General features: G+C 35.5%; 6 protein-coding genes, 1 long non-coding RNA gene and 1 other non-coding gene across 9 annotated transcripts in view; 3 read left to right on the top strand and 5 right to left on the bottom strand.

The window, feature by feature from the left end:
- The first annotated feature begins 1,171 nt into the window (after positions 1 to 1,171).
- On the top strand, positions 1,172 to 11,099 carry LOC127800991 (deSI-like protein At4g17486). Its single transcript, XM_052335730.1, has 4 exons — positions 1,172 to 1,439; positions 4,568 to 4,820; positions 9,858 to 10,145; positions 10,411 to 11,099. The coding sequence occupies exons 2-4, from the start codon at positions 4,607 to 4,609 to the stop codon at positions 10,659 to 10,661; spliced, it is 753 nt and encodes a 250-aa protein (XP_052191690.1). The 5' UTR covers positions 1,172 to 1,439; positions 4,568 to 4,606; the 3' UTR covers positions 10,662 to 11,099.
- A 2,189-nt stretch (positions 11,100 to 13,288) lies between these two features.
- LOC127801431 (probable NAD(P)H dehydrogenase (quinone) FQR1-like 1) lies at positions 13,289 to 18,786 on the top strand. The gene is made up of 2 exons (XM_052336592.1): positions 13,289 to 14,194; positions 17,572 to 18,786. Exons 1-2 carry the CDS (start codon positions 13,647 to 13,649, stop codon positions 17,825 to 17,827), a joined length of 804 nt encoding a protein of 267 aa, XP_052192552.1. The 5' UTR covers positions 13,289 to 13,646; the 3' UTR covers positions 17,828 to 18,786.
- LOC127801432 (NEDD8-conjugating enzyme Ubc12) lies at positions 18,580 to 28,412 on the bottom strand. Of its 2 annotated transcripts, none has more exons than XM_052336593.1 (6): positions 28,267 to 28,412; positions 21,880 to 21,987; positions 20,523 to 20,631; positions 19,309 to 19,387; positions 19,086 to 19,202; positions 18,580 to 19,012 (listed from the first exon to the last, which is right to left on the bottom strand). In XM_052336593.1, exons 2-6 carry the CDS (start codon positions 21,980 to 21,982, stop codon positions 18,875 to 18,877), a joined length of 546 nt encoding a protein of 181 aa, XP_052192553.1. In that variant the 5' UTR covers positions 21,983 to 21,987; positions 28,267 to 28,412; the 3' UTR covers positions 18,580 to 18,874. The 2 variants fall into 2 exon arrangements, with proteins under 2 accessions (XP_052192553.1, XP_052192554.1); XM_052336594.1 differs by having other exon boundaries at positions 21,901 to 21,987; positions 28,267 to 28,310.
- An 8,539-nt stretch (positions 28,413 to 36,951) lies between these two features.
- Positions 36,952 to 37,089, bottom strand: LOC127802922 (small nucleolar RNA snoR83). The gene has a single exon (XR_008023372.1). It is a non-coding gene; the product is annotated as a small nucleolar RNA snoR83 (small nucleolar RNA).
- A 5,453-nt stretch (positions 37,090 to 42,542) lies between these two features.
- LOC127801949 (UPF0496 protein At4g34320-like) lies at positions 42,543 to 44,717 on the bottom strand. Its single transcript, XM_052337497.1, has 2 exons — positions 44,279 to 44,717; positions 42,543 to 43,923 (listed from the first exon to the last, which is right to left on the bottom strand). Exon 2 carries the CDS (start codon positions 43,901 to 43,903, stop codon positions 42,782 to 42,784), a length of 1,122 nt encoding a protein of 373 aa, XP_052193457.1. The 5' UTR covers positions 43,904 to 43,923; positions 44,279 to 44,717; the 3' UTR covers positions 42,543 to 42,781.
- Positions 44,718 to 59,481: 14,764 nt separating this feature from the next.
- On the bottom strand, positions 59,482 to 60,873 carry LOC127802237 (uncharacterized). Its single transcript, XM_052337949.1, has one exon. It carries the CDS (start codon positions 60,871 to 60,873, stop codon positions 59,482 to 59,484), a length of 1,392 nt encoding a protein of 463 aa, XP_052193909.1.
- A 3,171-nt stretch (positions 60,874 to 64,044) lies between these two features.
- LOC127801946 (uncharacterized) overlaps positions 64,045 to 72,089 on the top strand; it is a 45,539-nt gene continuing 37,494 nt past the window's right edge. The window contains exons 1-2 of the mRNA XM_052337493.1: positions 64,045 to 64,316; positions 64,402 to 64,733. Of these exons, the coding sequence (XP_052193453.1) occupies positions 64,257 to 64,316; positions 64,402 to 64,733 (392 nt within the window). The 5' untranslated portion in view covers positions 64,045 to 64,256. The remainder of the gene's footprint in view (positions 64,317 to 64,401; positions 64,734 to 72,089) is intronic.
- LOC127801951 (uncharacterized) overlaps positions 66,033 to 72,089 on the bottom strand; it is a 42,944-nt gene continuing 36,887 nt past the window's right edge. The window contains exon 3 of the long non-coding RNA XR_008023232.1: positions 66,033 to 66,778. This is a non-coding gene — a long non-coding RNA (uncharacterized LOC127801951). The remainder of the gene's footprint in view (positions 66,779 to 72,089) is intronic.

Below are 72,089 nucleotides of genomic sequence, written 5' to 3' on the forward strand. Positions count from 1 at the left end.
GAGTTCTTACATCAACAGGTGTATGTGTGTGTATATATATTATTTGGCTTAAAGATTTTTGTCACGTATAATACAATTACGTCATCTCACTTCCTCAATTGCTCATGAGTGAATATTACTTGATAATTGAAGAATGAGATGTGTAATTGTTATGAAATTAAAAATTAAAAGAGAAACGAGAAGTTCAAGTCCATATTAAAGATGTCACGAAACTAAAATGACAAAATTAAAAGATATTTTTCTCCCCTTACCTTTATCTTAATAAACCCTTCATTCCCTTCTCTTAAAACTCTCAAATATAACCTCACAAATCCGAGTCAGATTGGGTGTTCTCAAAAATCTGTCCATGCCATACCATCTTTTTTTTTCCCCTTTTCGAGTTGTTGTGATCTAATAATGATCTCCTGTTAATATAATATAGATATCTTCAACGACAACCACTGCTTCATAGGAGACAGACAGGGCCCAAAGATCTGAGGACGATTTTTTCCAACTATCAGCAAAAAATGAAAGAAATCTTGGTCATTATCCTCAAGTGACTGCTGCAGCTGCATGGTCACAAATAGCATTTCTGGTAAGCAGTCTGTGTCACTGTCTGTCAGTCAATGAGGATTCAGCTGTAAAAAGAATGGTCTAAATCCATCAGTAAGCTTACATTCAGCATAATGCCAAAGCTGGACTCACTTACTCACACTTTGACTCTTTATCTTCAGCAGAGTCAAACAATTACTGAATTTTAATTTACGCTGAGAAAAGAAAGAACAAGTAATTTCATACTTCATATCAAATAAGGGGGGGGGGGGGGGGGGGGGGTTGGTTAGGTGTTACAATTTATAAGTCAAAAGCTAATAATAAACTGATACAATACATACTGTTAAATTGGAATTAGCCAAAAATAAATTCCTGGCCATGTTGGCATGCTTACATGGCAGCTTGCGATTGGAGAGCTTAGCAACAGTGGACAAGAATTGGCTTGGCTTACCAACCAAAACCAAAGATTCCAAATTCCAAACGTGCCATTTTAGCAACGGCCATTTTATTAGCCAAAAAGGAGGACAATTATATTAATATATAAAACTCAATGCGACATCGTTTCACGCAGGCGAAATCGTCCTGTGCACTTAAACGGGGAAAAAGTCAATTTCTGAATTTTCCTAGTTAAAGCATTCGGTGAGAGAGCGAGCATCAAGCGATTCTCTTTCAGCTTTGGATTGGATCTCTTGATTTGTAATTTATCTTCTTTTGGTGCCTTTGACTGTGCTTTAAAGTGACAGCCGTTTCAGTAGTCACAGCTTTGCTATTCGCCAGACCAATGTGTGGGTTTCAGGCATATATACTCCACTCTCTGCTCTCCAATCAGCAGTGAGAAAGATGATGAGATCTCCTTCTTGCAGTTTGGCGGAGAGATTCATTTCTTGATGGGTCTCTTCTCGGATGAGGTAAATGGGTTTTGGGTCTCCCTGATTCTCAGTTTTCTTTAATGGGTTTGGTTTGCTTTTCTCTCCCCCTCCTGTTTCCTTTTGATGCATTGTTGACATTTGTGGTCTTTCTGAGAGCTACATTGCTGGATTCCGTTATGAATCCGATCTGTTTGCTGTCCGATAATTTATGGGTTTATCTTTTCTTGTTTGTGGGTTGTCTTCGAAATTCTTCTGAGATTATCATTGGTTCCCGTGTCTCTTGAGATCCCAGATCTCCATTCCTATGAAGATGTTGGAATCTATTAACTGTATGTGTTACATTTCTATTCTTCTTGTTATTTATTTTGTATAATGCATCACCTATAGCAAAAGTTTTGATTTGTGGGTGAAGTGGGGATTGAAACTTTTTGTTGTCAGATCTAACTAATGGGTTGGTGCTGTGCTTTGTAAATATGAATTATTGACAGTTGATGAATATCTCAAGTACTTGCAGCCTTGTTTCCACATGTGACCGGGCTTGCCTGGATATTCAACTTCTGAGGGCTGATTCAGTCGATAAAAACAGAGGACTGTTAGAAATTAGGCTTCTGCGGTAACCTGACAACACCTTGTTTGTTTACCGCTCTTTCCTAAGTTCCAACTACATATCTTTCTTTGAGATGTTCTACTCTTTGAGTGATTGCTGGAAGGTTTTCTTTTTTCTTTTGGTTTTTTTTATTTTTTTATTTTTCGCTGGGCAAGTGAGGAAGGTTTTCACTTTTGTAATTTTTGCTTTGCTAATCATGAAAGATAGAGGACTACACCCATGCATGGAGCTTGCCTCTACTCACTGCGGGGTAGGATAGAGGTCTTTTGGGGAGATCCCGCACCTAGCCAGGGAACACAGCTGGGCTCAACTTCGCTGGAGTCTTGTTGGAAAACTTTGTAAAGTCACTTCATGCACTAAATGGCAGTGAAAAGGATAGTTTGATCTGCAATGGATGCATTTATGTTATCTTGATGGTTGATAATTTGAGAGAAGATGAAAAATTACAACCCATTGATGTTTCTTGTGCAAGAATGCAGGAGAGAGCACGAACCATATTTTACTGTCTCCAGATTTTATTAGGTAGAATGGTATGAAATGACATTTTGGCCTAGGATATTGGGTGTGTGATGCCTCAAACAATGAGGAATCTTTTTGCTTCCTAGAATAGAGTTTTTCTGAGGATTATTCCAGGAAGACTTTGGCAACTTCTTCTCAGCAACATGTGGTGTTTGTAGAAGGAGAGGATGAACTTTTGATGTGGAGAAAGTTTTTATCCATTGCTTGACGGTAGTAATGAACTGTTTCCATTTTTTATTTATCAAGCAGAATTTTCCTTTGGATGTCAGTGTTGGCAGCTTAGAGTACATTTACTTTATAGGCTTTTGCACCCTCTTTCCAGCTCCTTCTAGTAACACCCTTGGTTGTCCAACATAAAGGGAGTTTTAAGAAGATTGCATGGACTCTTTCACTGTGGGGTTTGATTAAGCAATCTGGTATTTAATTGACTAAGCAATGAGTTTAGGCAGTGGTGATATCTTCTGACACAATGGGGTATTTAATTGAAGTAACCATATATTCTCCTTCTATAAAGTTTTTAAAGATGACCTCTTGAAATGACTTCTCTTTCAAACATGAAATGGATCTATCATTCGTTTTTTCATGACTATGAGTGTGTCATTACTAGAGAATGGAAACATGAGCTCTATTGTGAGGGACTTTAGTTGCTGGGCATTTTATTATTGTAAATTATCTGGTATAGTGAAGTAATTCACAAGTAAAATTGCCTGAAAGGAACCACCATAAAGGTAGTGAACCTGACAAAAAGAGATGAAGGCCTAAGAAATCTTATCTTGATGGAGAAGTTAAGGTCCTTTAAAAGCGTTGGTCTGTATGATCTTCAAGGTTCTCAAATGGTGAGACCTGATGTTCTACTGTTGACTGTAGAGGCTATTGAAAGGCTTCTTATCAAAATCTATCAATTATTATTGAATTCCAATTTGACATGGTAATTCTTTCTACGATGTCCTGAGCTTCTTTTAAAGCATCCTTTTAAATAGGTAGCAATTCATGTCAGTGCATAAGTTTCCTAGGGACTTCTGCTTTGGTTTAATATTTTAAATTCATTTTCTTCACTGCCTTCATCTCATTTCACTTGCAAGACGTTTTGATGATTAAACATGTGCAACTGTTTATGCCCTTCAGTGTACTTTCAGCATATGCTCTTTGATTGTAATTTTGTTTGCTAGCATAATTGCAAAGTCGAACATCCTGCTTTACTTGGGTTCCGTTGCTACTGTCTCTTTCATTATGAAAATCCTTTTCCTTCCCAGCTGAGGTCAGCACTGGATATCCCTGTTTGGCTATAATGCTATATTACTCAGGCCTATTGATGCAATATATTCAGTTCTAAAGCAATAAGCTTGGTCCCTCTTCATATAGTCAGTGCAATTAATCTCCTTGTGGTTTAAGATTGTCTATGATGAATATATTTATTTGTATTTACAACAATTCAGAAAGTTACTCATCGAGTCCTGATATCTTACTTGACTGTCTTGTATGGAAAAGAAATACTATTCTTCTACATCTTCTACTACAATTTGAAACCTTGAACATGTGGACCTTCTCCAAGTGGTCGTGGAATTATGAATTATATTGAAATAAAGGGAAACTGGGTAAGATCACTGAAAATAAGCATCAGTATGGTTAGTTAATTTATATTTCTAGATATTTATCGCAATTGTATAGGCTACTACAAGGAACTTGAAATTCTGGGCTTATGAAGGGATATGCAGTGCATCTGTTCTAATCTCTCTTTGATGCTGATGTCCTTAACTCAGTTTCATATTTTTGTTACATGTTTAAGATTTTTAAGTGATTGAATAAATTCATTTGTTTCAAAACATTAGGCCTTCAAAACAGAACATTGTTTTAGGATTCCTTTGTTAGTGAAAGACTATAGTTAAGCAAGCACGTGGAAATTGTATGCAAGAAGATTTTGCTTATACTTTTTTATTACATGTACTTTTGTTTCAAATTGTTAGGTTCATGCATTTTGATATCGTCCCATTTCATTCAGTGTTGATTCTTTGGACATTTACCTCGGTGTCTTATGTTGCAGGTTGGAGTAGGTATGTACTGATTCCCAGTCTCACCCTTAATGATGAAACCTCTATCAAAAAAGAGATGGTGCTCAATAGTGCCCCGTCCTTTGCAAAGCAAATCAGCCACCCATTGTTGCATTTTCCCAAAAGTGAAATCAATAGACTCTGATCATGGTGGTGCACCTGTATATCTCAATGTCTATGACTTGACACCTGCCAATGGTTATTTCTATTGGGCAGGCCTTGGTGTATTCCACACTGGTATAGAAGGTCAGTTTAGTCTCTTTATCTTGATGTGTATGTCTTCCTTGAGATGAATCTTCAGGTTCAAGAGTTTCTATTTGATAACAGTACCTTGACTTATATCAAATATTAATGAGCTTCTGATTCTTAAATATTCATTTCTATTTCTAATCAGAAATATGAACCATATATTTTATACATTATGACACTAGTTACATACACAACTACACTGAAGAGGACAAAACACTTCATTCTAGGAGGAATAGTTGTTAAACCAATTACTCATACTCCAATATCCTCCCTGAGGTATTTTCCCAGTGTAGCTTTTGTGGAGGTATCTGTAACTATTATAAAAAATGAATCAGAAAAGACACAAGGTTTCGTTTTTTCGCCCAAAAATAATAAGATTTTGAATGGATTGATGAAAAATCTAGCACTTATGTGTTGAACTACAGAAGCTACAAGGCTCGACCAAGCAGTTGATGTAGCAGAATACGAGTAAGGATGCTAGAGATGTCAAACGGGCTGCTTGGCCAGCTTGTTAGTGTAGCTAGTGGGTTAGGCCCACCGTACCCCTTTATATAAGGTTGAACCAAGCCCAAAAACCCGGCCTCATCTAAGGGCTTGGGCTCATAGGCTTAGATCGGAAGCTCAACCCATTGTGCCCCAACTACCTTTGATTTTATAAAAAAAAAAAAAAATTCTAAATATTAAATAAAGCAATTTCAATTTGAATTTTTGATATTTAATGTAATAACTCTAATATTTTTAAAAAATAGACAATGTCACAAATTTGCAATGACAACAATAAAAATTATATAAATATTATTCATATGATCATTTTGTTTAGACAAAGAGTAATTTTTATAACAATATAACCTTTCATATTTTTTATAAATATTATTCAAATATGAAAAGAAGTATATATCTCATAGACAACCATTGTAGTTCAAATTTGAAATATGACGTAATTTTTATAACTTTTAAATATTTATAAAAATAGTATTAGGAGTGGAATTAGATTATTGGATCCCATATTAAAAGCCTCCGTTTTCAAACTTTTTAACTTCTAATAGATTTTTAGTTTTCATTTTAAAAGTGGAATTTTCATATTAAGTAATATATTTATATCTCACTCATTAATTAAATAAATATATTCTTATAAAATTACTTTTAAAATCATTTAAAAAATGCACCAGCTCATCAGGCTCAATCCGTTAAGGTTGGCAAGCCTTAGGCCAAGCTCATAGGTTGAGCCAAGTCCTAAGTTTTGTTAACAGTTTGGGCCCAAGTTTGGCCCGTTTAATTAACAAGTCAAGCCAACCTAGCTTAGAAGAATAGGGCCAAATGGTGGAGCTTGGCCTAGCCTAGCTTGTTTGTACATAAAAGAGTTGAGCTGAGCCCGAGCTTAGCTTTGTTTGGGCTCGGCTCATTTATTTATAAAGGCATATCATTTATGAGCCAAGTTCTATAAGAAATGTTCAAACTCGATTTGTAAACAATTTTTTGTGTTTAGACTCAATTCGGGATTAAATGAGCCAAATTTGAGCTTGCTATTGAGCTCGTTCATGAATTCATGAACGAGAAGTTATAGAGCTTGTTCATGCACAAACTTGTTTCTTGCTCATGAACAAGCATTTATAGATGAGCTATATTTTAATGAATAGTTCACACAATTATATTATTTAACAAAATCATAGATTTCAAAGCAAGAAAAAAAAAACCAAAATAAGCCTTAAAACATCTTAGATATATATACATATATATACTCTTATTAAATGAACAAACAAATGAGTTTTTAATGAAATTTAAACGAATTATAAACGAGCTTGTCATGAACATAAACAAGCTGAACAAGCTTATGTTCGAGCTCGGCTCATTTATTGGATGAGCTCTAAATTTTTGTTCGAATTTGTGTATTTACTTAATAAGCAAACATAAATGAGCTCAAATCAAACTCATTCACAAGCTGTTCACCGAACATATTAGTTTGTTTACACCCCTATCAACCATGTAGTAACGAGCAAGGGATGCATGCAATTTACATGCCACACCCCCTATGGACGTGTGCTTTATATGTGACTGCTTCCTAACTAAAACTAACTTAAGTCTATGAAAGCTTTTGAATAAGCTCGCAAAATACATAATAACCTAAACCCAGCGCACTATCATTCTTCATAGAACTTAATTGAAAAGAAAATCCACCTCCTCCCGTTTTCAGAAAGTTTGAGTGGACTACTACTTCCTCTCCAAAAGTAACTAAAAATGTAAGTCAAATTACTTTGTGAACCTTGAGATAGGTTCTTGATTAAAATGATTTATCCACTTGAAAAGGAATGCAGGTAACAAGTGTGTGCATCTCTCCCTTTTCCAATAAAACAATATGCAATTTCTAGAATTTTTAGTTATGCATTACATAGTGGATCTTAGGCTTCTTCAGTGTCAAGGGAGGTTTCCTTAGGAAAAATCAGCTTGTAATATATGTGATATTCAGTTACATCAAAAGGGGGAAGAGGATGGTGGGCAGGCTTAGCAATAATGGATTTGCAATAGTTCAAAAATGTCTGCAATTATAAACACTGTCACAAACCAATCCCATCAGTGTATTAGATGTATTTGGATGTATTACTTGATCTTTGGAGCTTAGAAGTTAAGTTTAGCTAACATTTTTGGATTATGTGATATAACAAGTGGTATCCTGATGCTGTTGATAAAATTTGTTAGAGGTTGACCATAGCCCAAGATCATGTTTATATGTGATTTAGTAAGTCATTTTGGCTAGTTAGGGTGGCAAAATGCTGAATAAGGGGAGATTATCATGATGCTATTTACATCAGCTGTGTTTTATGAAGGATTTGGATATATTATTTTGTACTAAAAACTCATATGTTAAGCTTACTATCACTTTTTGGTCCAAGGCCTGTGGTGTAACAAATGCTATTAGCTACCGATATGCATTGGTTGGATATTTCATGTGGTATAGGCTTGGAGAACAGAACTTTTAGTGGAAAAAAACAAACAGATAGAACCATGGGGTTACCTTTCTTGAAATGATGGTTCCTGAGTTTCCCTGTCATTGTTGCATTATTGGTTCAATCCCATGATAGTTTGTTGGTAGTGATTACAAGTTCGTGGGTTATTAAGTTGCTTTGTCATACTCCATAAACCCCAGAAAAAATTAACAGGAAATAAACAACGCATGAAATAGACTACTCTCCATCTACATAATATGAATGTGCTCAGATTTTGTAGAATAGTTGCTTAAGTCCATCATTCCCCTTGTCCACAAGCCTTTTGCAAATGATATGTCAGAAAACAACATATATAGCCTGAAGTCTCAGCAACAGAGTTGGAGCATAGTCATGGTGGGAAACAGGTGTTTCACTGAATTACATTGTTTTTCTCAAATTCATGATGAAGAAAGCCAGTTAGTTTTTTTTTTTTTTTTTTTTTAAAGGATCACAATGTCAGCAGAATTCTTGGCACAATGAGTTTTTTGGTGGTCATGTACATTCATGCTTCTTTTTGTATAAGCCAACTAGAAGTGGTTTGGTCACTGTTGGCATGGCAGCTGATTCTTGTTCCACAATCTTTGAAGAGTCATGGTTTGCCAGTTCTTTTGAGAAGTTAACTATTTTATAGATGATGATCACTTTGCTTTTGGCTATAAGAGGAAGCTTTTTAGAAAGTGCATCTGAAATAGTTATCATTTTTTCAGTCTATGTGACTCCAAATTCTTTTGCTCAACTTGACTCAACTCCATAAGCCTTTGTCCTAGTTAATAGAGATTAGCCACATGGATTTGTTTCTTCTTTTTGTCTCTATAAAAATCATGTTCTTGATAAGTCAAAGACAATAACGTCTTTCTTGTGACCTTTCCATGTTCATTAGGTGACTACAAGGTTTTAGGAAAACAATGAATCCTTTTTTTGGGTCTAACAAGTTGTCCTTTTAACTATCTGTACATGCCAATCTGAGTTCTTCCACTTACAATTTAATCAATCTAGATTTTGAACTTTTAAAAAACTACTAAACTATTACAATTGTTATCATCTTTTATTACAGTGTACTAGATCTTATGACATAACAGTTGACATATCTCCTAACTGAAGTGATGATAAAAAAAAGAAAGATACTCAACAACATTATAACTATGTTAGATATCTCACATGCTAAAAAAGGAAGTAAAAAAGCCTGCAACACTTATCATTTCTACCCAAACTTATAAACTCATCATCATCAACTGTAACTTATCTTGACTAAGTTAGGGTCAGTGGCACAGCATTCATAAGGTCAATTGACTTCTAAAAGTCACACTGAATACAAATACATGCAAAAGAATTACAGTGGCAAAACTTTATGTTGGATGCCCTTCCTAATGCAATCCTCTAGCAAGGGAATGATGAGATAAATAGTTACAACCATCTTCATATGGAAAAATTTCATAAGGTGGTAGTGACTAAAGATAATAGATATCATGATATGGTCGTGTTCCAAATCTGATAAACTAATTGTCTTTAATTAAAGAAAAGCACATCAAATAAGTCATGACAAGCAGCGGCAAAAAAAGGAAGATAAAGACCAAAGTGCTTGATGATTTTATCTTTTTTTTTTATTGCAAATAGGCAAATATCCCCCTCCTATCCAGGTACTTCAGAAAAATCCAATGGGCATTGCCACGCAAATCAGTTAGGAAACAATAAAGAACTATGAAGACCAAAGAAAAATTGACGGTTATGATGTGCTTTTTGCTTTCTTGAAGTTCCTTCCTCCACCCCAGGAGTGTAAAACATCAAACACTGAAGCTTATGATCTATGAGGTATACAACAAACTTTAAATTATTATAAACTGGAATGTTATTACCCTCAGAAGTTTCACTAATTTATGAACCATATTAACAATTTATTTATATTGTTTAACAATAATTTCTGTAGTATTTGCTATATAAGGTTTAAGCATTGGGTAACTAAAAGCTTACTTTCTCTCTTTTTGTTTTGATATGAAACCATTATTCACCAAATGGAAGCATTGATTTCTAATTCTCCTTATTTACGTGGTTACAGTCCATGGGGTAGAATATGCTTTTGGAGCCCATGATTATCCAACAAGTGGCGTCTTTGAGGTTGAACCTCGGCAATGCCCTGGCTTCAAGTTTAGGAAGTCAATATTCATGGGAACAACATACTTGGACCCTGTACAGGTTAGAGATTTCATGGAGCATCAGTCCTTAAATTACAGTGGTGATACATATCATTTGGTTGTGAAGAACTGCAACCATTTCTGTGAGGATATATGTTACAAGCTGACTGGTAAAAGGATCCCAAAGTGGGTAAACCGACTAGCAAGAATAGGTATTTCTTGCTTTTCCTGGTACCTACCTTGTCAATTCAACTTATTTTTTGTTTCTTTCTTAAGCCCAATACCCCCACCCCCAAGCAGAAGCATGTCGGTGCAATTGTTCTCAGTGTGCCTGACCCCAATTGCTTTGCATACACTTTTAACCATCTTAACTGTTATGGATAAACCAATTATTGAGGCAGTTTATTTGGTTGTGGTAGTTGTTTTGAGTTTCAGTCTTATCATTCCTGTCTTCTCTTTTTTCGGTGTTTCCTTCAGGTTCACTCTGCAACTGCATACTCCCTGGGGCTCTCAAAACTACTTCTGTCAGCAACGACCCGAATTTCCAAGGGTATGACAGTGAAAAGAAGAGACTGAGAAGCTCATTCAGTTGCTTTTCATCGATTTCGATGCACCAGAGGGAGAAGGAGGTATCAATATCCTCATTGTTTCTACACTCCCATTATAAAGGCTGCCTACCACCATGGGAGTTGAAAAAATCAAGAAACGGCTCCTTCAAGGAAGGTTGAGAGAACTATAATCTAAATTTTGTTCAAGTATCACAGGTCAGACTGTAATATAGCCCTCATGACCGAGGTGATCTCGCCTTTGTCCATCAGCATCTAGGAATTTAAAATCTGCAGAAATTTGTCGTGTCGCACAACAGCAGAGAAGCTTGTTTTATGTTCCCCCTCTTTTTGCTACCCCTTAGTTGCAGAATGAAGCTTTGTTGTTCCCTGTAGGATTGAATGATGGTGTGCAGAATCATAGGCAGAAGAAGAATTCAGATAGGTTGCTGTATTGTACTTGAAACAAACGCAGATGAACTGTTTATTCATTTGCTACTTCAATTGCTTTTGGGAAAATAGATTTTGGCTTCATGCCAGCAGATTTATCTTTGAATCTCTCAAGTTCATGGATTGTTTGTGGCTTGTACTGGTAAAAGTTGCTCCATGACTTTCAATTCACCCACAACCTGTCTGCATCTGGCCCTCTTTTTTTAGTACTCTTCTAACTCCTTAGTGTTACTACTAAAAACGGTGTCTAGAAAATTTTAAACAGAAAAACTCCCTAGTCGTCTAACTCTTTGGTCTGATTCGGACCAAATATCAGTATCTTATTAAAAGATTGTCATAAGTTATTTGTTCAGAATGCATATTGTTTAATGTTACAAATTTTACGTTCATTGTTGACTGCATAATATAACTCTTCTCCTTTATATAAATTTAGAATCCACTATAGATAAGAATTCATTGACAATGTTAAATGGTATCATTTGTTTTCTTTAAAATAATTTTGACATGCACATAATAATCTTTTTAAATCATTCAAAAGATACACTTTTTATCTTTTTAGTGTGAATTATAAATACCATTAGCAAGTGATTTTGAAGGTTTTGGCATCAGAATAAGTTTATTTTAATAAAACTATCTTATAAACTCTTCCAAATTAAATTATAACTATAATAATGTTAGAAACATTTTCTAAATTCTGCTTCCCAGCAACTTATAAAAAATTAAAAACCCAGCAAGGAACAACAAACACTTTATACACCATTTTTATTTTGCATATAAACATAAGTTTAATATAAAATAATATTTTCATTAATAATTATACATCACAAAATTTGATACTTTTAAAAATAATTATTAGTTATTGTTGTTACATGATTATAATAATAAATTAGTAAAAGAGGAAATTGCTAATGAATGACCCGTATGACTAATCCGAATGACGAATGACTCTCCTAAGGTATATTTGAGCAATGGATGACTCACTCGGGGGATGACTCCTTCGAGGGTATGAGTAATGTGTGGATTGTCCAAACGATGAGTAATTATCGGGAGAGATAGGTGAGTCTACCGGAGTGGAGTGACAGCGATTGATGAGTCTCTCAGGGGTCACAACAACTATGGATGAGTCTCCCAAGGGGTCACGACAGCGATGGGTGAGCGAGTCCCTTTGGTTAGGTTGAGAGCGATAGATGATCTGCTGGAAAGAAAATCGATTAGGGGCCCAGGTGAGAATCCCTACGTGGACCCTCTGATACTTAAGTCAATCCCTCGTAGAAGTGAAATACTTGAAGACAAAAAGTAAATACGAGAGTGAGAGGTTGCATACCGAATGAGAGGAAAAGACCCCCTATTTATAGCAATGGGAGGGGCATCCATGTGTCGAATGACCCGATTTTCTTGGCGGGCATCTTGGAGGCAGTTTTGACCGAGTCTTGCGGGGTTGTTGACGTGATGGTGCATGGTTGAGTGCTCACGCAAGCGTCCGCGGGTGCACGCGCAAAGACGCACATTAGGCACCCCCGAGTGACCTTCCTCGGGGGTATGAAGTACCCCCAAGAAAGTCTCTCGAGGGTAGAGATGGAGCCCCCATTCTGCAACCACGCTGTTGCGTGGTAGGGGGAATGCCCCATTCTTTGGCCACGCTGCCGCATGGCAGTGTGGGGGAGGGAGAGGTGCCCCCTTTTCCCAATGGAATACCCCTGAGAGAGTATCTCAAGGATGGGGGTAAAGCCCCCCCTTTCTTTAGCCACGCAACAGCGTGGAGAAGGGAAGCCCCCCTACTTTGGCCACGCTACCAGCAAGCGGCCATAGTGGCCGCCTCCTGGCTGCATGAAGCAGCTAGGTGGCAACGTGATAGCTTGCCACGTGGCGACTCCTAGGGCTGTCATGTGGCATTTCTTTTTCTTTATTTTAGCAGGCATAACAGTTATAAAAAAATATGCTACCATAATATTAAAAGAATAATGTTTTTTTTAAAAAAAATAAGGGAAATTTGCATGCGAGGTACTAAAATAACTATTTTACCCTTGGATGGGGTTGGTGTGTGACAAAGTGATCATCCTAATAAAACACTTTGGAGTTGAGAGGGTAGCATATGTAAATTATAAGAAGTACGTGGAGCTTCATGGAATTAGATAGTGTTTTTCGCCAAGCTCTAGTTTTTGAAACATGTTAGATGTACATCTATTTTGTACATCTTGGATTACATAAGGGGGTATGATGACCAAAATACCTTGCACCTCACATGTGCATCACGCGTCTCTATGCGCCTCATGAGGAGTTTTTTTGTCATAATACTCCTTTATGTAACTCAAAATGTATAAAATAGATGTATTAATAGCATTTTTCCTAATTTTTCCTTTGGGCTTTGGCAAGTACTGCCAGCGAAGTTTCTCTGTGGAGATCCGGATCTTCAGTGTCAGTGAGTGGTCTCTTTTCCCATGGTTGTACTTCTTCAAAGCTCAACCCCCTGGTTAATTTTTGCTAGAACAAGTTGTAGAACCCCACCCCCCAGCTCACCAAATTAGTGCTTTTAGAACCACTTTTGAGGGCTTCAATTCTTCAAACACCTCAATTTTTCTTCCTTGAAAATCAAAAAGTTGGAAGAGGGGAATTTCAGGTGGGTAAGTCCCAATTTGCTGTACAGTAAGAGATTTTAAGAGATTCAGTAGTCCAAGCACTTTTGTTGAGATAGATCAGGGCTAAAATTGGTAACCTTTTATGGGTAAAGGAGGGGGTTGTGTGCCGAGCAAGAAGAGGTCATCTTTGGGTGCATCCGATCATGATGCGCCAAACCCAGCAAGGGATGAAGGTTCGGTCCCAATCGAGAGCCCTAGCCCCGATGCAAGTGCCCCAGTTCAAGATGGGGCTCTGCAAGCATTGGACAAGAAATTGAGAATATTCATTGTGTTCTATTCAATGTACGGTCATGTGGAGGGTTTGGCAAGGAGGATAAAGAAAGGGGTTGATGGGATTGATGGGGTTGAAGGGGTGCTGTACCGGGTTCCGGAAACATTGTCTGAGGAGGTTTTGGATCAGATGAAAGTGCCTCCCAAGGATGATGACATTCCATTGATATCAGTGGAGGAGTTGGTTGAGGCTGATGGACTGTTGTTCGGGTTCCCAACAAGGTACGGTTGTATGTCTGCGCAAATGAAGGCGTTTTTCGATTCAACAGGGCAGTTGTGGAGGGAGCAGAAGCTTGCCGGCGTGCCTGCAGGGTTCTTTGTGAGTACAGGAACACAAGGAGGCGGCCAAGAGACCACAGCGTAAGTCTTGTTCATTTTAGATGCTGTGTTGTTAAAATAGATGCAATTTAGAAGCTACATTTCTATCTATGCTGATCAGATAACTTCCAGTTGATGTACTAAATTCTTGGTTCAGTTCACTATATGACCCTAGATTTTCATAAAATTGGAAATGAGTATAAAAGACATTGTAGCATTGTATTTCTAATTAGCTAAATCTAATATATGATAAATTACTGGCATCTTCTCAAGGATCTGGAATTGGGGAGGAAAAAGCATACAAGATGGTCCTTTCTATTTATGTACCCAGAATATGAATGAGATGTGTACTACCTGGAACAACTTGGCCTCCAAACTCTGGGTTTTTGGATCAGGATTTTGCAAGTTGAGACCTGAAATGTGTGATAGAATATAAAGGGTGAACCACTAGGGTGGTAGTGTAGTGTGATAGAATAGATAGCGCTTGTGAGCCTGGGGGACTTGTGTTTTGAGTCTCATGAGCCTCAGTTGCTCTCCCATTAGGTCCCAAAGTGGTCCCCTGCCATGCATTTATCCAATTTTAAGGGTGAAGGGGCAATGATGCTACCACAGAAACCTAACAAAGTATTGTTGGACCTGCTGATGGTGCCTGAGTGAAATCCCTCTGTGTTGCCAATCTAAACATGCTTAACCTCGTGGGTGGGGCAGAGAGTTGGGTAGGATTTGTTAGCTCACACAGTGCCCCTTGGATATCCAGCCTTACTTTTCTGATAGCAACAATAGGGCGAATCATGCACTTTATCTTTTTAGGAGAGAGAGAGTTCCCAGCCATCTCATTTATGTTAGAACCATGTACTGTCTTGCCACTTGTTTACTCAATCATACTCTTTATGAGATACTTCTATACTTCTTTAGCATCCATCTAAATGAGTTGATTGTTGACTTGTGAAATTGGTTGTATTTCTGTAGAGGTCTGCTGGATGATCTTTATAATTTCATTGCTTTCAGAATTTCTTTCCCATAATTTCATTCTGAGACTATGTTTAAGCTGAAATAAATTACACAAAAAGTCATGTGGTTTTGGAACAAATAGAGATTCTAACAGCGCACAATTCTTGATGTTTTCCTATTTGCTAAAGATAATCCAAGGGATAAAAGTGAAAGAACTATTGCATATGAAGAAGGTAGAAGGATAAACTATAAATAAGGATAAACTGACAATCTAAATCAGGCAAGGGGAATCTGGCTTCAGTTGTCCGAATGAATTTCTTCAGATAACTGTGGGATCCTTGGTTCGCATACTTCTAATTGATGCAATTAGGCTTGCATCTAATGTAATGGACTAGAATAATGTTTATGTCTGACATTTGAGTAGAAGAACTTAAAATTAACATATCCTAAAGAAGTTCCTAGCACATAGGTACATCAAGAAGAGTTTTTCATTAAAATAATAATATTTTTTAAAAAAAATTACCAGAACAATACTGGTTTGAAAATAGTATCAGTCAACAAACTTAAAGATTTTGTCTTAGTATGAGAAATAATAAATGCACTTGCCAATGGTGTTTTATTGCTTTCATTGAAGAACACCACATGGCAAGTGTGTTTTTTCATAAAACAACAAACTTGCTTGCCAAGAGTATTTATTGTTTAATCAAAAAATGCACTTGTCGAGTGTGTTTTATGCATTTGGCCTTCCCAATGCTAGATTGGTAACTAATATAAACCAATACTGTTTTACTAATTTTTTTAAAAATAATATTATTTCTAAATAAAATCTCTGTTAAGAAGGTTGGATGATACAAGGAGCAGCTGACAGCAAGCCTAGGACATGATCAGAATGAAATAGGCTTTACCCCAAATATTACTGGATATTTTTGCATCATTTTGATGCCTGTAGCCACCCTGTGGCAGCACTGTGTGAGGCCCTTGAGCATGGGAATGGCATTGATAAAATGCAAACCTATGTTACTACTTATCAAAATAAAAGAACTGTAAAAACCTGTATTACCTAGATTGGATTGTTCTGGAACTTGATATGTGTAATAATGGATTGGGATCCTGGAACACCACATTTTAAGATGTGATATAACAGGTAGACATGTTTAAATTACACTACCAGAATGTAAATGCACACATTTCATTATTGGAATCATAATTTTGTTCTACAGTTTGATCGTCAATGAGATAATGCAAATAAAATTTGTTTTTTCTTCTTATTAATCATATGAAAACACAGTTCTTTTTATTCTCTTTTTCTTTCATTCTCTTTTCATCCTGAAGCTGGTTTGTTGCTCCCGCTGAATCACTTGGCTTCAACTTGCTAAAAGATTTTAGGGATTATTATAGAAACCTACATAAGATTTCTTCTATGTTCATGTCCTGTTAAACTTTACGGAAACCTACTTGAACTGTCTTTGATCTAGCAGAGACCTACCTAATGTCTAGATCCTCGAACTTTCTCATTATGAAACTTTCTTAGTAGCTCTAAGTAACACTTGAGACTTGTATGCTATTTTTACTGACTTTTCCCAGGCCTCTAAGGCCGCTTTTTGGTTTATGACCACTTTGTATACAAAATAATTCTAAAGCTTTCCCTCATAGTCGACTTTTTGGTACCTAAAACCCCTCGAACTTGCAACTTTGCCAACATTTTTTCTTCCCTTGGGGGGTTGTTGATTATTCGTTCAAATTTTCCTCCAAAAGAATGATGTCACGACCTAGTGTGTTTCCCTGTGCAGCACCCCAACCCCCTAGCAATTGAGGGTAGGAGCTGGACTTACTCCCTAAGCAACAAGCATATGACTCAAAATACAAGGCATCCCAAATGATGCTTACCTGCAACTATAGTCGTTTTATCAGTAAATCCACAAGACAATGGAGACCACCCTCGACATATGGCTTGCCTCAGCACTGGAGAGTCACAGGCCATGACAATGAGGATCTAGACATTAGGTAGGTTTTTGTTAGGTCTAAAAATTGAATATTAAGCTAAACCTTAAATCAGACCGTGGAATTATCCGACAATTTTATTCAGGCTTGTTCACAATTTGAGAGCTTAGCTGAAGCTTTTTCTTGAACCTTGCATGTTAAACAAGTGAAATCTTGAGACTAGCTTGAATTGACACGTATTGCATCTGCAAACATAGCTCCTTAAGAAACTTACTCCAACACAGTTGAAAACAAGAGTTAATTCGAATAGGAAACCTTGATGATGAATAGGAAATTGGGTTCTAAGTTGAATACTTGATGATGAATAGGAAACCTTGTTTAGATTGGCTGATGCATCTGAATGTTTTGTGTTCGAAATGTCGATTATGTTTTCGTTGAATTACAACAATATCCTGCCATTTCCATCTCTAATTGAGTGACCAGTTGTATACAATCCAGTAAATTATACCCTTATATATCTGTTGCAGGTGGACAGCAATCACTCAACTAGCCCACCATGGTATGCTCTATGTTCCAATTGGATACACCTTTGGAGCTGGAATGTTTAGAATGGACTCCATTCGAGGAGGCTCGCCTTACGGTGCTGGCATTTTAGCTGGGGACGGCACCAGGGAGCCGAGCGAAACAGAGCTGGCACTGGCAGAGCATCAGGGCAGATACATGGCAATGATGGTTAAGAGGCTTGGCCTTGGCCAGTCCTGGGCAGTTGCTGCTGATAAGTAGCTGTGATTCTGAAACCAGCAGCCTCGGTAGCCCTAGCTCTCTAAATTCTTTCTACATATATATATATATATATATATTGGGGGGGGGGGGTGTTTGGACAAGTGTGTTTATCAGTTCAAGCTTGGGAAAGCCAACAAAGGCATCATTCTTTTATTTTGGAAATTTGAATCATTATGTTCTTGAATTCTGCTTCCAGTGTGCTGTACGTGGTCTTTTATTCTTGTGGAAGTGGGACTGTATTATTCTCAATAAGATTGTAGGTTATGCAAAACTTATTACTTTTAGTTCCATTTCTTTGATGATTATTGAATGAACTTAGTTTTCAAAAAATTACATCCTTAATGCCAAGAAAGATTTTCACTTTTTGAGAATTAAAAAAAGTCAGTCTTTATATGCAACTTTTACCCCTGCTTGTTTAAAAAGAAAAAAAAAAAAGATATTTCCGCAACTCAAAGCACAACTTTGCCTTAAACAAATTTACCAATGCTACCAAAGGCTCAAACCTGTGACCACCTCTGGATTTCGTTATGCTGCTTGAAAAGAAATTTGTATTATGAATTTACTTTTGCATTCTACTCTACCAACAAATTGCTTGGGGGGAAAAAACCAGTTTTGCATCAGCAAAAAATGTATTGTGAATGAGTGATCTCTTTTCAATTCTGGAAGGGCTATGTCCATATTAAGACTGCATGCTAAGCTCAGTCAGTACCTTGACATGGTTACATACAGGATATCGATATCAAATTTTGCAATAGCTCAAACCATTCTAAATGCATAGAAACAAAGAAAGATTGAATGACCACAATCCACCCAGCTGTTTTAACTATTCAATTTAGACCCAAAAAATAAAGAGAGAGAGAGAGAACGAGACAAACATATGACAGGTTACACCAAGATACGGACACAACGCTTGACGCTTTCCAAGGATTGATGAGTTTCCCTAACAATACATGGAGGGGGGGGGGGAGGAGCGCAAAAGCAGTAATCCAATTACAGATTTTGGACCTTTAAGCAATGAACCTCGATGCACACGCAGCAGCAGCGAAGCTACATGCACCGCGGGAAGAGGGTCTGTCCCACATAACCACCCGCCATCGCCCTTCTCACATTGGACTCGAACAACTTCGGGTTGTCTCTCAATACAGCAGCAGCATCATGATTAAGGGGGTCTTCATGATTAGGTTGCTGATCACGAGTGGCAAACGACAAATTATAATTATAATAATTCATGCATATTTGCAAAAGAGAACATAGCTACCGTGTAGAGATGAAAGAGTCCATAGATTATGGTGTTTATATTGAGAACGGGTTTCCAGTCTTCTCGTAGAATGTTTAGACAGACATTGCCTTCCAAGTCTATGTTAGGATGATAGACCTGGCAAATAAGATTACTTTTCAACCCTCTAACTAAATGCACCATTAACTTAATGTAAATAACATTCAGTGGCCAATTCCTTTCGCAAATAGAATGTGATGTTTACCTTAGTCTTGCACTTGACCTTCGGGGGCTCATGAGGGTACACGGGTGGAACTTGAAAGGAGAATGTGAATGTACCACCTCTGATGGAAAAAAACAATGTCGCCGTTAACTAACCAAGGTTCCACACCAAATAATAGAATAAAGAAACAAACAGAAGAATATGAGTAAAAAGAAAGACGTAAAGGCATTCAAGCTTAGTTGCTTAAAGAAATAATAAATAGTAGTACTGTCTAGCACTCAGAACAGACCTAGAGATAACTGAAATGAGGCAAATTCACATAAAAGTTGAGCCTGCCTAGCATTGACAGATATGTGCAAATTTTTAAGCACCGTGATTAGACCCAAGGAACATAGCACACTCACAATCACAATATGGTACTAAAGTATCCTAATCAAGCCAGAGATAATCCGAAGCGAAGGCCTCAATGCTTACGCCAACAGTCCATGGTGAAAACATTGCTATCTCTAAAACAAATGCAGCTGGTTAAGGTAATAGCAGACCATTTGGTTTGCAAATAAGTTGGAAGTAATACCATCTATAATGGTAATACTATGTTTGGATGGAAAAATGGGTGGGATAAATTAATCTTATCCTTAACTTATCCCACCTTGGCGGGAAATTTTTTTTGACACATTTATATATACACAATTACATGAAAATATAATTTATATATAATTATATGAATATATATATTAGTGAATGGGCAGTTTGGTCATCTGCCATTTAATGCCAAGTAATACCTCATTCACACTTTCATACACCAAACATGGAATAGTTCTAATCTCAAATAACACCTCCTTTAACAAACACGGGACAATGTTATTTAGGCCTTCACTGTTTTATCCTATTCTTTAACTCCATCCCATGAGTATTCTATCTGCGAACCAAAGAGATCGTAGGTGTTTTACCTTAGTAAAAACCCATATTTAGCCAGTTCTGCCCAAGAAACAACAGTTGAGCATGCAGATTTGGGAATACTATGATTATATAAAGCCTGAGGGCTCATCCTCAATAAACTCCAAAACAACTGTAATTCACAAGTGCAGAAGTTGGTTTGCCTTACCCTCTTCTATTCCAAATTACACAGGAATGTCAAACAAAACAAAATTGTCAAACAAAACAAAATTGTTGGTTTGATAGTTCCGAAACAAATCATAGCTTGAAGATAAAAGAAAAGGCCAAATAAGAAAAACAGTATGTAAAAGATTACTTACGCATAGTATCCTTCATCAGGTCGAATGGTAACCTCAAAGTTCATCAGATCATCCTTGCCATTGGGAAATGATATGTTACAGCTTTTTGGTAGGTTCAGTTCACCAATATCTACAACGTTAGAATGCAAGTATCTCTTGCAGTAAATTTGCTTGCTATACCACAAAGACTATCATTTTCATTTAAGAACCAGCTTTTAGCATCATTCATTCACATTACAACTTATTTGGCTTCAGCTAGAGCAATAAATTTGTAATAAATCAACCCAGTACATGTCAAAAATGCCCACAAGCTTACCCTCAATGGCATATTTAATAAAAAAATAAGAAGTCCTAGCAAATTTTTCATGGCCAGACTTGCTTAAAAACACTGGCCAAAGGTTGCAAAAATATTTACACTTGTATCTGTCAAGTCACATATTTATTACGTGTATCGAACTTTATCTTACCTCTTGAATCACAAAACATAATGAATCACAAGATACATTAAGTAATTTTGGATTTCAAAATCGTATCTTTTTCATAAGTAATTTTAGATTTCAAAATGCTACAGTGCCTAACTTGATGCCAGCTATAAAATCTGCATGACAAACTGCAAATCAAACTCCCTCTAACCTATAGAGGTTAAAGGGTGTAAAAAGATAGTTAAATGGTCGGATTTAAAGATAAATCTTGTTAACTATCAACTTCAAGATCCTTTCTTTTACAGAAGTAATATATTAGATTCCAAAATGCTACAGTGTCTAACTTGATGCTAGCTATAAAATCTGCATGACAAACAGCAAATCAAACTCCCTCTAACCTATAGAGGTTAAAGGGTGTAGCAAAATAGGTAAATGGTACTCAATTCTGCAAAAGAATAAATAATATTATAAATAAACAGAAACTTTTATGTGCAACATAATCTTTTTTCTTGGATATGTTGTCCAGTCTGAAACTTAGGTATAACATTGTGAATTTCATGTATCTTATAGTCAGTCCATCATAAACTTAGACTACATTATAGAGGTAGGGATGAATTTACCCGAAAAACCATATTTAATCATATGCATCCTAAGATATTGACAATCATGCCTGCAACCAATTTGATGGCAATATCCCCACATAACATTCAGATACCCAGAAAAACTGTGATGGTCCACTATAGTAAATGATGATATCAAGCAGGCAGTACTCAGGGCTTCTTAAAATAATTGCCTATGGCAATGAATCTCTTGACCCAGAGCATAGTCCACAAGCTCAGGAATCAGGATACCTTATCCAAAGTTTTAAAGCAGAGAGAAACTTGAGAAAACAGTTCCAGTAATTTCGAAATGACATCAGAATGGCTAAAATTTTTCATATGCACAAGATGGTATACCTTTGTGAAGGCGTAATTCACCTGCAGTTTGCTTCTTGCCTGTTGTTGTCCCATGTGCATTTTCAGCCCTCTGCTTCTGCTTCACTTTGAAAAGATTAATCATGCTTCCTATAAAAAAAATGGCAAACATAAGGAACTTATCCCAACATAAGATGCATGTGTGTGTACATGTATTATCGTTGTACAGGAAAAACACAAAATACTACCATCATTGAAATAAATTCAACAAAACATAAACTTCAAAGTAGAAAGGAAGAACAGAAATGAGTCATCCACTCACTATATGATGGCAGATTTCCAAATTGCTTGCAGAATAAGCCACATCCAATAAAAGATCCACAAAAAGAATTAGTGTTCAAATCTATACATCCTTGGAGTGCATATCTTGATCGTGGAGCTTCACAACCAAAATGATCGCATATAACATTCACAAACTTTACACACTTGCATTTGTATGAACAAATTTAACACATTTGCATGGTTGCGATATTAAACTCCGGAACTAAATTCAGCTCTGAGGCAACAGCAATAATCAGGGTACTGCTGGTAGAAGCCAATTCATCCATAAGAATGTTAGGTCATGACAACAAATTGGACCTTCATAATGAGAGAGAACTAAGGATATTTTACAATACAACATCGTGTAGTTAAGCTACCTAAGCTCTCCATTTCAACCTTGTCCCTTTTATTAGACCAAATAAAATGTATTTTACCTGTGAAAAGGAAATTATATTTGCAGGATTCTCCTTATTCTTGTTTATTTTATTATTGTTTTTTCTAGTCATTTCCCAGGATTCTAAAACTTTGATAATACAGCTATATCAAGTAATATAGAAATCTGGCCATTCTCATGAGGAAATACAATACGAGCTCCATTCCCTTATACTTAAACAAACTCTTATGTAACAAAGGAAAGCTTTCAATGGGGGAATAAGCTTGGTTTTTCTTTTTCTATTTCTGTGTCAGAATTCACCACTGTTAAGTGCCTTTTCAGATAATACTTCACTAAAACAGGTAGGTAAGAAAACAAGCTTGGGGTTGCAAAATATTCTTTTATTCAAGTAGAATGAACAGACAGGAACATGAAAGCAAGACATAACAAAACAAGAGACATACAATGCAAAACAACAAATCCAATAGAACAGGCACTGTGACATACAAGTAACATTTTCAAATACACAATAAAGACAAATCCAGTAAATTTTCACTACTTGGAAAGATGAATCTCCGAAAATCCATTTAATTGTTATATTAACTAAGCCATTATTATTTCATCATTCTTGCAAAATCCACTTTGATTGTTATACTAAGCATATTTGAATAAAATGCCTAATTATCTAATGGCAAGTGCAGCTGCATGCTTAACTGGCAGCTGGCAAGAAAATGTTTTTAAAAATAAACAAAATTTGGAAATATGATACCAGTACAACCATTTCCTTGCTACATACATTTATTCCTATTCTTGTCTTGCTTTTGTCTCCTATCTTATTTCTTTGTGTGAAGATATCAGTCCAATGTTCTCCAAACAAAAATGTATAACTATCTTATTTAACTCTATTAAATTAATATCATCCTATTCTTATTTGCCTTGAACCTTGCATATGAACAGATGCAGATCTGACTAAAAAAATAACCCTGCTACCAATCTCACTTTGTTGGAGTTCATCTTGCTTGGTAATGAACAAAACTATTAATAACCTTCCAGTAATACCAAATCCAGTTACCAAACTGTATAGAATTATCTTCTTTTATTTATTTATTTTTATTATTATTATTATTATTATTATTATTTTTTTATTATTTTTTTTTTTTTTTTGGGGGGGGGGGGGGGGGGGGGCAGTATAATCGTGGTGGTACAATGGTCAAAGAAAGCATGCTTAACCCTCCCCAACATGGAATACATCAAAGCTTTAAGGTATCACCATCTGACCATCAAGACAATCAACTGGAAACTTGTCTGTAGAATGTGCTGAATAGATATTTTCCATAGCATTCCAGCAATAAGTGATACAAATTCCATTCAAATGGATTCAAACATGAGCAAACTTGAGAATCTAACTATTTTCACGACATCTCTATTCATCAAATTGCACATACACATGATCAAGAACATTCACTGAATCTCAAAACTAGGCAATTAAAAAGATGCTGCAAACAAATTCGAGAAAGGAACCATTTCCAGGTTGGAAACACTCTTTATTTCTTTTCTTTTTTTTTGGAAATTTTCAAAAATTGCTAAATAGAATAAGTTATTGAATGTTATTTTTTTATTTCTAATAATAAAACATATAAACAGAAAACTGAAAACGAAAATCTTATCCAACTAGATAAACTTAAAGAAGCCAGAAATTTCCATTTATTTGGTTCTAGTTCTTAGCTATTCTCCTTCTTCAGAAACCTTTTTATTACAACCTTACATAAGTACATCAAATTTTCTCTCTTTTTCATATAGGAACTTTCATATATTTAAATCTTAAAATAGCAATTAATCATTTATTATATCCATTTATATATGAATACTAAACATTTTCCCCATATTAGCAACACCACCTATCTACAAACAAAGAGTGTCTCTTTAGTTAATACTCGAGATTGGTTTTATGATAAGGGTTTAGAATGGGTTTTTATTAAATGTTTCTTTATTTAATCCTTTTTTATCATGGAGATTTTTTTTTTTTTTTTGGGCTAGGTTTCTGAGATTGGTTTGACAATAAGGGTTTATAATAGTTTCCTCAAACTATAAATTGTTTATTTAATCATTGGAATTGGTTTGATGGTAAGGGATTATAGCGGTTTTCTTTGTCATTAAAGATTGGAGTGGCACCTATTGAGAATAAGATGTGGTAGTCTTGGTTATGATGATTCTGATATGTAAGGAAAAAAAAACGATAAACACACCTATGAAGAAAGCAGATGAAATAGGTGAAGTTTGTATAGAAAAGGAAGATCAAGACCAAAGAAAACTTGATAAGGAATCCTTAAACATAATACAGGATGAAATAGAGGATATGGTTATAATAAAGATAGCTAAAGGTTTAAAATTTATGTAGCTGACTTTATTACTGAGATTAAGACTTGTGATTATTATTGTTTTGTTGTATATCATATAATTTGAAATAAAATAACAAGCAATAATTTTTGTAGTCCTAGTAAATTGATTGAATTCCAAGGAAAAATGCATAAAATATTGTTGGAACTATTAATATTAATATGGAAATTGAAAGAAACAAAAAGAGAATCAAAACAAATTTCTCCTATTTTTTTCTATATTTTTTCAATCATGACAATTTGAAGCTTAAATAACACAGCTAGTGAAGGGTTATACTTTTTAACTTAAATTAAGTAATTTCTATCAAACTTTTTTTTGAAATAAATAATTTTAAAAATCTATTTAACTTAATCTAAATATTCAAATTTTTGGCATGAATTTAATGATGTAAAATTCACCAATAATAAATGAATGTTGATCTAAACTAATGGACAGACTTTATGCACCTTTAATGAGCGTTTTGAAGCTTTGATAGCCTGGGATCAAAACAAAAGTTTGTCCCAAAACTCTCTGATGCTTAAGTCAGATAGGGTTAACAAGGAGGGAATAAGCAGGTTAGTAATTGCAGAATAATAATAGTAAAGGCAAATATATTTTTATGATAACGAATCAAGACGTGATCAAGTCTTGTACATTTATACTTGCAAAGGTTTAGATAGGACTTCCAAGAGTTCTAGGTGAATATTCCCGTACTTGTCAAGTGACAAATGCTAGTTGCCATATTTACATCTTGCTCTAAGGTGGTTCCCCATTTTTACTACCTACCTTTGGGATTCCCAATACGCCCATGACACATGGAGGCACCAAATTTGCATGTCATACTACTCATGTGTCTATGGATTCCCAAAGAAGCATGCCTACATAGCTAGGTGGTGGGTCCACATGGGCAGGGGTCACATAATCAAGAGGAACTATTTTTCTCCATATGAGAACTATCTTTATTTAATAGAAAATGTGATATATACATATATATAATTAAATGAATTCTACGACTTTTATACAATAAAATTTATAAGAGAGAGGGTTGTAGCTAGAAATAATTGATTAGCTAGAATTCATCTAGTCAGCCTACCTAGGGGAACTAAGGCCTGATATGTTGTTGATATTGTATAAATAAATTCTATGACTTTCATACGACAATTGGATAATATGTTTATTGAATAAACTAAATTCTCAATTTTTATGCCTAGTATTATATAGAAATCTGGCAATTCTCATGAGGAAATGCAATAGGAGCTCCATTCCCTCATACTGAAATATTATGTAAACGAATAAGCTTTGGTTTTTCTCTGTCTCTTTCTCTGCCAGAAGTGTGTAGCTGTTTAATGCCTTCTCAGATAATCCTTTACTGATACATATCCGTAAGAAAACAAGCTTGGGCTAGCACAACATAATTAAGTAGGATGAACACAAACATGAAAGCAAGACAAAACAAAATAAGAGAAATTCAATTCAGAACAACAAATCAAATGAGAAGGATTTCACATGCACAATAAAGACAAAAAGGAGCATCGCCAGGGCACAAGGCCACCCCGCTTTGCAAGAGTTGTATTTGTATGCACCTTCCACTTGCTTTTTTCTTTCTATTGCAAAGAGGTTATCTCCACAATGCACAATAAAGACAAATCCCATACATATTCACAAACTTGGAAAGATGAATCTTGCAGTCCATTTTAATTGCTATACTAAGCACGTTAATGCTAAGCCACTATATATTTTAATCGTCCTTGGAAGGTCAATGTTATACCTAGGGTCACTGGAATTGATTTCTTGGACAGGAATTCTGCCACACTTAATCTCATACACTCACGGATTTGATCTTAGGAACAGATTTAACGAATTCAATAGAAATGATAAACGGAAACAGAATTAAAAAGAATAAGAATACACAAACCAAACATCCACAAGACACCAAGATTATCCTAGTTCAGATTGTAATATGCAATCCTACATCCAGCCTTAAGAACCCTCCACGAGCAGCCTTCTTTGATTCAGAAAGAATGATATCAGTACACCAGTTGCACCACTCGATTACAACCCTTCTCCCAAGATTACAAAAGCTATTCTAAAACATAGCCTTTCCCCTCTCAAAGATTTCTCGAGAAACAACTGAATTATGCACCTCTTATGCCTAGACATCCTTCTCTATTTATAGAATATTTGGGCGACAATTCCTAGGCTACACAACTGGATATTACTGGTTTTATCCCTTCACTAATAACTAATATTACAAGTAGGGACCCGCCTATCTATACCCTCTAATTTCAATGCTTTCTTACTGCCTATATTCTGGATTTCTCGAGACAATCTTCGAACAGTCAATTTTGATTGTTATACTAAGTATATTAACATTAAGTAATTATATTTGAGCAAAATGTCTTATTATCCTATAACGGCAACTGCCCCACTGCATGCTTAACTTACAGCTGGTGAGAAAATTTTCTTAAAAAAAGGGAAATTCAACACGGTGCAACCATTTCCTTGATGCATAAATTTAATCCTATTTTACTTTTGCCTCTTACCAAATTTCTTCTTGTGAAGCTTAAGCTATCAGTCTGATATTCTCCAAAGTCCGAGCTAAAAAGTATAACTGATTTGCTTAACTCTCTTAAACTAATATTGTTCAATCCTTACTTGCCTTGAACTTGCTTGCGTTCGAACACATGCAGAATTGCAAAAATACAATAGATCTAACAGAAAAAAGATAACCCTGTCACCGATCCCACTTGGATTGAGTTTATCTTGGTTGCTAATGAATAAAAATAATACAAATCCTTAAAATAATCTCAAATCCAGTTACCAAATTTTATAGATTTATCTTTTTATTTCCTTTCTGTTTTCTTTTTTTGAAGGGGTGGGGTGGTATAATAGTGGTGGCACGGTGATCAAAGAAAGCATGCTCAACCCTCCCCTCCCACACTGTTCACTCTTTAATCTGATGAACACAGGATTCATCCAAGGTTTAAGATACCACCACCAAGACAGAGTCAACAGCAATATGCGACACCAATTCCATTCAAGTGGATTAAAACAGGAGCAAGCTTCAGAATCCAATCATTGTGACATCTCTATTCACCAAATCACACCAACACGCGATCACGAACATTGAAGATACACTGATTCTCAAAACTAACAATTAAAAAGATGCAGCAAAATAATTCAAGAAAGGAACCCATTCCAGGTGGATTAAAACCCAAAACCCTGTATCGAAAAATTAGAAGTTCAATACTCAAAATCAGGCGAAAACGAGATAACTACTCAACGGCGGATCAAGCGAACAAACCAACAGCACGGAAACAGATTGAAATTTACAGAATCAAATATCAGATAGAGATTACCGGATTGCAATAATCAACGGATGCCGAAGCGAAAATACACAAGGAGATGAAGAATATATGCGTATATATAAAGTGAGAGAGAAAGTAAAAATATACAGAGACAGATACAGATGTATATTGCGAAAACGGGGAATATCAAACGTCTGACGTGTCGCTGTATTTGATATTTATAGAGAAGGGGCTTCTGCTTTTCATTTATTCGCTTTTCGGGCCATACTCATATTTTTCTATGAGTTTTGATCTTTCTTATTAGCAAAAATCTGATTCATATTTGTTGTTGCCTAACTACAGCAATAAATTTATAGTGTATGAAATCTTTTTGATAAAATAGCAAGTAACCCCCTATTACGTGACCTTTTTGGTGATGAGTGACTAATGACAAGAAACCTGTAAAAGAAAAAGATAATTAGAGATATAAGAGAAGTTATCTGCGGACCCTACAATGCTTAAATCAGTCCCATATCCAAAGTAGAATTATAGTTTCAATGGTATAGTGAACATATCTAAACAAGGAAAATGACTCTCTTATTTATAAAAAGGAAATTGATAGGTAGTGGAGACCCGTAATTTTCAACGAGCATTTCGATGGTCAATTTGACTTATTCAACCATGGCTGCATGGAAGGCCAACCTCATTGCCATATGGCCAGTCACCGCATGACAGCATGGCAAGATCTCTCAGTCACCCACATGGCAACATGGTCACCCACATGGTCGTATAGTAGGGTCTTTCGCCCACAACACATAGTCGTACAGCAGGATCCCTTGCGTAAAACACATGATCGCACAACAAGATTTCTCGCATGGCTGCGCAGGTCTAGCATGGCTAGCTATTGCCAAGTAATCGTTACTTAGTCAACTCTATTCTTTAGTCATTTAGCTCATCCATATCCACTTTGATCTTGGCTCGTAATAGACTTACCCAATGTACCACAAGCCTATTTTATCATACTTGTGCTCTTTATTGGGCATAATAATTGTTCCCTACTATTTTCTATGGGTCTCCCAATAAAAAGAGTAACTGTCAACATGCTTTATCTTGGAAACTTTTCTCGATGGTCTTTCCAATCTTTCATTTCCTATGGATTTTTCATTTATCTTCTGTCTCTTTAGTCTTTTAAAACCCTATTCAAGTGGCTGAAAGAACTCTAACAAATTTTGATGTTGAGGATCCATATTGGTTAATGAGAACTTGACTCTAATCATATTGATACAGTAATCTTATTTGTGGAATGTTTGCCCAACTGAATAAGCTTTTGGGTATTTTGCTTCGGGTGTCATAAGATAATTTTTTCTTTTATTTCCTTTTGTGTCATTCCCTTCTTGAGTTACATTTCGCTCCCCAATCATTTGGGATGACTTCAATTTGTCTCAGGTTCTCATAATTTGTACTTTTAGAGGGTCTTTATTTTTTGTAACCATTGGTCCTCATAGCCTCTTTAAACAATGGTCCCAATATCATGTTCATACATTTTGGTACTTTTGATGTTGAGTTTGCCTTAGATCATTCTTACACTTTTACGTTTAGGCTTTTTATGTCGTTCTCATGTTTATGCAAGGTTTCTCGGTCGCTCACATGGCGTGGTCTCTTATGAACTATAAGGTCTCTCGCGCTCACATGTGACTGCGCAACAGGGTCCCTTATGCATGGCACACAGTCGCATAATAAGGCCTCTCATGAGCGCACGTGGCCATATGGAAAGATCTCTCACACAACAACACGACAAGGCCTCACTGTCGAATATTCCATATGGATGTGTATGAAATTTTAAATTTTTTACATTAGATATGTACAGCGAAAACCAATACAAACCATATGCAACTTGGATATTTAAGCAACACAATATTACATCGCATGTAAATAAATGCATACCTTAAAGCTCGATGTCAGATAGGTGTAGAAATTGTTTCTACATTGAGAACAATTCCTCCTTAAGACGTGGAATGCCTAGTTCGTCCACACTAAGCAAGCTATCAAAAACCAACTCATTGTAATTGCCTGGTGCTAGCCAAAAGACTTCAAGTTACCAACCCTGATCTATTCTCCTTGGTCTTTTAAAGCCCTAGCTCAACACTTGACCAACAAAACTAATAAGAAGCAATAAAAAGATAAAAGAAAGAAAAGTAGTGCAAGCTAGAGAGTGGCCAAGAATGCAATGCATAATTCATGCACAAGTTTAACTTTCTCCTCTAATCTCATTGCCATATGTTGATTAGGAGGTCCAATAGAAGTTCAAGAAATGGCTACGAGCATGCCCATATAAATGCCACGTGTAAGCCCCTAACATAAAAGAAACAATTTCTCCTGAAACTTTCCCTAACTGTTTAAAATGAAAAATTGGTCGACTGTTGCTTAGGAAGTGTCAACCATTTTCCTCAACTTTCGAAAAATGGTCGACCAATTACATAAGTAGTTGATTGTTTCACCATGTATGCTGCATGGTCCTTTATTTAATTGCATGTGATCCGTTAACACTTAATGACATATTTTAACCCATCATTAACTCTTGTTGGTGTTGAGAACATAACAGATGCACAGATTTGGTTTAGGATGCCATACTTTCTAGTGTGTGACTTTCTAAGGTCACTATCTAATAACGATCATATAACATCAAACTTCTGTGATGTTGGTCAAATACTTCGGTCATCTCAAGAATCTCTCTATCTTCTTGAGACGTTATGATAATTGTTGATAAACTTGTGAACCAATCACACAACCACATGGCCAAGACCAAAAGAAATACCAAGATCCACAAGTCGAAACAGAAAATAAAGAACATCCAACATCACAACGCGCACACACAAAGAGAGTACACTGCGATACATGTTCGGATTTGAAAGAATCCTAGTCACGGCAGAGGCTCCTACGCTAATCAATCTATTATAGATTTTGGTGATTACAACAACAAGATTACAACCGAACCCACAAGAATTGAACACTTACAGTATTGTAAACAAAAGCAAAAACACAAGAGTACAAGATCGTTCCAAGAACAAACAAAAGCAACAAATACAATACTCTAGCTACTCAATACAAACCTCACATGCCTTAAGCGATTTCCATATATTCAAACACAATACCTCATCTTGTTCTTCTTCAATTTCTTACTCCTTCTCAGTCCGATCTTTCTCACTCTGTGCGCATTCTTCTCGCCCAATTAAGGCTTATTAATTTGTGAATGTTGCTATTTGATTTTCCCAAATCATTACTTTATATACATGGGCCAAGGGACATGAATGGGAATAACAAGAAAGGAAGCAAGACACGGGCTTGGGCTTGTTGGGCTTTAAATAAGCAAGCCCAACCCAAATCATTTTGAATCACAAATATTAACAATAATCCTAAGTAAACGCTTAGCAACAGCTCCGGTTAATATAAAAGACAATGAAATCTATTCGTATGTGGACCTATTATAGCTGATGATTACTGTGTAATACAATCTTTCCATCACCTAACGTCCCGACCGAGCAAGAACCATGTAATGATAAACTCGTAGACTCAATAACTATATGTTAAATCTCATCAATATGACTAGATGACAAATCAAGAAACTATTTTCTTGGTCATTCATTCTGCCTTGACGAGCACTTGTCATGTACTAGCAATGAAAGACCACTTAAAATAAGCATCCCCACCTCGTAATTGGATGATTCAGCCCATCAACAAATCTTGCACACCAACACACAAGATAACTGTATCACTTCATGCCAAATGATCAATTACATAATCGCTATTAAATGACAAAACTATTATCCATCATGCCATGTGATTTGTCATCATAGTCATGTTTGGTGCATTACTCTCCAACAATCACCCATCAATTTACTACGAGCATCACATGCTATGTGGTATATGACTCACCACCATTTACCATTAGTATCTCATGCTAATTAAAGTAATAAACTTATGTCTTGGTCTATAATTAATTAATCAGAGTCCTCATCTAAAAAATCTAAGGACTAAGAACATTTAAAAATCATGTTGCTAGAAAACTCATCACATATTTCTAACAACTTAAGAATGAGATCTTTAACAAAAAATCTAGGGACTCATTCATAAAAAAAATTAAAGAGTAATAAATGAAGATAAACTTTACAAATTATTATATACAAAGATACATCAAATGTTATATGCTTGTTAAACGTCATCAAATCTACCATTAGGGCATAATACTAACAATATCTTACTTGCACTAATGCTAATTTACATCACATGAAAACATTTGCACGAATGCACGATCGCCAAATTTCTAATACACATCTTATTAGGGTGGCGATCTAGTTATGACTAAATCATAGCCTTAGTCGGTGGGTCAGTAACATTATTTACTAAAGTTATTTTCGACATATGCAAATCTCCATGTGCAATTATATCACAAAGAATGTGAAACCGACACTCTATATGTTTGAATTTTTTATGAGGCATGAATTCTTTAGCTTGTATAATAGCCCCATTGTTGTCGTAATATATTGAAATCAATGATTGAATGAACAAAACTACTTCCAATTCGGAGATAAACTTCTTTATTCAAACAATTTTCTTAGCAGCATCACATGCCAGTACATACTCGATTTCAGTAGTGGAATTCACAATTATTAAGTACTTTAGAATATGTTTAACCGCTATCCAGCGACGCTCACTAGGATTTGATTGATATCTACTAATAACACTCGTCATGTATGTGATATTAGGTCTCATACTTATCCACAGAGGGCTGCTACTGAGTAACCCGAGTAACCCTCACTCAGCCAACCAATTACCGAGTGACCTTTCCTTAACCATTTAGCTCATCCCAATCCACTTTGATCTGGCCTCATAATGTGCTTACCCAATGTATCACAAGCCCATTTTATCATACTTGGACTCTTTATCGGACATAACAATATTGTTATTGTTTGACAATTTTAATTTGTCTTTCTTCCTTTCTCTCTTATTTCATATAATGTAATAATGTTTGGCAACTCCAATAAAAATTAAAAGTTCCTAAATACTTAGTAACCTCACAAAATTTCAAAAATCACTTAGCCTTACATACCATGGGCTAAGTTTGGGTGCACCCTAATTTCTTTATTAAGAATGTTTACTTTGTTTAAAAATTAAAAACCTAAATAAGACTAGTTTGACGTGTTCTCTCTTTATCTTTGATGCTGAAATCATGTATAACCATTAACAAAGAAATAATAAATAAGTTAATAATTGTAAAATAACAGTAAAGAACAGTGTCTAATGAAAATTAATCAAGAGGTAGTCACTTCTTGCATCTTTTACACTTGTGCAGGTCTAGTTTGATAAAAGACTCCATACTACTTCCAGAGTTGGATGAAATTATGTTGTTTGTTATGTGAGACATATAGTCAATAATTTTGGGTAAATATTCATTTGTTTTGAGTGAATTTTTCATTTGTTGTTGCTGTATTAATTGCACTATAAGAATTGTTCTCAGTATGTATATGTATATGTATACATATAATACACAAGAAATATATCATTGTCAAGATGAGTTTATTGTTGTTTCTCTCAGCTTGTAAATAAAATGAAAAAAATCCTATTTCATGTTAGATATTTAAATGTGAGATAATAATTAATCACTCGGAGCAAATTCAATTAATACAATCATCTAATGTTGAAGAATAATGCTAGAAGCTCTTCAGAGTATAGATCAAATAGTTGGACCACGATAAATTAGGATTCACACCAATAAGTCGTGGATTCGATTTCTTGCTCTGCGTAATGAAATAAAATTTCTACCTACGATTTACCTCTTTTGTCGAAATTGAGGATACAAGCAACGAAAGATTGTGCAAAAACGTTAATCCCATGAATAATGCTAAAAGTCATCACTAATGATATTGTACTTAGAGGAAGAGATAGATAAAGAATATAATAATACATGATTGTTTATCGTCTCCTTTAATGAAGAGGTGTCACATTATTTATGATAGTATCATCAGTGAAGACCCCTAATATTATTTAATGTTAAAATGTAATCATTTATTAGATGCCAAGCTTGGTTTGAAGAAGACTTCGAGCCCATATCCACACAAAAAATTGTTCCATAACTAGCTCAGTATCAATTTTGCAAAATTACTCAAAAATAATTTATTTTATAAAACCAAACAGACAAACACTTACTTCTTACTTTTCATGAATCACAAGAACAAACTATTTTTGTATAGATTTAAGGGGAGAATGAAAGATATACAATCATCTCTCATTAAAATAAATATTTTTAAAATGAAGAATGAAGGAAGATCAAATGAACATAATCTTCCTTACCTTCTCACTCATACTCTCAAAATGTGGGGCAGAAGGAATAAAAAAAATTGTCTTTTAAATAATCAAATCTCCTAATCTTTTACTTTTTAAACTTTTATGTTATGAATTTCTTTTCAAGTATATCTTCCAAATAAGGCGTCAATCCCTTCCCTTCCCCTCCCACTCCCTCTCCACACCTTTTCTTTTTCCATCCCCTTGTTTTAAATAGGCTAAACTCATTTTTTTTACCTCATGAACTTTAATAAAAAGTCTATTCATGAACTTTAAATCTAACATTAAATACTTAATTTTTATAATTTATAATAATGTATAAATTACGCAAGATGAGTTGGAAAAAAAAAAAAAAACCAAATCAATCATTCATTTCACTTTTTGTTTCTTGTCTCTCCTGACTTTCAATCAACCCGTTTTTCAATCAACCCAAAAATAAGAACTAAGGGCTTGTTTGATAGTTATTTTTTTTCTTGAAAAAAGAGATTTTTTCCATCTAATTTTTTATTTGTGTAGTGTTTGACAGCCAAAGTTTTTCATGGAATTCATTTTCCCATTTCTTGTCACTTGATAGTTTTTTTCTTCAAATCAAAGGAATCAAATTCCTTAGGGGGAGGAGCTCCAATTTTCCAAGCAATTGAGACAGCAACCCACTGTGCTCACATCTTCATCTCTTTCAACTTTCATGGAAGCAAATCTACAGCGAGAGGGATAGGAAGCGAACGAGAAAGAGGGCAAGCGAGCGAGAGAGGGCAAACGAGCGAGTAGGTCAACAACGGTGAGCGACGACCAGTGGGTGAGGCAACAAATCTGTATGTATGTGTGTGTATATATATAATATATATATGTGTGTATATGTATATGTGTGCGAACGAGGAGGGCAAGCAAATGAGAGAGAGGGCGAACGAGCGAGTGGGCCAACAACGGTGAGCAACAACGAGTGGGTGAGGCAACAGATCTGTATGTATGTATGCATATATATGTGTGTGTATATATATATTTATGTATATATATGTCTGTGTATGTAGAGATAGAGATAAAGAATTTTCAATGTTGATATATATGTGTATCAATGTGCGTATATATATATATATTATTTTTCATAGAAAATAATGTCTATCAAACACAAAATGTCAAGAAAATGACCAAATTCTATGAAAACTATTACCAATCAAACACCGAAAAAAAATAATATTATTTTCCAAGTAAAAAATTATACCAATCAAAACAAGTTAAACTTTCAATTTTCAAGAATTTATTTTCACATAAATTCAATTCCCTAAAATTCATTTTCTTTCCACTCAAATCTCACTCTTACAATCAAACGCACTCTAAGTCTCCCATTGGTTGTTGACATGTTATCATCTCAACTAATGCCAACCATTTTTCTTTATTTCGATTAACAACACTCGTGAATCTCAATTGATTCACTCTTTCCCTTTATCCAACTATGACCCGCAACCAACTCACCCTTTTCTTTCTTAATTGATGATATGCAACCAATCCATCCTTGTGTATATATATATATATATATGTGCATATCAATCTATGTATATATATTTTGTCATTGTACACGTGTTTAATGACAAGTCTATTATACAAATGTAAATTATAAAAACTAAATATTTAATAAATTAAATTTGAAATTCAAAGGATAACAAATTTTCATGTAAAGTTCAGAAAAAGAAAAAAAATAGTTGGCATGGCTTTTAAGCCATGAGAATACCTTACTTGAGGAATTACTAGTCTACATTTGACACCACAAAATGCTTAGTACTAGTAAATCCCAATCCCCGACCATCTGTATTTTGCATTTTCTCTGTTATCCTGTTCCCCTGGATCTACCGCCATCGTCCACTACCACCATCTGTGACATCTCCCACCGCCACCGCCATATCTGCCACCGTCTAACTCTTTCCCCGTCTTTACTTTCACTTCCCCTCTTTGCAAGCCCTCTCTTTCTCAAAACCCCATTGTCGGGGTTAACTCGTGCCGTGGTGGCAATATAATTTTATATATACACAAAAATATATAAAAATATCGATTCAAAATGCCACAAGCCGGACGAAGAGAAAAATAATTCTCTTCATTTTCTCCATCAAACCTCAAAACAAGCCTTCGATTCCCTTTCTTTTATATATCCTTTCATCCCCCCTCCCTTTCAAACCTCCAACCAACATATTTTCCAACTAAATACAAAACTCATTACAAAAAATTACAACTTAAAGACAAAACAGTAACAAAAAGCAATCCAGAGTACACTGTTTTGTTGCCAAATCCTGTGCAAAACTTTGCCTGAGATTGCTGGATCAAGAATTGAAAGGAACGGCGAAAATCAACCAAAAATAGGAAGAAGAAAACATCAATTTGAATAAGCAGCGAAAGAAAACGCACGAGTCAACTAGCAATCCAATCTACGAATGTATGGTAAAGCTACTAGTAAACGCCCTCTTGGAAATTACTGAAAGGTGTTTATCAGCGAAACTTTCCACTGGATCTGTGTTCGCCTTCCATGAATCAGATAAGCACGACTAAGTGTCCAGCTTTATCTGGGATTATGAAGGCATACTGCATATACATACCTGTCGTCTCTAACCTATGTAATACAGAACCAGCCAGCAACAGAGAGAGATAGAGAGAGAGGTGTACATTCGAAGACCGATAAGGCCTGGGGTTTAAGAAATCGAGATCGGAAAATTAGGGGTTCACGTCGGGCTGGTGCTGCAGACGGCTTGATTTATAGAGTATTTATAGTGGCAAAACCCTAGCCTGTGCAGCCATATTTTCGGTATATTTTTAAGGGTAAATTACTCCCACGCCCTTGTGATCTGGAGCTTTTCCTTAGCCTCCGCCCTCCGGTGTAATTTGCTTTTAATAAAAAAATATATATATCTTTTTACTTTCTCTTTATTAATATTAATTAAAATTAAATTAGATATAATTAAATTTTAATTTTCTATTTAATAAAAAATTAAATAATGTATCTTGGGCTAATCTTGTCTAGTCTTCGTAGGTTTCGTTGTCAATCACCGTTGATGAGTGAAAATAAGATTAATATAATTTTAAAAATTTAAGAAATATTCATGCGAATCAATTATGAGTATAATGTTATCTAATTTTTAATTTTAATTGTTGTGTGGAGTCAGAATTTTGATTAGGAGAACTTAAATACAAAAAATATAATTTTAAAAATATAATAATAATAATAAAATATAATAATTCTTTATGACTTTTCATACTAAAAATTACAATTGTTCAATAACGTTGTTTTAATTATTTGAATCTTTAAACTCGTCATAACCATGAAAGGTTAGTTTTTACCGTAGAAAAAATCAAACACAATCAATTGATTCATTCAGATGAATTCAATAATCACATAGTGTTTGTTCTAACTATCTGAAGAAAACTCTCTCAATATTTTGTTATTGATCCATTAAAATTTTATAATTGTTTTGAGCTTAATTATGTGCATTATTAGCATCTCCAACATGAATTTAAAGTCTATCTTTTTTTTAAAAAAAAAATACTGAACTATTCTTTCACAAAAGAATCACCATCTCCTAATTCTCCATTATTTGTTTTAAAAAGATAACGGTATAAGTAAAATGCAACATCTTTACTTATACTATATTCCAACCAATTATCAAATTTATTGAACGAAATTGGAATAAATCGTCTTGATTTTGAGGCTGACACAGATCTCTTTACAAGTAAATTATTCTAATTTAATTTCAAAAATTAAGATTGTAATATATTATTGTAGTTCTTAACTCGAGATCTATAAGAAGTTAAGCAACATCAATTTGTTCAATACTTACTTTGTTAATTTGTTTATTTTCTTCAATATAAATTTCTTCCATATTTGTTTTCTTTACTTCACAAATTTCTTTAATACTTAACTTTATTTGCATTGTCATTGTAAAAAAAATAAAATTATGAGCAAATTATAAAAATATTATAATGGTAACAATTGGGCCATAATACTTGCTTTCTTCAATATTTATTTTTTATTTTTATTAGTAAAATATAATTTTTTTTAGTAAAATATAATTTTTTTATTTCTAGTAGTATATTATTGTAAAAAAATAAAATTAAAAAAAATCAGGCCCAATGAGGGCAGTTGGGCCTCACGGGTACTCTCAATATAAATTATTATTTTTTTATTAGATTTAAGCCTTTGGTACCTTAACTTTATTATTATTATTTTGATAAGAACATTTTACTTTTAACTTGCTAAGATGAATTTTTTCTCTTATAAGATTTTTTATAAGTTAATGGGTTAAGTATTTGTTGTATTACTCAGAATTTGGGAAGAACAGAAAGCCTTTACAAGCAAGAAATGTTACATCCAGATATAGAGTTTTTCTAAACAATAAGGCTCTTTCCAAAGAAAGGGTTTTTTCGAGCACGAGGTCTCTTTCCTAGAAGCATATTCTTTTTAAAGAGAGAGTTTTTTCAGGCAAGTATATTCCTTCCAAAGAAAGTTTCTCTAGAGAGAGAATTCTCTCTTGGCAATAAGTTGCTTTTAAGAGAGAGAGAGATTCTTTTTGGGCATTCTAACTCTCCCAAGGCAGATCAACCTTCCTCAAGATGTGCAATACATGGCCCCTCGAGATCTTAGGGATGAAGCACACGCGTCTCTCTTAAATCATTAGAATTCATGCCTTATAATCCAGTTACAAGACTCAAAAAGAGACTTCCACATTCAATAAAATCAAGACACGCTTGATGCATTCTAAATGTTGTTTATCTGCAAATACATCCGATACCGATACTAACTTAAGCATCATAGGGTCATCGCGGGCAAAGGATCCCCACAAACCTTCTAACCTCTTGTTGGTATTGACAATGATCCAGAGAAAGATGAAGCACTAATCCTTCCCAGAAGAAATCAGTTCTTCCCGAAAGCCATCCAAATCCTTCCCAAAAGAAAACAATTATTCCTGGAAGCCATCCAAGTCCTTCTTAGAAGAATAACATCTTTCCAGAAGCTGAATGCCTCCTTCTTAGAAGCCATTTGTTCGAAAGCAAGTCTTAATCGGAGAAGTATTATTTCCAGAGAGACCATCTTCTTCGGAGTAGTACTTTTTTCTGGGCCAGCTCATCCCTGAAGATACAATCCTCTCAGGTGACCTAGTCTTCTTGGGTGACTCAATCCTCTTAAGAGACCCAGTTTTTTTTTAGAGACACAATTCTCTTGAGGACACAACCTTCTCTCCGAGGACATTTCCACTTCCCTCAGTCCAACCTCTCAAAGCCAATTTCTCTACAAATATCATCGACCCAAGTCAACCATAGATATTCAGTAGCCCTTCCCACATTATAAATATTGATTGTTGTATTTTGACAACAACAATATTAATATGCAATAAAGTTAAAAAAAATTATAATAAAAAATAGTATTAATGTTACTTAAACAATATGATCATCAAAATAATACATTATCGCTATTAGAAAGAACATCAGGTAAATCTACCAAAATTGTTATCGCTGTTGTAATGAATATTGAATATCATGTAAATCTATTGAAATCCTTATATTTTTCACCATTTTTACCAGAGTTTTTATACTCAACCCTACACACACACACACTTCTTTAGTCTCATAGGGTAGTGTTTGTTAACCAAGATATAGGCTGAAAAAAATTAAAATATAAAAAGCATTCCAGACAAAAAGTGTTTTTCATTGTGTTTGTTAAATTTATATCTGGCAACTCTTGAAAAAGAAGTTATGTGACTTCTTATTTGAAATTTTTCAAATAAATTTATTTTTCCCCCTTTCAGATAAATTTATCTTAGACTTTACAAATAAGAAAAAATGATCCATATGCCTTACAATGCATTCCAAAAAATTTAACAAACAGTCTGATAAAAAAATTGAAATGCTTATTATCTTTATCTTGATCATTTTTTATATTAGTCCGAAAAATATTCAAATATTATCTTAACACAATCTTATCTTGTTCATTTTAACAAACGCTATCTAGATGAAAACTGGAATAGGAGGAATCAACTCATTTATTTGGGATTGGAAGAATGTTATCCATATTCTTTTTGGTAGCGTTTATTAAAATGAATAAGATAAAGTTACGTCAAGATAAGATTATAATATTTTTTAAATCAAGATATGGAATGATTAAGATAAGGTTAAAAAGTATTCTAAAATTTTCATCAAACCATTTGTTAAATTTTTTGGAATATACTGAAGGGCATATTCATCATTTTTTCTTATTTATAAGGTGCAATATATGCTTATCTAGATAGGGGAGAGATAAGTATATCTAAAAAATGTCAGATAAGAAATCATGTGATTTCTTTTTTAAAGATAGTCAAATAAGTTTAATAAATATATTAAAAATGATAAAAATTTAAAATATTTTTTATATTTTATTTTTTTATGTATATTTTAATTAACAAATATTATCATAAACAACAAGCGCATGTCGATGGAGAAAGGTCAAAAAGGAGCGCGTAAGAGGATGGGGCTAACTTTCGTGTTAGCATTAACTTATTTGCGGGGGGGGAGGGGAGAAGATGCTTATCCCCGATTGACAAATGGAAAACAACACATAATAGTCATAAAGACAAACGGTCTTTATCAGGGTGATGGAGACCCAATTAGACAAAGAACAGATGCCTGGTGATGGAAATGTCTTATCCATCGTCTCTTGATTGGAGACAAAGGTATCAATGATCCTATGTTAGGCGAAATCCCTCTAGATGGATAGAATTAGAATGGACAGAATTCTTTGTAATTATCTTACCCTGACCCAGTATTTTCCTTGATTTTGACTGATAAACTGTTTAATCTGATGTTGATATCCAAATTCCAGAGAAAGCTTGCAGCCTTGGCATAATTTGACATGTTGTGAGATTTTCTTCCTAGAATTGTCTCAGTTGAGTAGTTATCTGTCTCAACATTTCCAACCCAATGAGATTCCTCTTTCTCGTGGTGGTACCCAAATAAAAGAGGAGGATTGAATTAAATAGTTGGCCGTCAGCATTAAAATTATTGGACTTTCAATCTCGATTCTATACAAAATTTTAGAGTTAAATTTTTTACAAAATGAGATTAAAGCTTGTGATTGTTGTTGTATAATTATAAGTCTTAATCTCATTACTCATTAGGTGAGATTGGTTACATAAATTATAGAACTCCAACCATTGTTATCCACAGTGATTCCATCATGCAGTTTCTGTCATGTTAGAGGGATTCCCTAAGTTTTACTTGATTTTCCTTTTTTTATTTACTATAAAGTACAAATTTCTTCCATTTCATTTCACTTGCCTCACGATTGCTTCTAACAGTCTTCTTAAAATATCCAAATCTTCAATAAGTATCACTATAATCTTAGACAACACAATAAAATCATCTCATTTCAGCTCTGGCTGGTTAGAATGTTAAGATTGCTTGTCTTAGTATCATTTACACTATTCTATCCATTCATTTTTGGGAAGGAAAAGTTTAGAGTCTGTTTTCTTTGTTATTTTCAAATGGTTTTTCATTTTCAATTTTTTAAAATGCATTTACTTACTTATTTTCAAAAATATATTTTCTAAAACACACACAAAAAAATTATACTGAAAACTCAAAACGCTGAAATTATGTTTTGGCTGTTTTAAGCCAAAACAGTCCCTGAATTCAAAAACGGAAAACACTCCAGTCCTTCTCTTCCTTCTCTTCATTCTCTCTTCTCTCTGAATTCTATCAAAAAATGATAAGACAGTGGCAATTTGAAATTCTATGTCAAGAAAAATTCCCAAATCCACATGCTTCCACAATTATGGTAATCAAACAATGAATTAGGAGTTTCAAATTCCAAATAAGAAGGTCAAATGACCCTATCCACACGCAAACCTAAGAAAATTCTGCCCCTACAACACTACTTTTTCCGGGAATTCTGGCCAACATCAGTAAAAGAAGCAATTTGCATGGATAGCAGTATATAGACATATATATATATATAGAGAGAGAGAGAGAGAGAGAGAGATTCAAGAATTCAAAGAAGCTAAAAAAGACAATGTCAATTGTTATTAAATGAAAGAATGAATCTATTGAAATGAACGAACATTGTCAAAGTAGGAAACTAACTGGAATGTTTCTTATGCATAGGCATTATGGCAGAAGAGAATGAATGCCTAGTCATCTGTTATTATTCGTAATTAATAACATGATCCCTCTACGGATTCAAGATACAAACTTAAATATGGAGTTTTGGGATCATACAGTGTGTAAATCAGATCAAGTTTCAATGACTGGGAGGTTTGATGATCCTCTGAAGAACCACAGTCCTCGCCCGGCGGATATCACGGCTGCACATATCAGCTTGCACCCCCAAATCCTCGACATTCTTCATGAACTCTCCAAGTTTCTTCTTTATCTCCTCTATTCCAACCTTCACAGCCTCTTCTCTGATGGCAAAATCAGCGTCGTTGAAGAGGGATTCGATCCCAACCTCCAACCGGTCAATGAGTACCCGAATGTTGTCCAAGTCCTTAATGGCAACATAGGTGCCAACCTGCATTGAGCTAATGACCTCCTTCTGTCCTTTCACAGCATTCTCATAGTTCTTCAAGAGAGAATCAATCCACTTGCCCGTTGATCCCAATGGGATGGAGGTTGCAGCAGCAAGAGCAGCCGCCACGGGTGGGGCTGCAATGGCAGCTGCCACCACCGAGCAGATCAGCACAGCAGCAAACGTGGCGGCAAAGATTATGCCAGAGACCTTCCTCCAAGCATGAATGTACTTGAGTTTCTTGTCAAGCTTCTTCTTTCGGGTTTGCAGCTTGTCGAGCATCAGTATCTGCTGCCTGTAAACTGATTGAAGGATTTGCATGAACTCATCAGTGAAAGGATCACCAGCAGCCTTGAAGTTCTTCAACTCCTTCAGAGTCCTCGCATATCTATTTCCTTCAATCCCATCTTCCTCCTCGAATTGCTGGACGGCTACGAGGATAAGCAATTGGCTATCTCGAGCTCGCTTGAGGCATTTCTCCAATGCAGTACAGAAATCCAGAGTCTGCAGGCTATTCTCAAAGTACTCCTCAACTAGCTCAAACAATTCTTGGTTCTTCCATATGTCTTTCTTGCATTCTAAGATCACTTTCACCACCTCCTGGTTCATCTCCAGAAGGCATTCGGTCACTTCCCTCAGAGAATCAAACGAGAGTGCCCGGACCTCAACCCCAACTGCGAGGGTGTTGATGACATGATTCGTTCGAGCTTGGAGGCTCGAATCGAATGTCCGCAAGTCCTCATCAAGCCTACAAGCAGTCTCATATGAATTGAGCTCAGTTGAGTAATGAAGATTGCTATTGAGGTTGATGGTTGCTGAAGTTTCAGGTGGTCTAGTGCTCATATGATTCCCCATAGTTTCCTATTCAATCAAATCTGCACAAATCAGGGAAAACAAACAAAACCAACTTCAATTCAGAAACCTCTAGTATATCCTCCACCAAATCGCTACAAAATCCCCTCTATAAATTAGCATTCAGCATATCAAACACATTTTCTACTGCGAACTAGACATCAATTCTATCAGCGAACCCAATTCCAATATAAAGAAATCTCGTCTCCAGCTAAAAAAAACATTGGGAAAAATAAGCAAACCAACCTCAATAGATCCACAAACAGATCACAATCACAAAATTCCAGGAAATTAATCACTACAAAATCGACAATAACCAGAAACAGAAAGATCCATAACAGGTGAACCCACAAATTAAAAAGAAAAGGGAGCATTTACCAGATAGCAGACAACAAAAGGCCAGGTACTAATTGCGAGAGGTAGGGTTCTGGATTGTGGGTTTGGCTTTCAGAAGGGGAAAGTGATGAAAGGGAAAGCGGATGGATATATGTATATAATGTGAGGGAGGAAGAAGCTTAGAGAGAATTAAAACCGTTAGGGACCAAGAAATAATCATGTGGCGGAGAGATGAGGATCAGAGGAAAATTGAGAATGGCTTGCACGCATGACATTAATGGAGATTGGAGGTGGAAAACGCGGGAAGCAATGACTTGCGGCTCTCTCTCTCTCTCTTCCTTTTATAATCCAGAGAGAGAGAGGGAGTTGCAATGCGGAAAGCAACGACTTTCCAGGTCGAGATGAGAACTGTGAAACTTGGGCCGAAAGACTGGGAGCCAGCCAACAACGGGGATGAGAGAGAGGAAGAAGACACAGGTCGTCGGGAAGACGTTGCAAAGGAAAGCTACCAAAAGCTCGACTCCTCAAAATGTCCAAACTACCCCTCCCTCTCTCTCTACCCATTTTTCACATAAATTTTTGTTTAGTAATTCTTTAATGTATCGTTCAGTTGATATCAGAGAATTCCCTCTCCTTTTTCGGGTCGGGTCAGATAATCAAATCTTAAATATGAAACCCACTTTTGAAATGTGGGTTTTATCCCGAGATCAGGCATATAAAGCTCACTACTATTCATGTTGGTAAGAGTACAATCACAAATTCACTTTCTTAACAATAATCATATCTTAAATTAGATATTTTTTAACAGTAATAACCCCTTATACTTTGTATATAACTAATTACATTTGTATTCAAATATAACTACGATAACTTAATTATAATTATCTCAAAAATTACTAATATCATCGTCAAATAATTAAATTAAAAATAATTATTTATAAATAATAATTTTAAGAAAATTAAGAATCGAATCAAGTTCGCATTAAATTTGACTTGATATTTATTTTGAATGTATTGTGAGTTGTATCTTTGAATAAAGTTTTATAGTTATGTTAATACAGTTGCACTCCTAATAGGAGTAAATCTAAAAATCTATGTTGGAGGATAAAATTTTAAAAAATTAATGTAATAAAATTATTGTATAACTAAGAAGTTATTACAATAAATTTTTATTAAACTTGTGCTCGACGAGATTTTGAAATAAAAAATTTATCTATAACAAAATCTACATCTATTGTGAGAGTAAATTTTCTTTAAACGTTAAGTATTATACAATCAGTAAGAAAGTTATTATTTATTTTATTACGAAGTGGTTAAATTCAGTTCATTTTACTGTTGTTAGATTTATCTCTAAATGCTGAATTGAATGTGGAAATTTTTATTTGAACTTATTTGAAATTAGTGATGGGATTTGAGCGGATTTAATCTCAAGTTTATAATTTTTTACTTATAAATAAATTTTGACGTAAAAAATTTTGAGGTGGGTTTGTTGGGCTTAGTTGTTATTAAATTTTTTTACACTAAAAATTTAAATTTAATAATAAGTTAAAATACATAACAACTCATTATTAGATTTGTCCCTTGATCCTAATATATATTTATAATTATCCAATTTTAAAATGAAAACTTGCTATCAAAGCAAGTAAATATAAATTTTACCCTTAGGCTTCTAAAAAATTAATTAACATAAATTAATTACTTGTAATTTATATTTCATTAATTATACTCTATTAAATATTTTATATGCAGTTGATTAATTTTGAAATATAATTTGTGTGCCCATAAAAATAATTCACAACCCGCGTGATAATTGAATAATGGAAAGAAAAGATAATGGCAGAGTTGTTATTTATGAGAAAAAAAAGGGGTGTTTGTTGAGAACTGAAAACGCGGAACAAAAAGCAGGGGGAAGGGCGAATCTCGAGAGATCACGACCGCGTGGTCCGAAACACCCTTGGCTTTCGCTTTCTGAATTACGAGGCTGCTTCCAGAACCGCCTTGGCAACGACACGTCGCGCGTCGTACTACGTGGCAGACGACTAGTGGCTGCCGCCTCTGAGCTATTTAAAAAGGTTTCCACGCCACGTCAGTTGACTCCTCAAGTGATTTGTAACGGTCGTTAAGTGTTCTCGGCAAGCCACTCCCCAAGTTCATTTACTCGGTGCCGACGCGTGTCCTGAAAGTCGGACTGACCGAACCGCTATAGCCGACCAGCCCGACCCGTGTGTGGTATTGAGTCACTGAAACGGCCCACTTTTGCTTAAAAGGCAATTCATCCATCATAAAATGTATGGGAAATTCTATATGCAATGAATCCTTTTGTTCTTTATGCCTATATTTTGAAAAAAAATTATTTTTATTTTTATTTATAGTCACCCATCATCGCACCTTATGTGCTGGCACCCATCATTGTTGGCGGCCCAAGCTCCCATTGGCCATCGCATTCTCGTCGACGATCTAAGCTCCCAACGGTAGTCGTGACAAACACAATCGTCATCAGTTCCCACTTTTCACCTATCATCACACCTACTTTCCTCTCTCTCTTTGAGATCGCTCCTACTGAACCCACTTCCCTCGTCTCTATCCCCCTCTCTCTCTCAAAACATTCATCGCGATCACCACCATCGCACTCGAAAGGTTCAGTGGGAGCGATGCCAATGAGGAAGAGAGAGAGGGAAAAGTGGGTTTGGTATAAGCAACGCCGATGAAGAAAATATAATGGGTGGGATGATAGGTAGAAGTTGATGGCAATCACCGATGATGATGAATGATGATGGTCGATGATAAGCAATGCAAATGGACGATTGTGTACAAGGGTATTTTTTAAAAATAATTATAAAATCATAGAAGATAGTTGTGATGAGCAAAACAATTGGTTGCAAATATAATTTCCCCAAATGTAATCCCCTAGACTGCACGGAAATGAGCAACGTTTTTATATCAAACAGAAATAGAGAAATAATATTTTTTTAAAATATAAAAAATAAAAATATAGGATAAAATCATAAAAAAATATAGGAATTTTTTTATAAATATAATATTTATTATAAAAATAATTTTCCAACATAAAAAAATATAAATTCCTTCTATAATGTATTAAAACAAACATAAACACAAAATCCATCATCTATTCAAATAAACATAAATTATCACAATACAACACAATTAAATTATCAAAATGAAAGGAAAAGTATTAGTTTATGAATAAAAATTAGTGAATTAGAGTTGAGCAATCGACCACAACATTGAGCACGAAGTTTTGAATCAATTCGTGTTGGAGTGAAATAGCAGTATTGAGCATGAAAACCTCGATTCATATTACCGATGTGACATCGAACAATCAGTGGTGAAAGGAAACTGAGCAATCGAAGTTGGAAATGAGACATTGTGAGCAATCAAATTTTTGAATCGATAGCAACATCAAGCATTGGACAACTAGTCAACAAGGGGAATGACGGTAAATGGGCAGTCATAAAGTTGAATTGATTGGTAAGGGAAATTGAGGGGAATCACTAGTACGATGGTACAGACATAAATAAAAATTTTATCGTGTATCAAATACAAGCAGCAGAATATAATATACACGTCATATATAGCTTGGGTATTTAAGCAACACGCATATTCATAAAAAGAATACATAAATAAATGCATACATACTATCCGATATAAGATTGGGGTACAGAAACAATTTATATATTGAGACTATGTCCATCTCACGCTATGGTGATCCTAATATGTCCATATCTAATATGCAGTAAGATACCGTTCCGATCATAACTTCTTGTGCTAGACACAACATATTTGCATATCATTGATGCCCATGTTTCAAAAATTTACGCATAATAATTACACCTAAAATATTTCTAGAAGTAAAATATTTTTAAAAGAAGATGATGATGATGATGAAGCAGGAGCGTGTGTGAGAGAGCTAGAGAATAAAACAGAGGCTTAGTTTTTGCTCCCCCCTCAATTTTTTTTATTCTTCTCCCAAAATCAAATCTCATTTAAAATTCGTCACCTCCTTTAATAATACAGTGCAATAATACACTACACTATGCACTATTGGTAATGGGCTAAGAGTTAAATTTTGATCAATCACTTCTAAAGACATTTTGGGCACACAATATTAATGCCAAATATAACACTGTATGGTGTGTGACTTTCTAAGTTTACTACCTGCTAGCAATCAAATAATACCAAAATCCTTTTCGATATTTGTCAACCCTTTGACCTATTATCGGAACTGCTCCAAATCCCAATGATGTTCCAAGAGTTATTAAATAGTGCCCAATAATAGTTCAAGACAGTATAAATGCCAATGAAATCTCACTTCAGGTAAACTTATTACAGTTGACGATTACCGCGTACTATAATTATTTCATCACCTGACATCCCAGTTAAGCGCAAGTTATTTATATTTAAATGTAATGAAGTGTTGGTTTTAATTCTAGCATTCGGCGGGTTCAACTTCAAATTCAACCCAAGAAATTTTACAAATAAATCATAAACCTTAAATCCTCATAACTCGGAATATAAATTATAATAGTGTGGGAATATCACTGTTATTTTTAAAATATCATGATTACAAATTACTAATTTTTTATTTTATTAAGCGCCTTTGTTGTTGGGTCCTTAAAACTCATGATTATTTTGGAGCTCACTGTGAAGGTTCTGCGTTGTCTGGATTTAAGGAAATAAAGTTGCAACTCTACTAATAGTTACAACTTTTGGCATGATAGTCGGTCATAAGTACTTGATCATGAGTTTAGCTCACCTTTTAATATTTGGTATTTAATATATTAATTAAATTTTGTTTACAATACAAGTGTAAATAAATTAAAATTACTTGTTTTGCCAAAAAAAAAATTCAAGATTCAAAACAAATTATTTTATGTTATATATTAGCATTATACTTTGATTTTAGTGGAAATGGCAAAAAGTAACCACTATTCAAATATAAAATTCGTTTTTAACCCATTTTTTAAAAAAAAAAACGTTTCTGTACTTTCAAACAAACTAATTACATAATATAGCCACTTTGTCAGATTTAACCATTAGTTTATTTAAAAAATTAGAAAGAAATAAAAAATAAACACAATAATAGTCAAATACTAAAATACCCCTCACCCCCTCATTACTCATATCACCCACCCACTTCATCTCTCTCACTAAGCAACCGCCCGCCGCCGCCATGACAGCCACTCGCTGTCGCCGCTGTAACAATCACTTGACCGCCGACATCGATCTCATCTTGGCTAAACAAGGTTAGAGTTTCTCTGTTGATTTTAATGAACAAGATGCTAGAAATGGTCGCCGACGATAAAGCTTCGTCGGCGACCATGGAGATCGACCGGGCTTCATCGCAAACGAAGACCCACGGTTGGGCTTCGTTCAGGACGAAGCCCGCTGGGTAGAAGCCCGACGGGCTTCATCTTTGCAACGAAGCCCTCTGCATCTCGACGAAGCTTGATCGAGCTTCGTCTGCAAATGAAGCTCGATCGAGCTTCGTCTGCAGACGAAGCCCGAAGGGACTTCAATACAGGAAGCCCGATCGAGCTTCGTTTGCAGACGAAGCTCGATCAGGCTTCGTTGCAGACAAAGCTCGATCAGGCTTCTTGCAACGAAGCCTGATGGGCAGCGACCAAGCCCACAGCCCAATCGAGCTCCCTCGACCGTTGGGCCCCAGCCCGATTATCGCTGTCCAACGAAGCTTGATTAGGTTTGGGTTGCGATGATCGGGCTGTGACAATTGGGCTTCTTCTTCTTTTACTTGTGCTTTTACATGGTCACTGGCTAGGACAATTGTTGTTTTTTTTCCTTACAGATGGCTGAACAACAAACTATAAAATTTACTTATGTTCATACTCATTGGATATTACCTCTCAGAATGCGAGTTACTACTCATTGTGGGATCAAACACCTTGAGGCGATGCGTCGTGCTCTTGACCGATACAAGTTATTGGATAGAGTCCTATAGGGCCCATTAGGACATTTCTTGAAGATGCCTTTGTCTCTCCATTTGACTGCACCACAATTAATATATCATGTTCTACTTAGGGATGTGACATTTCCAGGTGCCCACCACGATAAGATGTGGTTCGAGATTGGCGGCACACCATACAGGTACGGGAGGTAGGAGTTCATACTTATTAGTGAACTCCGATTTGGGGCTATTGATAGGGAAAGCCTTGAACCGAAACCTGTTGAGCCAGAGAGTTTACGTGCTCGACTATTTCCACAACATAAGAATGGGGTGACTGGAGACGACCTTGAATTACTTATTAGTACCAGAGAGGACATGGTTTCAGAGGATGCCCTGAAACTGATTTACATTGCTGTGGTCGACATGTTTTTGTTGGGCCAGGATGAGCGCGGGCATGTGGATGATTTCTTGTGGACTATGGCCGAGGATTTACAAGCATTTGAGATGTTCCATTGGGGCACGTATGTCTACAGTAAGAGTCAACATTACATCTGGTTGGCCACGAAAGAAAGAAAATTAACTGGTAAAGGTGGGAAGAAAATCAACCTTTATGGTTTTGTATGGGCGTTTCAGGTACTCTCTCCTTATTGTATATGATTTGTCTATAATAACTAAATGTTTGTTTTGTTTTTTAATTTTAATTTTAATTTTAATTTTTTTTACTCTCTACAGTGGTGGTTGATCAAAACGTTCCCATAGATTCAGAATAAATGGGCCGTCAGACTGTCTAATGCAGACATTCCAAGATGCAAAAAATGATTATCCAAAAAAAGACCGCAGATAAAAAATTACGACGACTGTCTTATGAAGGAAGTAAGTGTGCAACTTATCTCTAAATTTTGTTTATTTTTAAATCATATCTATCTAAATAATACAATTTTACATGCACGAGGATCGAGTCCGACTCTTGAGCCCACTGATGATGAGCGGGAAATGAATTTTTGGAGATCTTTTAACCCTCAACACTTGGTTGGGGTCGATGTCTATAAATTTGGGGGCGGAGGGGTGATTAGTGGTTAATTTTATAAAAATTTTGTTATAATTATATCCTTCTTTTGATCTTAAAAATAGTTTAAATTAGATATTAATATATATTTTATGGTTATATGCAAGTTTAAATTGAAAAATGAATGAAATGAAATTTTAAAGTAAAATTTAATAATAATAATAATAATATATAAAATTATATATAATACATATACATCATTATATGCATTCATGTAATATATATAATATAATATAATATATATATGTGCCATGTGTAATACATATATATAATATATAATTTATTAATAATATTAAATTATTTTTATTTTTTTTAGGCATGAAGAATTAAAGCCCATGAAGACTTAAAGTCCATGAAGAATTCAAGTCCATGAAGAAATCAAACCCATGGAGAAATCAAGCCCATGAAGAATTCAAGTCCATGAAGAAATCAAGCACATGAAAAATTAAAGTCCATGAAGAATTTAAGCCCATGAAGAATTAAGGCCCAATTTGAGCAACCCATGGAAGATATTATTTGGAGAAGGCCCAAGGATTATTTTTAATCCTAATGAAAATTAAAAACCAATTTATAGAAATCTATTTTTATTTTTTATGTGAGAGCTTTATTAGGTATGTTTTTTAGCTAAAATCCATTTAACTATTAGGTGGATATTATAGCTAAAATCTATTTAACTTTATGAATGCTTTATTAGGTATGTATTTTAGCTAAAATCCATTTAATATTAGGTGTGTATTATAGCTAAAATCCATTTAACTTTAAGTGTGTGAGTGCCCATTAGATATAATTATGTCTAGTTGAATAATTGAAATTGTGTGGTTTGTATTGCATCTTGTGGCCTATAAATAGATCACTTGATTGCATTTGTAAGTGTGATTATTATTCTTGAATAAAAGTTTAGTTGTTTCCTTATAATTCTCTCTTTGAGAATTGTTTTTGTTCTTTCTCATTTTCTTTAGTACTTTCTCTTATAATCTTACTTTTTTTCTTTCTTCTTTTAAATTCTTATGTCATTTATTATTACTTTATTATTCACCGCCTAAATGGCCGGTTAATTTGTGCCTTTAAATTTCTGCAATTTTAATTCTTGTCATTTAATTATTCACCTCCTAAATGGACGGTTAGTTTATGCCTTTAAATTTCTGCAATTTTAATTCTTGTTATTTAATTATCCACCGCCTAAATGGCCGGTTAGTTTATGCCTTTAAAATTTCTTGTCATTTAAATTCTGTTATTTAAATTACGTCGTTTAAATTCATGTCAATTAACTTTTAAATGGAAATGAGTAGCTAAATCTAATCTTGGGTTAAGGCAAGGACAGTGTCCAACGCCAATGATTCCCAAAGAAAGTTGCGCTTTAAATGAGTAACATTAATTTAAATTTCAGTATGAGTGTATCTTAATTATTGAGAAATCACTAGGTTTGGATTGGAGCGTAAGCCTAACTTAGAGCTTTCATGCCATGTATGAGAGTTACTAGAACTGGAAACGCTATCATACCCAAATCCGGATGATTAATTTAGTTGTTTTGTGTATTAATTGCAATTGAATTTATGGTGGTTGCTTAAATTAGAATCCCGCATATCATGTATGGGGATTGCTTAACCTAGAACTATCATCATCTCTAATTGCATTTAATAACAAACCCTCATATCTGAAATTAAATTAATGTTGCTAATCTTTTATGCTAAAATTTGGGAATCAACGGGTTGGCACTGAAATTGTCTTAACTCAAGTACTATCCAATTTTATATTCTCACTTAAAGTATTTATTTCAATTACTGCCTTAATTTATTTCCTAGTATCTGTTGTTTAAAAAACCATAAAAACCTTGTTGCCAATTTATCCAAATGCGTGTGTGCTTGTGTGACATTCTTTTTTTATTTTGCCATAAATAAATCTCTCAGTGGACGACCTGGACTCATTCAGAAAATATAAATTTAAATTTGGACTACAACTGCACTCGTACACTGACGAGTATAAACCTCTCACCTAAACAAAGAAAAAAATATAAAATTTTTATTGTGTTTTGTTTTGTGTTTTAATTGCAGGGTGGGAGTGCAGCCAAGGGGGTGAAGAGGAGGAAGAGAATGATGGGGATGAGGACGAGGGCGGGGATGAGGATGAGGCGAGTAGGATACATTTAGATGAGGAGGGAAATGAAGAGAATGGGGAGGGGAAGGCAAGATTCCCTGATAGTTCGTACCACGGACAATACGAGGTAGGGGTATGATTTTTATTTAGTAATGGTTTTAATTTATATTTTTTGTAATTGTTTATATATTTTTTATAGGAGGGAAATGAGGAGAAGGATAAGGAGAAGGCAAGATTCCCTGATAGTTCGCACCACGGACAATACGAGGTAAGGGTATGATTTTTATTTAATAATGGTTTTAATTTATATTTTTTATAATTGTTTATATATTTTTTATAGGAGGGAAAAGGGGAGAAGGATAAGGAGGAGGCAAGATCTGATAATTCGCACCACGGACAATACGAGGTAGGGGTATGATTTTTATTATAATAATGATTTTATATTTTTTGTAATTATTTATATATTTTTTGTTTGCCTTTTGTAGATCACCAAGATGCTGAAACAAACTCTAGATATGTTGCGGAGAATAGATGGGGAAATGAGTCAGGTGAGGACACAATTGTTGAGACTAGAGAGGGCGCAAGAATCACTAGAGAGGGGGCAAGCAGCACTAAAGAGGGGGCAGGCAGCACTATGTGCTCATCTACGCATCCCGCATATTTTCCCAGATCATAGCGATAATGCTCATGAGCAGTCCCAGGGTGGTGATCAAGTAGATCTTGATCATCACGATGAGGAGCAGGCATCTACATCTAGAGTAAGTTCCAAATTTACTTTTATACGTTTTACTTCATTCTAAAATACTATTTTGTAACAGTTAGGTTTTGTTCAGCTACAAGAGGAGGAAGTGGTTAGGGTCGACAGGCGACCTATGCGAGATAGATTGCCATCGCAGTTTCGTCGGCCACCCTTCACCGATCCAACAAAATATAAAAGGAGAAAGAAGGATGCTGCTTTGGAGGGGTCGGACGTGGACCCGATGTCGCCGGTACTAGACCCAATGCCGCCAGACATAGAGACAGTTCCTCCTGAGGGTTATATTGAGTTCATAGGTTCCAATGAAAATATTAGGTAAGTAACAATATTTACATTTTTTCTATTTGCATCAATAATATATTCTTACTCTTATTTTTCTTGATTGTTGTAGTCTTCACACCGGTTTCATTCTTAACCTAACACCGGATGACCTCCGAAACATAGAAAATGAGGCCAACTGGTTGGAGGGTTACCATATCGATAGTTACATGTGTTGCTTGAGACGTGTACAGTCTCGATGTCAATATGACACAAACTCGCTATTATGTTAACCTCGTTTTTGTGAGTTTGCACTACTTTTTTTTTTTTTTGCATCTTAATTTAGTCTATGACCAATATTTTTATTTTATTTTATTTTTCAGGCATCCATGGTAAGATTTTGGGAACAAGAGTACGGAGGCAACATGAGGGTTTTTGTGTCTTCTATCGCATCTGTTCTGGAAGAGTGGACCGGTTTCATTGATGGGTGCACTGACGGGAGTCTTCCTTGGTGGACAGTCGATTATGTCAGTCTTAATTCATTCCATTTAATGATTTATTTATTTATTTTCGTACGACTAACATATTAAAATAAAATACAAGTGTTGCTCCCTTGTAATGTATCGAATTCTCATTGGTTTCTCTTAAAGATTTGCTTAAAAGATAGGAGAATTATCATATATGACTCCAATGCCATGAATGAAGATAGTCGTAGGAGCAGGGCCGAAGCTATACAACCACTTGTGAGCTTGTTACCCATTCTACTAAAGAAAGCTGCATATTATGAACATGTAACTGCAACTGCGACACTAGATAGAGATTGGGAAGTGGAGAATACTGATCCTCAGAAGTTGCCTCAACAATCGGATGAGTAAATTAATTTAAATTATATTACAGAGTCAATTTTCATGAAAATATGTCTATGCTGCCAATGTGTGTTATGTCTAATACAGGGCTAGCTGCGGGTGCTACGTTATCAAATACGTCGAGGACATACTGAGGCATAAGGAGGATCACTGGTAGATGCACCCAACTGTGGATGTCCATACCCTCCGGAGACAGATTGAAATATTTTTGTATAAACATAGCACAGTAGTATACTTGTAGATCAATAGATTAGAAGATTCTTCGTTTTGTGTTTTTATTTTCATCTAGTTCAAATGTTGTATATTTTTGTATAGGTATAGCAAATAGCAAATTGTATATTGCTCACTTGATGAAATGTGGTTTGTGGTGTTGTTGATGGTAAGGGATAAGTAGTTGTGGTGGCAGTATGTTGTTGGGAAGAGAGACTGAGTCTCTAATGTTGTGATGGTAAATATTGTCATGTTATTATGTTGTTGAACATAGAGACTGAGTCGCTAATGCAGGTTCAATGTCCAAGAAACAAGGGAGACTCTGTCGAAATTTTTAAATTACACTTATGGGGTAATTTGAAGATCATTACATCATGTTGATCCAATGTTAGTAGTTAGAATAATTCATCATGTATTTGTTGTGCATTCTACCTTCAACTAACTTGAACAACGTAACAAGAGATCATTTTAGTGTTAGTGGAACCCATAGATTGAGAGGAAAAAATGAAAAACTTGGAAATGACAAATGAATTTTTTGTAGTTGTTCCTCACACAAAGTGAAAAATAATGACTTTGTTGTGATATATACATTCGGGTTTACCCAAATAATATTAAAAGACATCATTTTAGTGCTAATGGAATATATTAATTTGAAGAAAAATTAAAAAAAATTATAAAAAATTATTTTCGGGCTTTGTGGGCCACAAAGCCTGATGACCGGGTTTCGTGGGCCACAAAACCCGATGGCTGGGTTTTGGTGGCCCACAAAGCCCCATTTTTTTTTTTTTTTTTTGCAATTGAATTTTTTTTGAAATTTCCCACTAGTATAGTCTCAAATAATAGTAATTGTTAAGAAATTACACTCTAATTTTTGAGCAAATTTATTATCATAGCGTTATTATCTTACTTTGTCCAATATTATTAGTAGCAATTGATCATGTGTTGGTTTTGTTGATGGTGGATGGACATCCTCACACAAAGTGAAAAATAATAACTTTGTTGTGATATATACATTCGGGTTCACCCAAATAACATTAAAAGACATCATTTTAGTGCTAATGAAACATATTAATTTGAAGAAAAAATAAAAAAAATCATTTTTGGGCTTTGTGGGCCACAAAACCCGATGGCCGGGTTTTGGTTGCCCACAAACCCCGATTTATTTTTTTTTGGCAATTGAATTTGTTTTGAAGTTTTCCACTAATATAGTCTCAAATAATAGTGATTGTTAAGAAATTACACTCTAATTTTTGAGCAAGTTTATTATCATAGCGTTATTATCTTGGTTTGTCCAATATTATTAGTAGCAATTGATCATGTGTTGGTTGTGTTGATGGTAGATGAACATTCTCACACAAAGTGAAAAATAATGACTTTGTTGTGATATATACATTCGGGTTTACCCAAATAACATTAAAAGACATCATTTTAGTGCTAATAAAACATATTAATTTGAAGAAAAAATAAAAAAAAAATATTTTCGGGCTTTGTGGGCCACAAAACCCGATGGCTGAGTTTTGGTTGCCCACAAACCCCGATTTTTTTTTTTTTGGCAATTGAATTTGTTTTGAAGTTTCCCACTAGTATAGTCTCAAATAATAGTGATTGTTAAGAAATTACACTCTAATTTTTGAGCAAGTTTATTATCATAGCGTTATTATCTTGCTTTGTGCAATATTATTAGTAACAATTGATCATGTGTTGGTTGTGTTGATGGTGGATGGACATCCTTACACAAAGTGAAAAATAATGAATTTGTTGTGATATATACATTCGAGTTTACCCAAATAACATTAAAAGACATCATTTTAATGTTAATGGAATATATTAATTTGAAGAAAAATCAAGAAAAATTAAAAAAAAATATTTTAGAGCTTTGTGGGCCACAAAGCCCGATGACCGGGTTTTGGTGGCCCACAAAGCCCCATTCTTTTTCTTTTTTTTTTGCAATTGAATTTTTTTTGAAGTTTCCCACTAGTATAGTCTCAAATAATAGTGATTGTTAAGAAATTACACTCTAATTTTTGAGCAAGTTTATTTTCATAGCGTTATTATCTTGCTTTGTCCAATATTATTAGTAGCAATTGATCATGTGTTGGTTGTGTTGATGGTGGATGGACATCCTAACACAAAGTGAAAAATAATGACTTTGTTGTGATATATAAATTCGAGTTTACTCAAATAACATTAAAAGACATTATTTTAGTGCTAATAGAACATATTAATTTGATGAAAAATCAAGAAAAATTAAAAAAAATCATTTTCGGGCTTTGTGGGCCACAAAACCCGATGGACGAGTTTTGCTGGCCCACAAAGCCCGATTTTTTTTTTTTTTTTGTAATTGAATTTTTTCAGGTTTCCCACTAGTATAGTCTCAAATAATAGTGATTATTAAGAAGATACACTCTAATTTATGAGCAAGTTTATCATTGCATCATCTTGGTGCCATTGAAACTGCATTATATACTCAGTTCTTTGCTCAACAACATATTACAACACAAGCTGTCAATTAATTATTATGAGTTTAGATGAAGGAAACTGAAAGATTATAAATATGAATAAATCCCAATTTCAAAGATTAATGTAAAAAATAATATTCATTTTTGAACCCTCGACAAAAAGATATTTGATTGATGTTGTCATCCTTTTTGTATCGTTCCAGTGATTTTTGAGCATTGCTGAAACACAGATGATATATATGGTCAGTAAAAATTTCATTAACACTTTGCGAGTAAAAAATATTTTTTTTTTCACAAACGATCTAACAATTATTGATAACATATGTGATAACATTATATCATACCTGAATGAGTTAATGTCTATTGATTGTTTTCATCATTGATAATATTATCATCACCTGAAATTGACAACTGTATAGGGCATCGACGACGAGTGTGTCCAATCTCTTTGCAAATGCTGCATTTCCGGATTGCCCTTGCAGAGGCCCTAGCAGCATCCCTGGATTCCGGAGTAGTGGCTGTGCTCGACTCTCCAATAGAGGAAGTCCATTCATTAGGGCAACCAAGGCTGTTGTGTCCTAGTTCACCGCATTTTTCACATTTTTTTCTTCGACGAGCTTCCCCCATGGAAGGAATCTGACCATTTCTCGGTCTACCCAGTTGTCGTCTTTGCACAGGTGGGAGTATAACTATTTGTCTGACGTACGCTGAAAGAACCCAAGCGGCCTTGTTAGGGAGAGGATTGATGGAAAGTGCATATGCGCGTCTAACCCAATCTGCAGTGTAATATGAATGTCAAAGCATATGGTAGTGCACCCTTATGAAACTGTCGCATAAGGCAAAGAAACACATAATGTTAACATATCACATTAAATTACGAACATAATACGTAAATAAAAGTCAAACCATGATACCTGCTAGGAGCAATTGCATGAAGACATGGCATTTGATCAATGTCCCACTTGCAACAACTGCATGTACTCGCAACAATGTCAACTATCCCATCGTCTTCCTTTGCATGTTGCACGAGGTATTTGTTCCCTTGTATTATAGGAACTACACGACATCCTCGGTCTAATGTTTTGGCATGCACCAAGTTAACATGTGCCACTGCAGCGGAGGTCACAATGGTTTCAAGTCTGGCAACTACAACACGCCTATCACTAAACCATTTCTGAAGCATATGTCTCAAAAATTTATGTGCACTTGTTATAGGCAATCGACGTGCTTTCATCATGCATTTATTGAGAGACTCAGCAATGTTGGTGGTCATCATGGAATATCTTCTTCTTGGATAATATGCACGTGACCACTTTTTTGGTCTTGCTTCCATCAATGTCAAATGAGTCTGAGGATGCATCGACTGTATTTCTGCCAAGTATGTATCACACTCTATTGTGGTGTAGCTGTATGCTGCAAGGTAGAATGCAGTCATCACATCTTTTCGTTGTCTACAATGTTTCTTCAAGTTTTGCTTAAGGTGGAAGAAACAAAAGACATGTGGGACAGAAGGGAGGACATGACTCATCGCATTCGCAATGCTTTGGTGACGATCAGAAACAATAACTAAATCTTCTCGCACTCCGATAGCCTTTCTCAATTTCGTCAAAAATCATATCCATGATCTGTCAGACTCACCATCTCCAAATCCAAAAGCGATGGGATAAATCATTTCCTCCCCATCTTTGCAAGTGGCAATGAATATCACCCATTTGTGTTCACCTTTCAAATGTGTGGCATCAACGGCAACAACCGGTCTTATGTAAGACCGGAAACCATGAAGGCAAGCTCCGAGTGCAAAAAATGAATATAAAAAATAATTATTTTCATCTGTCTCTATTGCCGTGATACTGTCAGGATTTGTTTCTTTTAACATGTGAAAATATGAGGGTAGTTGCTGATATGATTCATCTGCATTACCATAAGTAAGTCTCTTTGCATGTTGTAAAGACCTCCAAGCTTTAGTGTACATGATCTGCACACCATGTTGTTCCAGCAACTCCCTCATTAGCATTTTAGGTGTATATTTACTACTCGCCACTCTTTCAGAGAACAAACTTCCAATGACAATAGCCTTCACACTTCGAAAATGTGAATCGTATACGTCCGGAGTACACGTGTGACTCGGCATAAATTTCACCACATGCCAAAACGAACAACCAGGTCTGCATCTTGCACGAAGCATAAATTTGCAGTTCACATCCTTGTAACCAGCCTCAAATCGAATTGTGTACGAACGCCTAACTTGATAGTCCATCTTCACATCAACACAATATTGTCCAAATGCCAAAATTAGTTCCTGTTTACTTTTAAAGAGTGCACCCATGTGTAAAAGATCACCTTGGTATGGAATAGACACTTTAGGTCTTGTTTCCTCAATTGCATAATTTTCTACACCAGGAACTATCCAGTTTCTTTGTAAATGGTTGTCCTCAAATTGTGAATCTGAAAATCTTACTTCTGGGTACTCCGGACTCACTTCTCTTTCATCACCACCACCATCACTATTATCACCATCGTTATCGTCACTATTATCATCAGTTTCATTATCACAATCATCATCCGTATGTGGAGCGTCATTTGATAAACCACCCATACCATATGTACCAAAATCATCATTTTGTAGTGGACTACGTGCGGATGTAAATGGAACGGCACCTGAATCTTGATTACCACCACTACGTAGGTTACAAACTCCAATATCTTTACAAATCATATCAACATACTTCACTTTATATTTTCTGTCATCGCACATAATAAACCTGACACCGTAGTCGTCCTTGATAGAGAACTTGGTAGCTGGAAGTTCGCTTGAGTGTTCCGTTACAAAATGAATGGTGATGTCGTACCTTGTTTTATCAATTCCCGTCACCGTGTACACAATCTCAACCAATTGAGTAAAAGTCGTATTTTTGTAGATTCCCGCACACATCCTATTACCCCCAATATATTTATTATCATTCCATTCTCCGTTCCACACGATGACCAACTGCACTAAATCCATTGCTTCAAGATTGAAAGGAGGAAAAAATTAGTCTCACCATTACCATAGATGCAACGGACTCACACACACCCAAATCGGGTTCATTTCCTTATTAAACTAAGTCATAACTATAAGTAAGTAAGTTTATTTGCTTTTTGAGATTTGTATTTTATTTTCTTTTTCTAAATAGATGATTTGTACAATTAAACATGATTTTTGACTTATAAACTAACAACCAAGTTATGATAATTTTTCATATGTAGTTTAAGAAAAATATTTAAAAATTTTATGAAAAACATTGGAGAATTTTATCATAACACATTTAGGCACAAATGCTTAAGAAGTCAAATTTTGTTAAATAATATGATAAAATTAAATATATTATATTAAATTATATTATTTTACTCATATATAATATTAAATTATTTAACAAAATACTCATATTATTTTAAAAAATAATATATATAAAAACCATATCAGGTTTGTAGGCAACAAAAATCATAATCGAGCTTAGTGGGGTAACAAAGCCCTATTGGGCTTAGTGGGGGAACAAAGCCCGATCGGGTTTTGTTCCCAAACAAGCCTTATCGGGCTTTGTTCCGCAACTAAGCCCGATCAACTGTTATCGCCCACAAAACCCGTAAACGATGTGTAGTTTTGAAATTTTTTTTTTTCCATCCGAATTAGAGCAGATTTGGAATGATATCTATCAAAATATGTTCTGCTCACAACTACAATCATTCTACACAACCTTAATAAGCAATGTAAACACAAAAATTATTTTAAAAAAAATAAAACAAATACAAATCGAATAGATACCTTGAGATTGGGTTAAATTATTTGTTGAAGAGAAAAAAACTTGTTGAATGGGACTTCAGTGAGGTCGCTGCAATTGATAAAGAAGATTGAATGACCCAACAAACAAAAAGATTGAATGTATGAAGAATGACTGAGTTTGAATAATTTGACAATGGAGAGAAAGAGAGTAACGTGAATGTGGGAAGAGGAGAGAGAAAAAAGGTTATATGAAAGAGATAAGGATATTCTGGTAAATGAGGCTAAGGACAGTAGGGTTTTCTATTTTAAAATCTCATTAAGGATATTTTTGGTATCTTACATAAAAATGGCTATAGAGTATAATTAGTTTGTTTGAATAGTTAAAAACGTTTTTTTTATGTGAAAAGTACAAAAAAGATTTTATATATTTGACTTTGGTCAAATATGAATTCATCCCTTGATTTTATTAGTAAGGGTATTACGGTGAAACAACTTTTTAATTCTATTTATATCTTAGTATGACATAATTATGTAAGAATTGAACTTTAATTTTGATGTTTAGTTTCTAATTCAAACCAAATAATTAGGATTATGATAAATTACGGGACATGCCCATGAAATTTTGCTAAAAACACAAATACTCTTGATGTTTAAAATATGTTAGCAATCTCACTTGAGATTATGGATCCCGTAATTTTTGACAAATGCACAACATACCCTTCATTTATTCCATTTCATCAATTTTTCTACTTTCAATAATTACAGAGAAGTAAAAAATAGAAAATATAAAAAACGCAACTACCAACAAATATAATAAAGTGTCTTCTATACAAATAGAAAATATAATAACATGAGATATCATTAAATTCTCCTATCTCATGTTATTATCTACTAATAAATTGAACTTAATCGTTGGGGTTTGTATTTCTTTACAAATTTAAAGGTTGAATTGAATTGTGGAGAATGTTTCATACAAAATGAGGTATAAATTGAATTTTCATTTGCAAGTGACTTCTATACAATTGAAAGCGTTAATTGAACCCTTCAATTTACATAATAAATGAGAGAAAGATAAACGAGAGTTTAAAAATGAGAACAGAATAATAAATTGTTTAAAAATGAGAACAAAAAAATAAATTTACATAATAAATTAATGATATGAAAATATTGATAGCATTAGAATTGATAATATTATTGGGGTATAAAAAGAATATTGATATTTTTGATGATGTGGAATGCAATTTACTGAACTTATTGTATCTTGGTGACGAACTTTGGTACAACTTTCACATACATATATGTAATGACAAAAATACCCTTTACTCTTAGTCTCATTTTCTCTACTCTCTCTTCATTTTATATAGTTGCCTCTCGCCACCTTATTTTTGTCACCTTGTCTCTAGGTGACTACCGCTATATCCTCCCTGTCTAAGGCTGTTGACGTACAAAAGTGGTCGATCGAAATTCGTTGGCCCGTACTGATCCAATAATCACGAATACGATAGGAAGAGAATAATAACACCATCAATGAACAACGCGCAAGAGTTTTTTATGTGGTTTGGCCATAATGGTACCTAGTCAACGATTGTTCTCTTATCAGGTTTTGCAAAATTACAGTATGCATTTTTTTATCATGCCTGTACAATGGCTTTTGATTTCTTATTTATAGTGTGAGATACTGACAATTTACATAAAGTTTAAAGTAGTAGGGCCATATCACGAGGGACAATATGTTTTTATCTCCATAAAATATGGAGTAAAAGTTCCATACCATGTGAGGACTGGCTTTCCACGAATAAGGACATGTAGACATCAGATACGGTTATTTTGTTTCGCGGTCTTCTGTGCGAGCTGGAGTCGTTGCCAGGAGCTTGTTCGCTATTGTAATTAGAGCTCGCACTTTAGCCATTATGCGACCTCGCAGAGATAGTTTCAGCCTTGCGCCCATTGGACTTGGAGAGGTTGGGTCTTACCTTTGGACTATTCTTCGTCTACAACGGCCCATACAATAGTTCAAGGCGATTTAAAAAATACCTGTAACAACGATATAGAAAGAGGATACAACGGTGGTTGGCTCGAGATAAGGCAGTGAAGCGAAAGCAACAAGAGGAAGGCGACGAACGTTAGCCATAAAAAAGAAAAAAAAAAGAGAGCATAGGTAAGGCGACCAAATGAATGGGTGAAGGAAATTTTCATAATTTAATTAGTAAAATATTACATTCGATCATGCTCTTGATCATCTAGTCGGGCAAAGTAGCAATTTCCCCTGGTGATATGTATTGAAAATTGAAAATATCATTTAAATACTTAAATATAACATTTTGACTCATTTTTTTTAATATTAATATAAAATATAAAATATAAAATATAAAATATTGTCATAATTGTTAAATTTAATATACAAATAACATTTCGGAGGGGATACACCGATCGGTTAACTTGGAGAACAAGCGATGCCGGCGCTGCAATCTCGGCGACTACAAACACCAAAGCGATCCACACTCTCACCGGTCATCTCGCGGATTTGCCTTTAAACCCTTTCTCAGAGAAACACACTCGTTCTCGTCTCTTCGTATAAACCCTAGTCTCGCTTCAGAGTGCTTCGCTCACTCCCTCTCTCACTCGCCATGGACATCGACTTGACAGAGTACCGTTTGAGCCGTGAACTTCGAGGCCACGAAGACGACGTAATAATTCTCTAATCCACTCGATCTTATTCTCTACCAATCTGAATTTTCACGTGTTGATGTTTAACCTAATGATCGTTGCTAGGTTCGGGGGTTATGCGTTTGCGGCAATGCTGGAATTGCAACTTCGTCAAGGGACAAAACAGTTAGGTTTTGGACATTGGATCCTGCGGACAATCGTAGCTATGCCCAATCGAAGTTGCTGCTGGGGCACAAAAGTTTTGTGGGGCCGCTGGCATGGATTTCCCCAAACGAGGATTTTCCGGAGGGTGGGATTGTGTCTGGTGGCATGGACACTGTTGTGATGGTTTGGGACCTCAGCACTGGAAGGGCGGTGCAGACACTGAAGGGCCATCAGTTGCAGGTCACTGGGATTGCATTAGATGGGTCAGACATCGTGTCTTCGTCGGTGGACTGGTGAGTTGTATGTTCGTGTCTTGTACTGATATCGTACTTTATGTTGAGTAAGTTGACCCAATTCTGGTACTTTGGGGTTACTTCGGTTAGCATGCTACTTTGGGATTAATCCCTGGGTTTAAGTAGACAGGTTTGGCATGCATGTTTGATGTTTGATTTTGCGTTTGATTCTAAATTTATTACACCGAAATATATATTTTTCTGTTTTGAACCTTTGGTGTCTCTCAAACTTATTATTTCAACTATAATTTGTTCCATACTAAGTGTGTTTCGTTGCTTTTTACTAAGTGCACCCGCAAATACAGGGTCCAATTTGGTAATTCGTAGTTAAAAATACATACTCTATGGGGACAAATGAAAATTAGCACAAGGGAGACGATGAGAATTAGCACAAGGGACTATCGTACAGTTTACTCTGGATAATGTTAAACCACAGGGGGCTTTGTTTTGTCTACAATTATGTGTATGTTCGTTTATTTCATTGTTAGAATTAGGAGCTCTTTTGACAACTCTTTCAATGTTTCTAAATGCCAATTCTCTCAACTCCTCACCCCAAATCAATCCATAAGACAACAGAAAATAAATGCAACCGAATCAGAACAGAAATAAGAAACAAGAAGAGATAAACTCAAACCACAGAACACAGATTTTTTCCTGGTTCATGCCACATGAATGGCACTACATCCAGCAGTCAAAACACCCCTCGAGCAGCTTTCTTATTCCGTATGAACAATCAGTACATAACTAGTTCCCCTAGCTTCTATTCCCGAGTACCAGAATCCTTTGCTCCCTCAAGATTACAAAGCTATATCTCTTGATCACTAGCCTTTCTCTCTCAGAACAAACAATAATCGTTACAATAGAAAATGAGAACTCTCCAGCTTATTACCCCTAGCCCTCTATTTATAACAGTGGGTGAATATCCCAATGAAGAATATTAAATATTTACAGTTTAACCCCCCAACTATCACTAATTATAACATGGGATATAAACTTCTATTTAAAGCTTCATTGACCCTCAAAATACACTGCTGCAACCTTAACTGATCTTCTAGTGTAACTTGAGACAACATTTTAACAATCATCTCCACACTTTGATACAAGGGAACGTGGAATGAAAAATGTTACACCAGTTCACTGTCAAATGTTTGTGATTTATTTTTCATGGAAATTTGTATGATGTATTGATCTTGACCATTAATTGTATTTCTAAGGAGCAGACTTCATTGCTGATGAATAATTGTCATTTTTTTTCTACTTAGTATGGTAAATAAATTTCTGAATGATAACACCCACTTTTTAAAACAGGCAAGTTGTGTAGAAGCAAATTTATAGGTCAGATTGGACACTACTATCATGCACCTAATGTTGTAAGGGTTCATGGTTGTACTTTGAGCTTTGTATTGGCAGCCTTGTTGGCGCCTGTTGTATTGGGAGTAGTGGAATGCACTCAATCTTGACCGTATATGATATACGCACACACGGATTGAACAAGATAGAAATAACATAACACAAAACTAGGATGAAAACGATAAAGAATAGAAAGCAAACCATAAGAAGAACACCAACAATTATCTTGGTTCAAATCACCAAAGTGTTAGATGATCCCACATCCAACCTTTAATCCCCTCAAGAGCAATCTTACTAATCAATCTTGAACAATCAGTACAAAGTACTCCCTCACGAGTACAACAGAAACACGAGATTACAAATGCTATATTCTCTAGACTTTTCTCTCAAATACATCCACTCGTTCACCTCATAATAACTCAAGTGATTGCCCCTGCCCTCTATTTATAGACAATAGAGACGGATAATACAAGGAAACATATAAAGATATGATAATACCTATTATACCTCCCAAACAGAAAGTTACCGTTAGAAGAGACTAACTAACTAATTGTCGCTTGAAATAGAATGGACTCCTCTGATTCCTTTAATGGGCTAAACTCGATGCAAACATATAACAAATCTCCACCATTTGCATGAGTATTGCCCGAGCTTGATTGAATATGATCTGCTTTCCTTAGGACTTGCATTCATACCTGACCATTCACATACAAGATACTTGTAAAAGCCTTAAACAATGATGCAATTTGGATATAGGAACTGCTTTAGTGAACATATCAACTGCATTATCTTTCCCTATAACCTTAATCAGATTAATTTCTTTCTTTTCAAGAACTTCTCTGATAAAATGATACCTAACATCTATATGTTTGGTTCTCTCATGGTGGGCTTGATTTTTAGGTAAGGCAACGTTTGTTAAAATGAGCAAGATAAGGGAGAATCAAGGTAAGGATATAATGCTTTTCGGACCAAAATATAGAATGATCAAGATAAGACTGGAAAACATTCCAAGATTTTTATCAAATTGTTTGTTAAATTTTTTGAAATGCATTAGAGGACACAGACGTTATTTTTTTCTTATCTATGAGAACCAAGATATGCTTATCTTAAGAGAGAGAGAGAGAGAGAGAGAGAGAGGGGGGGGGGGGGGGAGCATATGTGGAAAAATTAAGATAAGAAGTTACGTGACTTTTTTTTCTAAGGGTCACCAAATAAGTTTAACAAACACTTTGGAAAGTACAAACATTTGGAATACTTTCCATATCTGACATTTTCCACCCCATATCTTAGTTAACAAACACTATCTAAGTGTATAACACTTTGGCTATCACACATTAGGGCAGCCTTAATATCTTTTCCTAGCAATTCACTGACTAAACCTTTCAGCCATAGGGCTTCTTTAATAGCTTCTGTTAATGCTATATATTTTGCCTTTATGGTTGAAAGGGCCACCACAGATTGCAAATTAGTTTTCCAACTAATGGTTGAGTTCCATAGCTTGAAAATGTACCCAGTGGATGACCTCCTTTTATCTAAATCTGCTGCATAATCAACATCAGTGAATCCTAGAATCTTTAGCTCTTTTCCTAAACTTGCTCCACCATAACTAAAGCCATATTGATAGTTCCTTTTAGGTATCTAAATATCCACTTTATAGTAGTCCAATGGTCATTTCTCGGATTAGCCATGAATTTGCTTATCACACTCATGACATGGGCTAAATCCGGTCTTGCGCATACCATATAATACATAAGGCTTCCTATTGTGCTTGAATAAGGAATTTTGCTCATTCCTTTAATGCTCTCTTACTCAATTGGGGATTGCTTATGGGATAGCTTGAAATGCTAAGCAAAAGGAACATTCACTTCCTTTTGCATCAAGCATATGAAATTTTCTAATAAGCTTCTCAAGATAGGACTTTTGAGATAGCAGGAGTTTTCTTTGCTGTCTATTTCTAGAAATTTCTATGCCTAAAATCTTCTTAGCCTTTCCTAACTTCTTCATTTCAAAGGTTGATTTCAACTTCAGCTTTAATTTCTGAATTTCCTTATTTGATTGGCTTGCAATCAGCATGTCATCAACATAAAGGAGGAGACTTAGCAGAAATATGTCTAAGATAAACACAACAATCAAATGAACTTCTTTTGAACCCTTGGTTTAACATGAATGTATCGAATTTCTTATACTGCTGCCTAGGGGATTGCTTTAATCTATAGAGGGATTTTTTTAGCAAGCATACTTGCTCCCTTTTTCTCCTAGATTCAAATCCTATCCATTAGAATATCCTCTTCTAATTCACTATGCAAGAAAGCAGTGGTTACATCCATTTGCTCTAGGCTTAAGTTTAAGTGGGCTGTAATGACAAGCAAGACTCTAATAGAAGTATGTCTCACTACAGGTAAGAAAACTTCATTAAAATCTATTCTAGGCACTTGGGTAAACCCTCTTGCCACTAACCTAGCTTTGTACCTAGGTTTCTGATTATTTCCAGCCCCTTCTTTAATTTTAAACAACCATTTACAGCCTACTACCTTTTGACCTAAGGGTCTATCTACCGAGGTCCAAGTTTCATTCTTCTTAAGTGACTCCATTTTTGATTCCATGGCAGCAAGCCATTTCTTGGAGTCTTTTGAGTGAACTACCTCTTCATAAGTGAGAGGCTCTTCTCCTAAAATCTCCATTGCACTTGATAGTGCATATGATACTAAATCCAAGAATCCATACCTAACAGGAGGTCTATTGATTCTCCTTTGCCTATCCCTAGCTACATTGTATCTCCCAAGATTAGGCTGACTGTCTATACTAGAAGAACCTTCACTCTCTTCTTGTTGATCAGATGTTTGATCATAAGCACTATCAAAGACATTATCTTGAGATTCATCTTGCTGTTCAACTTTCACAGTGTCACTGCTAGTGACAATGGCTATCTCACTGGCTTAGGATTAATCAGTGGATAACAGTAGAAAGGCTGGGAAGAAAGGAAGGAAGAAGGAACAGAGAGATGTAGGGAGAGAGAGAGAGAGAGAGAGAGAGAGAGAGAGATGTTGAGTGTCAATAATATTCTTGTTAAAGGACCCGGAGGGTCTAGGAGGGGTATATATACCCTCTAGCATGGACGTTGCTATAGCAGATTCCTTCTTGTAAGCGGTTATAACAATTGGTTTGTCCTATTCTAGCCCTTACACGTGGGCCCTTCTAGAATCTTCTCCTAGTAACAAACTATTACAGCTGGAATTTAAAGCAACAACCATAATAGGCAATAATAGAAATAAAGCAAACGATTACAGCATTTAAGAAAAAGAAATAACAGAAGGTAAGTCGCCGTGTGTGACAATTCCCTCCCCCTTAAACCATTTTTTGTCCTCAAGAAATGCTAAGGAGGCTGGCAGCCATGGGGAACTGTTGGAGAAGACTTGGTAGGTACTCCCAAGTGCTGCTTTCTTGATCTTCGTGTTGCCACTTCACCAACACTTGGATGAGGGGTATCCCTTGGCGGTAGATAACCCTTTTGTCCATAATGGCTTCCAGCTTCTTCCATAATGGCTTCCAACTTCTTCAAAGTCTCCTTCTCTTTGGGATTAGTGGGCAGTGCTGGGTTAACCGGCTCAGCTCCAGCTAACTTCTTTAATAAGGAGACATGGAAGACTGGATGAATCTGGGATTCCTGAGGGAGTTGTAGACGGTAGGCCACCTTCCCTACCCAGCCCACTATGGGATAGGGGCCAAAATATTTGGGACTGAGTTTGGACACTGGTCCTTGGGAGAGGGCTTTCAGTTGGGGGTACTTCAACTGCATGTACACCTTTTCCCCAACTTCCAAATCCCTCTCACTCCTTTTCTTGTCAGCATATTGCTTCATCTTATTTTGGGCTGAAACCAATTCTTGCTTAAGTTGTCGCAGAACCATCCTCCTTTGCTGCATATACTCCTCAACAGCTGCTGCTGTGACTTGCCTCTCTAAGGCTGGTAGGATGGGAGGTTTGTAACCATAGTTAGCCTCGAAAGGTGACATTTTTAGGGATGTGTGGTGGTTAGAGTTATACCACCATTGGGCCAATGCCAACCACCGATGCCAGCTCTTAGGTTGTAGAATGCACACACACCTCAAGTAGGTCTCCAAGCTTTGATTGACTCTTTCCGTTTGCCCATCCGATTGTGGATGATAGGCTGTCGACATATTAAGTTTGGTCCCCATAGACTTCATTAACTCATGCCAGAATACACTCGTGAAGATCTTATCACGATTTGAAATAATAGTGCTTGAGACCCCATGCAACGCTACTACCCGATCCATAAATGCCCTTGCTACTTCTTGGGCTGTGTAAGGGTGAGACAACCCTATGAAATGGGTAAATTTGATTAGTCTGTCCACTACAACCAAAATACTATCCTTCCCTTTAGACTTGGGCAACCCCTCGATGAAGTCCATTGAAATGTTGGTCCAGGCTTGGTCAAGTATAGGAAGGGGTTGAAGGAGACTAGGGTAGGCCACATTTTCATGTTTACATCTCTTACATGTGTCACAGGTCAGGACAAATTTCTTGACATCAGCCTTTAGCTTGGGCCAATGGAATAGCTGCCTTACCCTAAGGTAAGTATTTTGAACTCCCAAATGCCCTCCCAAAGGAGAGTCATGCAAGGATTACATAATCTTCCTCTTGAGGTTCCCGTTGTTGCCAATGACAATCCTCCCATTAAATCTTATCAACCCTTTTTGTAAAGTGTAACCCTCAACCTCCTTATACCCCGTTGCCAATCTTTCCAATATCTTTTTCACCTGTTCATCTGCCTCATAGCTGTCCATAACTTCTTGGCACCATTATGGTATAACGGTGGTGATTGTAGCTATGCTTCCCTCCTCTTGGCACCTCGAAAGGGCATCAACGGCTACATTTTCTTTGCCTTTCCTATATTGAATTATGTAGTCTTACTCCATCAGTTTTGCCATCCATTTTTTTTGAAGTTGTGTTTGCAATATTTGTTGCAATAGATACTTTAAACTTTCATGATCTGTCTTGATTATGAACCTCCCACTTTCTAAGTAATGGCGCCATTTTTCTACAGCTATAAGTACCGCTAGGAACTCTTTCTCGTAAATGCTTAATCCCAAATGCCATGGGCTTAATGCCTGGCTTAGAAATGCCAATGGTTTCCCTCCTTGTAACAGCACAACCTCAATGCTCCCCCCCTCCGCGCAGGCATCTGTCTCCAGCACAAAGGGTTTAACAAAGTCTGGCAGTCCCAAAATAGGTACTCTGCTCATCTCCACTTTCAGCCTTTCAAAGGCTTCTTTAGCCTCCTATCCCCAACTGAAATTACCTTTCTTTAGCAGGTTGGTTAGAGGTTTACTAACCACTCCATAACCTCTCACAAATTAGCGATAGTACCTGGTAAGGCCAAGGAACCCTTGTAGAGCCCTCACCGTTGTGGGTTTTGGCCAAGTTAACATAGCTTCCACCTTTTTGGGATCAGTCCTAACACCTTCTCCTGATATCAAATGGCCCAAATACTCGACCTGATCTTGACCAAAGGAACACTTAGACCTTTTGATGAAGAGCTGGTTAGATCGAAAGACTTCTAGGGTGGTTTTTAGGTGTTGTAGATGCTAGTTCAGAGATGGGCTATAGACAAGGATATCATCGAAAAATACAAGTATGAATTTCCTTAAGTAGGGCTCAAAGATTTGGTTCATTAGGGTTTGAAAGGTGGCTGGTGCATTGGTGAGCCCAAATGGCATCACCGAGAACTCAAAATGTCCATGATGGGTTCTAAAGGTTGTTTTGTGGCCATTATCAAGGTTCATTTTTATTTGGTGATATCCTGAACGAAGGTTTAGCTTTGAAATTTTTTTGGCATTGTGCAACTCGTCCATTAGGTCTTCTACCAATGGTATAGGGTACTTGTCTTTGATGGTTAAGGCATTTAATTGGTGGTAATCCACACAAAAAAGTTAAGATCCATTTTTCTTTTTTACAAGAAGGACTGGTGAAGCAAATGGGATCTGAC

Source organism: Diospyros lotus, chromosome 5, assembly GCF_014633365.1.
Source record: "Diospyros lotus cultivar Yz01 chromosome 5, ASM1463336v1, whole genome shotgun sequence".
Taxonomy (NCBI): Eukaryota; Viridiplantae; Streptophyta; class Magnoliopsida; order Ericales; family Ebenaceae; genus Diospyros; species Diospyros lotus.

What these genes read in the sequence shown, in the direction of transcription:
- LOC127801432 (XM_052336593.1), bottom strand. Translation starts at nt 21,982, where the DNA reads ATGATTAATCTTTTCAAAGTGAAGCAGAAGCAGAGGGCTGAAAATGCA. An exon ending in CCTGATGAAGGATACTATGC is followed by an intron (nt 19,388 to 20,522) that starts GTAAGTAATCTT and finishes TTTTTCCATCAG; the next exon opens with AGGTGGTACATTCACATTCT. An exon ending in AGGTCAAGTGCAAGACTAAG is followed by an intron (nt 19,203 to 19,308) that starts GTAAACATCACA and finishes CTTATTTGCCAG; the next exon opens with GTCTATCATCCTAACATAGA.
- LOC127800991 (XM_052335730.1), top strand. Translation starts at nt 4,607, where the DNA reads ATGATGAAACCTCTATCAAAAAAGAGATGGTGCTCAATAGTGCCCCGT. An exon ending in ATTCCACACTGGTATAGAAG is followed by an intron (nt 4,821 to 9,857) that starts GTCAGTTTAGTC and finishes ACGTGGTTACAG; the next exon opens with TCCATGGGGTAGAATATGCT. An exon ending in AAACCGACTAGCAAGAATAG is followed by an intron (nt 10,146 to 10,410) that starts GTATTTCTTGCT and finishes TGTTTCCTTCAG; the next exon opens with GTTCACTCTGCAACTGCATA.
- LOC127801431 (XM_052336592.1), top strand. Translation starts at nt 13,647, where the DNA reads ATGGGTAAAGGAGGGGGTTGTGTGCCGAGCAAGAAGAGGTCATCTTTG. An exon ending in GGCGGCCAAGAGACCACAGC is followed by an intron (nt 14,195 to 17,571) that starts GTAAGTCTTGTT and finishes TATCTGTTGCAG; the next exon opens with GTGGACAGCAATCACTCAAC.
- LOC127801949 (XM_052337497.1), bottom strand. Translation starts at nt 43,903, where the DNA reads ATGGGGAATCATATGAGCACTAGACCACCTGAAACTTCAGCAACCATC.
- LOC127802237 (XM_052337949.1), bottom strand. Translation starts at nt 60,873, where the DNA reads ATGGATTTAGTGCAGTTGGTCATCGTGTGGAACGGAGAATGGAATGAT.